We start from the raw sequence: 72,089 nt of genomic DNA on the forward strand, positions 1-72,089 counted from the left end.
TGCTTGCCTGTGAAGCTAAGGACCATGTTCAACTCTCCAGATCCCACAGTAGCTAGATGCACAGAAGTGAGGCAAGCACAAGGTCACACATGTCCACTAGGTGGCAAAAGCTTCTGGATTTTTATTTCAGTGGCCGAGGCCCTGGCACACCAATTCTCTCTCTCTCTCTCTAAAATAAAAATTAAAAAAATCCTGGAGCTGAATGAAAATGAAAGTAGAACATAGAAAAACATACGGAACACATGCAAAAGAAGACAGCACTAGAGAGGGAAAGTGATAGCTCTCAAATAATAACTTAATGGTGTACCTTAAATACTAAGAAAAACAAGAACCAATCAAACCCCAAAGTACTAGATGAAACAAATAATTATAGTTAGCACAAAAATCAATGAAATATTATTATACTATTCTAATTACTAAATTACTCTAATAAATTACAGATGAAAATGAATGCATTATGAAAGATGCCAATGAAATTGAAAGACTCTTTAGGACATACTTCAACAACATAGTCTATATGTAGCCAGGCATGGTGGTCTATACATTTAATCCCAGGAAGATCATCTTGAGTTTGAAGCCACCCTGAGACTACATAGCGAATTCCAAATCATCCTGAACTGCAGTGAGAAACTACCTCAAAAGAAATAAGTATAAACATATTCTACCAACTTGGAAAAAAAAATCTAAAATTAATGGGTGATTTTCTAGATGCATACAATCTATCAAAGTTAAATCAAGATAAGATTAATAATTTAAACCTATAACCAACAACATGATTGAAGAGGCAATAAAAAGAAATCTCCCAGGCAAAACTCGCCCAAGTTCAGACAGGTACACTGGAGAATTTTATAGACCTTTAAAAAGAAGTCAAACCACTGTTATTCGATTTATTCCATAAAATGGAAAATGAGGAGGTGCTCTCTTAACTGATTCTACATAGGCAGAGATATAACCAGAAAATCATAAACTCCTGGAAATTAAACAACATGCCATTGGATGTTGAATGGATCATTAAAAAATTAAGAATGAAATAGAAAAGTTCCTACTGAGAAAATCATAATGACTTTCAAAAAGTAGACCGTAGTTTATTTTGGCAAGAGATAGGAAACGAACATAGAATGGAAATACTCATAGACAAGAGTACCTTTATTTCTTATTTATATATTTTAATATAGGTGTGGGAATGTAACTCAAACATAAAATTCACTTGAGTACTTTGTTCTGTACTTTGTCAAAGTAGAAATACAAGTTATCAAGATCTGGGAAGCCTTGGGCTGGAGAGATGGCTTAGTGGTTAAGCGCTTGCCTGTGAAGCCTAAGGACCCTGGTTCGAGGCTTGGTTCTCCAGGTCCCACGTTAGCCAGATGCACAAGGGGGCGCACACATCTGGAGTTCGTTTGCAGAGGCTGGAAGCCCTGGCGCGCCCATTCTCTCTCTCTCTCTCCCTCTATCTGTCTTTCTCTCTGTGTCTGTTGCTCTCAAATAAATAAATAAAAATATTAAAAAAAAAGATCTGGGAAGGCAATATCAGTAATATTATACCATAATTTTATTCAGGCAACACAAGTTTACTCAGCTTCTATACTAGGCTGCTCTGGGTGACAACAAGCATTCCATATCACATTGTTCACATAAGATGGAGAAAAACAAAGCTGCAAGTATTTAAATTATATGTAAAGAGGGTGACAGGAATTCTCTACAACAAAAAATGAATCAGGAGTTGGGGCTTCATAAAATCTAAGACAGGGAGCTTCATTTTACTTTTAAATGAGTCATGACATAAACAGAAGGAAGAAGGTCAAGTGTTATTTCAAAAGTTAATATGTGGAGAGGAGAGGAGGGGAAGGGAGGAGAATGGAGAGGAAGGGAGTAGAGGGGAGGAGAGGAGAGGGAAGGAGTGGAGAGGAGATGAGTAGAGTGGAGTGAGGGAGGCAAAGCAGTCATGGGAGTCAAATGACATGGGCTGGCGAGCCTGGGAGGTCACTGTAAGTACTTCACCTTTTTCTCCAATGTGATATAAAACATGCAAGATTATAAGCAAACATGTTTTTATATCATGTAACATAATATATCTGAATCATTTCATTTGTTTAGTTAGATTTCTAGTCTGTTTCATGTTCTTTCATATAGAGCTGAGAATGTAGTTCAGATGGTAAAGTGCTGGCCTAGCATAAAGCCATAGGTTCGTGTATAATGCCATAGGTTCAATTCCCAGCTCTGTGTAAACTGAGAATAATGGTACAGACAAGCAATGATAATTTATCTAGCCAGTTGTTGCAGTCTGGTTCACATTGCTGGTAGAAATCACCCAACCAAGAGCAGCTTCTGGGAAAAAGAGATTTATTTTGGCTTACAGGCTCGAGGGGAAGCTCCACGATGGCAGGGGAAAATGATGGCATGAGCAGAGGGTGGACATCACTCCCTGGCCAACATAAGGTGGACCACAGCAACAGGAGAGTGTGCCAAACACTGGCAAGAGGAAATTGGCTATAAAGCCCTTAAGCCCGCCCCCAACAATACACTCCCTCCAGGAGGCATTAATTCCCAAATCTCCATCAGCTGGGAACCTAGCATTCGGAACACCTAAGTTTATGGGGGACAACTGAATCAAACCACCACATTCCGCCCCTGGCCCCCATAAACTGATAACCATACATGATGTAAAATGCAATGCCTTCATCTCATTTTAAAAGTCCCCATAGTTTTTATCAATCCCAAAGGTGTTCATACATCCCCATAGTCCAAGATCTTTTACCTGAGCCATAATACCAAAACAACCTCAAAAGAACCATAATGACACAGAATAAATATTCACACTGCAAAAGATGGCATTGGGCATAGCAAAGAAACATTCAACCAATACAAGATTTAAAACAACCAGGGCAAACATCAAACTCTGTAGCTTCAAGTCCAGCAACTCTAGCCAGTGACAAGTCTTCAAGTCTGATAATTCTAACCAGCAACAAGTCTCTGGCATTCCAATTCCACCCCTCCAGCTAGGATACTCACAGTCCTGGAAAAATTCATCAGGGCCGGCAGCTCTCCTTGGCAGCCATCTCATGGTCCCGGCATCTCCACTGGGTCTCCACTGCAAGCCACGGTTCATCCTCATGGCCCCATGGGGTCTCTATGCAGGCAACCAGCAAACCTGCTTCACACTGCCCATGGCCATTTCCAAAACGCAAGACCGTGTTGCAAACTCAATGACCCTCTTTCCAGCATTTCTTATACTCCATGATACCAGGTAGGGTGCCAATTTGTTAATCCAGGGGGGAATAAAGCAGACTTTGAAGAACAGGGCACTCCTTGAGCACTCAGGCTCCTTCAAAAGAGGTGACATTCTTTCTGTTGCCCCAGCACAGGTCAGCTAGCCCAGTCTCAAAGGTTGTAATCTCTCAGTTGCAGCTGAACGGGCAGCAGTTCACCCAAAGATTTTCCTTTCTGTGCCATATCCCTCTGCACACACCAGTTCATTTCTACGCAAAGCAACCCTGCACAACTTCTCAGGACATGGGCATAAGAGCAAACTGTCACACAAACTGCTAGCCCAGTCCAAGCAAAGCTCTTTATCACCCTCATAAGCCAAACCTCACAGTCCATGGTTCTTATCGCATTCAGGTCTTGCAGCTCAGACCAGAATAGTCCATCAAGCTGTACTTACAGCACTGCAAGACATCTCTTAAGCCAAAGTTTCAAATCCTCCCACATTCCTCTTGAAAATCAGCTCCAAAAGGCCAAAGCCACACAGTCGGGTGTCTAGCAGCAACCCCACTCCTCGGTACCACTTTACTGTTGCAGTCTGGGTCGCATTGCTGGTAGAAATCACCCAACCAAGAGCAGCTTCTGGGAAAAAGAGGTTTATTTGGCTTACAGGCTCGAGGGGAAGCTCCACGATGGCAGGGGAAAACGATGGCATGAGCAGAGGGTGGACATCACTCCCTGGCCAACATAAGGTGGACCACAGCAACAGGAGAGTGTGCCAAACACTGGCAAGAGGAAATTGGCTATAAAGCCCTTAAGCCCGCCCCCAACAATACACTCCCTCCAGGAGGCATTAATTCCCAAATCTCCATCAGCTGGGAACCTAGCATTCAGAACACCTAAGTTTATGGGGGACACCTGAATCAAACCACCACACCAGTCATTAGCAATAAACTATCTACTAGTACGAACCACTGTGATATAGGAATTTTAAGTGATACAGAAATTTTGGAGACATTGTTTTCCAATCCACTGATAATCATGGATCTTTATCCTATGAATTTAAAGAATGAAATCCACAGACCAGAGGATAAGGTTCAGAAAAACTTTATCATGGCTTGAAGTTTTAAGGAGAAGAGAAGGGGATCTTAAATCCAGGATGTAACAGAAGGATGCAAGGTGCAGTTCCAGCTCAGAGAGGCCAGAGGAGCTTTGAGAAGCCTACCTCAACATTGAATTCTGGGTGTTGATTTACAAGTTTTTTATGATCCCCATGGGTAGGTGGCTGGTTTAGCCAGTTTACCCCTGATGCCAGAAGTCTTGGGTGAGATATTTTGTAATTCTCTAGGAAGGGAGTGGAAAGACTCTCTAATGGAGCAGAGATATGAAAGGGCCATGTCTTTGTGATATTTCTGACCTGCAGTTAAGTGTAATAACCTAGATTTTTTTCCCACAGGTCCAAGGGCAATTTCTACACTTAGTGAAGCAAAAGCTGCCTACTCAAATTCTGCCTCCTATCAACTGAGGAAAGGGAAGAGATAATAAGAAACAAGCCCATTGTGAGGAAGCCAGATAATGGCTAAGCAAGGAGAGGAAGCAATGGGAATCCCTATGCTCTTATTTTATGAAATGCACATACTTGGCTCACAGGAAAATTTAAGTCATAATCCTAATCCCTCATGGACATCCCCAAAAGATCAATAAAATTTATTTTAAGACATGTCCATTATGAAAAAAAAAACTAACAAAATCACTCTTTTACTTTGGAAGAAGTATGGAAGATGCAGGAACTAAGTGGATAGTATTTTACCCAAAATGCACAATTAAGTGACAGTTTGTTGGTATTGATATGCTAAATAAAATTGCAATATTTGTCTAGAAAATTGATGTATTCTAGAATCTACAGGGCTAATGAAATTAATGAATCTTAACTAAGAGAATAATATGTAAGACATGCAAAATGTTGAGGATCCTTTTATTGATAATTATTCCAGTAGGATTAGTTTTATTTCAGTAGTCAAACACAAGGAAATGAAAATCGCCAAATAATTTAAAATGTAACCAATTTATAAAACCTATTTTTTCCTTTGTTTCTTTCTAATGACCCTAGCTACTATTTCTATGGCAAGAGGGTAATTGGTGTAATAAAAATAATAATTATTATTATAACATAATAATAGTCATGTCTCTATTTTTTAAAAAATCCACTTTTTACATTGACAATATGCTATTGAAATTTCTATTCTTTTTTTTTTTTTTTAAGGTAGGGTTTCACTTTAGTTCAGGCTGACCTGTAATTCACTATGTAGTCTCAGGGTGGGCCCAAACTCATGGATATCCCTCTACCTCTGCCTCCCAAGTGCTTGGATTAAAGGCATGTGTCAACCCACCCAGCTTGAAATTTCTTTAATTAACTATATTAACTACAATAAGGTGACTAGTGTTAGCATAAAACTTACATATACACATTTTGTCTGGTACTGTTCATATAGTGGTCACTCAAGAGTTCCCTTTGTTTATACTTGAATTAAAAGTACTCGTTGATGAGTTCTTATGAAATCTTCCTAAATCCCTACCATACCAGAGTACTTGGGATGGCATTGTAGGAAACCTTTTCCCGGGGGTGATGCATACACAATCTTTTCTCCCCAGCTAGGGCATAAATGACAGACCAAAGGATGGTGATGCCAAAAACCAGTTTTGGTGAACCAATGAACTTATTAGGGTTACATATAGATTGGGGTGAGGGGTGGTTTAAAGGAGCAATAGATGACTCAAATGCGGCTGCACCATGAGCAGTCTCATGTTGCTGCATCTGCAGAAAGCCCACAGTGACTCATGACTCGTGGAAGCTGCATCTCTGGAGCACATTGCACCCCTCACAGGCAGCTCAATGGGAGAGCCTCATCTCCAAACAATGGGTTTCCCTTTATGTATAGCCTTGGGGTAGAATCTTGAATCCCTTTCCCAGACGGTTTGACTTCCTAAGTTTCCAGAACTTTCTACCTACTCTTCACTAGAGTAAAAAAATGTTTGTTTCTAATTAAAATAACCTTGGGGAGTTGTGTGACATTTATGTTGCAGGTCTCAGACTTGATCCTGAATCCCCAGAGCTTCCTTCCACTCTTCAGGAGAGAATATTTAATTCTGAGGAATCTGCTATACAACGAATGGTCACTTTTCATGATAGGAATTCATCCAGAGACAATATTTGTCTAATCAGATTACATGCCTAAAGAAACATGATGACACTCACATTATGTAGCTGGCAGAAATGAGCCCATTCTAACTAGTGCCCTCTTGTGATATAAGGACACCTACACCTGAGGTTGTGCCAATAATCAGCTGTCTACTTGTGTTCTAGCTATTTTTTTTATAAGTCATTGAGATCAGTATCTTGTAAAATAAGGTTTTTCCTTACATCAAATAGCTTGACTTAACATCTGTTCCTACTTGATCATGTATTATGACTTCGTTCTACAAAGATTTGCAAATTATGGAGGGAATGGAAAGTAATCAGTTAAAAAATTCTCTTTCCATTCTTCCTTAAATGACTATCTTTCAAGAAAGGCACACATTGCCTCCCCCACATTGACTGATTGCTGCTCTCACAACTCATAACTCACAACCCCCTGGTGAATACCAGTAATCCCACTGAGGGGGGCCCTCAGTAGAATAGGGGCAGAGAGTAAGGGAATGATGGTATGAACACATGATGTGTCCAAAGTTTCTACTTAATAATAAGAAAAAGAAAGTCAAAATATTAAATGTCCTTTAATATACACTGGATAATATTGTGAGTTGCCAGCTCAAAATTTTGGATCTGTATATTACTACATTATATACAAAAGAAAACTCAAAGATATTTTTATCAAACTATTTATATTTCTTTAGTCATAACTTTAAATTTGTTGAAAGTTTAATGGCTATTTTCCTCAGAAATCACCACTAATCTCTTCCATACTTTATTTTTTATAAAATTTTTGTTCATTTTTAAAATTTATTTATTTGAGAGTGACAGACACACAGAGAGAGAGATAATGGGTGCACCAGGGCCTCTGGCCATTGTACATGAACTCCCAATGCATGCACCCCCTTGTGCATCTGGCTAAGATGGGTCCTGGGGAATCTTGCCTCCAACTGGGGTCTTTAGGTTTCACAGGCAAGCACTCAACAGCTAAGCCATCTCTCCAACCCTCTTCCATACTTTCTTGATGGCATTTTGCATGTCCTTATTCCTGAATGTATAAATCAGAGGATTCAACAAGGGGGTTAGGATGGTATAAAATATTGCTATCATTTTGTCAAATGAGAAGGCAGTTGGAGGTCGTGCATATACAAATATGCATGGGACAAAGAACAAAACCACTACAGCAATGTGAGATCCACAGGTCGAGAGGGCTTTACGGCGTCCTTCTGAACTATAGCTTCTCAGGGAGAACAAGATCACCGCATAGGAAACAAGCAACAAGGAGAAGATTATGATGCAGATAGACCCACTGTTGGCAACCACCAGAAGGCCAAAGATGTGAGTGTCGGTGCAGGCAAGCTCCAGCAATGGGAACAAGTCACACATGAAGTGATCAATGACATTGGGCCCACAGAAGGGCAGCTTCAAAGTGAAGATGATTTGTATGATGGAGTGCAGGAAGCCCCCAGTCCAGGCAACCCCCATCAGCGAGCCACAGAGCCCCCAGTTCATGATGGAAGAGTAGTGTAAGGGCTGGCAAATGGCCACATATCGATCGTAGGCCATGACCGTGAGGACGATCACTTCCACTGCGGCAAAGAAATGTTCAGCAAAGAGTTGTGTCATGCAGCCCTCAAAGGAGATGATTTTCCTCTCACAGAGAGAGTCCACGATCATCTAAGGTGTGATGACAGAAGAGAAGCACGCATCCAGGAAGGACAGGAATGCCAAAAAGAAGTACATGGGGGAGCCCAGCAGTGCAGGGCTGCAGACGATGGTCACCGCAATTATCATGTTGCCCCCAACAGTTGCAATGTACACAAACAAAAATATAACAAATATGATCTTCTCAACTTTTGGATTTTGTGAAAGTCCCAGGAGAATGAACTCAGTTGCAAAGCTCTGGTTTTGCATGATACTCACGAAGATGGCTAAAGTCAATTATGTTCATGTAAATCTGTAGTTATTAAAAACACAATTGTGTCAAATAAATTTTTAATCTTATCATCAATAATTGTTGGGTCATTATGCAAATTTATCTATTGGAGAACAGAAAATTAGAAATTTATTGAAAGTAGAACTGGAGATAATATGGACTTGATGTGAAGATAAGTAACTGAATACTTTGAAATAGCCACACCGTGTGCCTATTGTCATTACAGAAAGCACCTCCAGTGATGGAGAAGCAGTCTCTGCCCAGTGCTAGCTCTTATCATCTCTAGTGGCTTCCTGACCTGAAATATTAAAATGCATTCTAAAACTATATACATGCTATAAACAAAGAAAGACAACAACTTGGTACTATGTCCGCCATGGGTATGGACTGAACCATGGTTTACTAGTCAGCCTTGGCTGGTCAGAACACAGCCTTAAAATCAAAGGTAAGATGTTGTACTTTAAAATCCTGGTCATATTTAAATTTTGTTTAGAATTTGGAGTAAATTAGAACTTCTAATGATGGAGAATGTGTAAAGGCCATTTTTACCCTGACATTCTTGCATTTTATTACTTTGTTTATGTGTGAGTGAAGTATTTTGATAAAAGCAACACAAGAAATGAAGAAAAATCTAAAGGGGATGGACCAAATACATACATATGCAAACTAGTATTAGCTACAAAGACAAGGAAGAGATCTTGGCTCCTTGCATAAACATGAGAACTTGAGGGGACATGAGACTGTCCAACTTGAGGTCTCCAGATCCCATGTCAAGCAGCTGGGCATGACTAACAGTGCCTGTAATCAGTCACACCAGGGAAGAGAGACCTGAGAGTATTCAGAGACTTTCAAGCACTTTACAGTAAAAGGAGACTGGTTCAAAAACAACCCTTACAGATGAGTAACAGAACAGGAGATTTAAACTTCTGCTCCTGCCACCACAGAAGAATGGGGGTCCACAAAGGTACATTCTCACTCATACACCACACAATATACCACATTACACACACATAATACACACACAAGCAAAAATAAAATATCTATAGTAGTGAAGCATTATTATTATTATTATTATTATTACCAGTTGTTTATACATTATGACCTTATTTGAAGAAATATAGTGCTTCAAGATATATGGTTTGAATTTATGGGAATTTACTATAAAACAGCTATTCATTGCTTCTCAGTCTTTTGGCTGATATAAATGTAAAACAGATATTCATAAAGAGCTTATGTGCTGATTTCCAATGATTTATGAGGAGGGTCAAATTTAGAAATCTCAAAATATTGTTCACAATAAAATACTTTTATCATTCACCCACTTACTGCTGGCTGTGGTGGCAAATGCCTTTAATCTCTGCACTTGGGAGGCTGAGGTGGGAGGGTCACTGTGAGTTTGAGACCAACCTGAGTCTAATTTTAGGTCAATTTTGGCTACAGGGAGACCCTACCTTAAAAAGCAAGAAGAAAAACCACGTACCCATGGAAAGCTTGTCCATGATACTGCCACTTAAATATTTCAGTTCCTGAATTCCTGTTCTATAGGCAGACAAGGGTTCAAAAAGTCTACGAATCCTTTCCTGTATTTACATATAAAATGTATCAGTAAAACATAACCATTGTATGTATATCTCCATGTACCTGCACGCATGTTTATCTATATTATAGGTGTATAAACACTTATGTCTATATGTTACATTTATGCTATATGGCCATGTGTGTATGTACTTATGTGTTATATATATGACATAAACAGCTATATGTATTTACTGTATGACAAACATTTCCTTTGTGTTCTTAGATCTGTTCTTACCTAGCATGTGTAATTTGAATTCCATGTCTACCCCCAACCTACATTAACCTAATAAACATCAGTATAAAGCTCTCCAGAGTCCATAGTTCAGGCAACAATCATTTATGATAGACTGGATAAAACAATACATAATTTAGCAATGATGAGTTCAGCCTAGGTACTAAGCAGGACAGATAAAGGATTGCTGTGTGCAAGATGATAAAAGGGCATGTTTTACATGGATGAGACTGACCTAATGAAAACCATCATTTTGTGCCAGGAACATATACGGAAAGAAATAAATAAGTTGTGTCTTGCAGATTTACAGTCAAATCCAGACTCCTAAATGTATAATGGATCTAGTTCCCAAAGCTCTGAAGGCTTAGGTTTTACTTCTTTAATGGATGTAGTAGGAAGGGATTCTAATAAATTCTTATGAACAATCACATAAAAATGCTGATGGAGCTAGAAGCCCAGGAGAAGGTGATAATGATGGCTGAGAACAAGGTGGCCCAGCCACTCAGGGCAGAGAGGACAGTTTGAATTTTAATTTCTTCTCTGCCATGACTAAGGTTAATAAGTACTTTTCTTCATAGTTATACACAATTATAGTAAATGTTTCATGGGTTTTAGGAGAAATTACACTTCAAATGCACAACTTTTTGATATTTTTAAAACCCATGGATTATTACAGCCCTCAACACTGCAATAGCCAAAGAAAAATAATTAAATGGGAGGCTCAAAGGGCTATAAGCCCCTATATTAATATACAAACTTTTCATGTTCTAACAGGAATACATTTTTTAAATTTTTTTTTTGTTCATTTTTTAATTTATTTATCTGAGAGTGACAGACACAGAGAGAAAGACAGGTAGAGGGAGAGAGAGAGAATGGGTGCGCCAGGGCTTCCAGCCTCTGCAAACGAACTACCAGACGCGTGCGCCCCCTTGTGCATCTGGCTAACGTGGGACCTGGGGAACCGAGCCTCGAACCGGGGTCCTTAGGCATTCACAGGCAAGCGCTTAACCGCTAAGCCATCTCTCCAGCCCAGGAATACATTTTTTAAATGGTCATTAGATACAAACAAATTTGTGCTTCATTTTCCTAATAAAGAAATTTCTAAAATTAGTGTTAAAATATTTACAACAGAGACAGCTCAAGGCACTGTTCTGGCCTAGACTGAATCTCACAAAAGAAAAAGAACAGTGGAAACTTAAGCTTAATATACATGAAATTTGGTGTTTAATTTAGAGTAATATGTCTGTGCTCCTATAATAATCTTGACAAATATATTCCTAGTAATATGATTGAATCAAATGACACAAAATGAGTAATATATTTGAATCTTTTATACTATCTTTTTGCTGTTCATCTAAACATAGTACAAAAATATTTAGTACAAAGGAAAACCTTCTTGATACACATTTGATATAACCATATTATTATGAATGTATTTGTCAAGATAATGAAATCTTAAGTAGACAGAAAAAAAAAAGTGTTCAGTTTATACTATCAAAAATCCTCTAAAGGGCCAGGTATGGTGGTTCAGACCTTTAATCCCAGCATTTGGGAGGCAGAGATAGGAGGATTGCCATGAGTTCAAGGCCACCCTGAGACTAACGATTGAATTCCAGTTCAGCTTGAGCTAGAGTGAGACCCTATCTTGAAAAACAAAACAAAACAAAACAAAACAAAAAAAAACAAAAAAAAACCACTAAAGTGGGCTGGAGATATGGCTTAGTGATTAAGGTGCTGGCTTATGAAACCTAAGGATCCATATTCGACTCTCCAGATCCCACATAAGCCAGATGCACTTGCATCTTGATGGCACAAGCATCTGGAGTTTGATTGCAGTGACTGAGGCCCTGGCATACCAATTCTCTCTCGCTCTCGCTCTCTGTCTCTCTCTCTGTGTCTAAAAAAGAAAAATATATAAACTTAAAAAAAAAAAACTGTTTAAAAAAATACAGTAAAGTTACCTGGTATGGTGCCACATACCTTTAACCCCAGCATTTTTGAGGCAGAAGTAGGAGGATCACTGTGAGTTCAAGGCCAGCCTGAAACTACATAGTGGATTCCAGGTCAGCCTGGACTACAATGAGACTCCAGCTCAGAAAACAAAAATCCAAGCTGGGCATGGTGGCATATGCCTTTAATCCCTGCATTTGGTAGGCAGAAGTAGAAGGATGGCTGTGAGTTTGAGGCCACCTTGAGATTACATAGTGAATTTCAAGTTAGCCTGGGCTAGAGTGAAACCCTATCTCGAAAAACCAAAAAAATTTTTTTTTTAAAATCTAGTAAATTTGCTGGAAAGGTGGCTTGGTGCATAATGGTATTATCAAAGCCTGCTAGCCTGGGCTTGATTCTCTGAAACCAAGTAATGCCAGGTGCAAAAAGTGGGAAATATACCTGGTATTTGTTTGTAGTGGTAAGAGACCCAGGCACACTCATATATTCAAATACATATTCACACAAACACACATGCTGTTAACATGCAAATAAATAGGTTAAAATATTAAAAAGCCATCAAAACAACTTTCTGATCTAATAGCAAAGTACCATTGAACAAACTACCACTTATTAAATATTTTAATATTATAATATCAGCATTATGTAAATAGAGCCTACTAGTCATAAGAAAAAAAATCATACTTTAAAAATTATGCCATGAGGCTGGAGAGATGGCTTAGTGGTTAAGACACTTCCCTGCAAAGCCAAAGGACAGAGGTTATATTCTCCAGGACCCACATAAGTCAGACACACAAGGTGGTGCATGCATCTGGACTTCATTTGCGGTGGCTGGAGACCCTGTCATGTTCTCTCTCTCTCTCTCTCTCCCTACTCTTTCTCTCTCTCAAATAAATAAATAAAAACAAAATCTTAAAAAATGCCGCATACAAAATTATAATGAAATCAGTTTACTTAATTTATATTTGGGAAGATCTATTAATAATGGTTCTAGGACCCAGGGCCACAAACATATTTGTATTATTTACATTAGCAACCTCAACCCTAAGATACTTCTCTAAAGTAGAGGTGAAAAATATTACTTCAGTTTATGATGCCATGTCAACATGAAAGCTGAGAAATATCTAAACCTTTCAATAATATCAACAACTATGCAAACAAGATTATTATTATTGCTATCATGTGACATGATAAATAAAGGATGAAAAATAAGAAGACATCAAGGATGAATTAAAACAAACATTTATAGATAATTTATATTTATAACAGAGAAGGAAACACATATTTTTATTTGCAATATATATCTTGATACTTCTGTCAAGATATTTCACCATCAATATCAAGACCCACAGCATTAATTTTCCTTTATCTAAAGTTCAGAAAATACATGTGAGGTTGGTAGGTCATTTATTAGCAAATGTAGACTCGGAAACATAGCATAGCATTTTACAGTAGCACTTATACTATCATAAAGTGTCCATAAATGGCCATACCATGGATCTAAGGCTCTCCTACCTTCAAATATTCCTAGATATGTATTTCAAATCCACATTCTCATAGATATAAAAACTTACTCTACCTATATTCTTTCAGGAATGTCCATGATCTTCTTTTCCTGAATAGCCTTAATCTTGAATGCTCCAGAGCTGTTCCTGGTGTTGCTCAGGGGTTCCTAAAGTAAAAACGGTGGCCACTGAGTCCTTGCCTAGGCTTCCCTGGGGGAGTGTGTCTCCTGTCTCCCACTGTCCACACTGCCCACTATTTCTTTCTCATTTATTTAAATAAAACACAACTAACTGACGCACCAATTATTCTGCAAATAATATAATTTCTTTTTTTAACTATGTAGTACATAAAACATTTAAAATATTGGAGGGAAGAGTAGGAGGTTGTCACCAAAAGTAGTATTTATTAAATATATTTTAAAGAAATGAATTGCTATTATAAATGAAAAAAAATTAAAATCTCATTTGAAATCCATAGACTGATCCTGGTTTCTTTTCTCTAGCATGTTATCCACTACCAAAAATTTTATTTCTTATCTGTGTAGCTTAGAAAATTGTCTTCAATGACTCTCTAGCATGTATGTTCCCATAAAATTACTAATTCTTGTTCTCTCTCTTCAGTGTTGCTTTGCTAATTTCTCTAAATATATCACTTTAATACTCTTAATATTTATGAAACAAGGGTAAACTGTCCCTTCTCTGTTTCCTCTAGTCTCCTTCCTAACATACGTTTGACCCTGCTGACTTAGTGATTCAGCTCAATTTTAAGTGAGAGAACAAGCTACTGCAGTCAACAATAGAGCAGTTCACAGCTTCAGCCACTTTGATTTGCAGAACATATGGAGGCAGGAACCTGATGTTGTTTATAACACCTGACACACATAGGGAAAATGTGGACACGGTTAAGTCTGCTTTAGGGAACTCTCTGGCATTGAGTACCTGTCGCTGTGCTAGTGTGTGGCTGAGGAAAGGTTTCATTCTCCATCAAGAACCACGTGGGGTGAAGAAGCACCTCAATTCACCATGCTGCTATGCAAGCATTCACTACACAAGTTCAAAGCACAATACTTTCTTAGTTAAAATCATCAGTGCGTGAGAACACTAGTGGGTGAGAATACACTTACAGAGAGCAGATAAAGTATTAGCAGTGAGATAACAGAAAATATGCACTTGGTGCATTGCTAAGTTACTTGATTAAACTTGAAGATGATAAGTTGAAAACAAATTGAATTTTCTTAGACTTAAATATGTGTGCAAAGTAAGGGAAAGAGAAAAGGAAGGAATGAAGGAATAGAGCAAAAAAGAAGGAAGTTCACATTCTCACAGCTGCTCTTGTTACTTGTCAAGGGCTGTCCTCTGCAGTCCACACATATTATTTTACACACATATATCCACTGCCCCTCATCATGTAATCCCCATTAAAAATGAGAAATCTGAGTACTAGAGTTTATGTGACTTTATCAAGCACATGCACTTATTAAGTGAAAAGTTCATGTTTGCATTAAGCACAGTAGCTAGATAAAGCATCCTAATATCAAAACAACACTGTATCAGAATTTAAAATCCTGCAAGTGCAAAATTGTGCCTTATAAATCTTACCATGTGTCAGTGCTGTGAAATATCTGAAGAAGGCCATCTCCTAAGCTCTGTGGAGAATGACTCCAAAGTCATTCTGACAGCCACCGGTCATACCCAGCCTTGTCTTCTTCAGCTGAGAAATGAGGCATTGCTCAGGCAGGGAGGGAGGAGAGTCCTAGGCTGACACTTCAAGGGCTGTTTTCATATGGTCCTAAGCTAAAAGAATAATGAAACCAAAGTGTCCTCCTTCATTACGACTTGACTTTAAAGAGTTTCCCTGAGAGGCCATGGACCTGTGAGATAGAGCCTTAGTTCTCTGGGGTTTATGGCATTTCTAGAAACATGCATTTCTACAACACAATTGTGTATATTTTCATTTTCTCCAGTGTTTCCAAAACTTTTTCATTATGCAGTGATGTGAGGGTTTTTCTTTTATTTTTTTCTTGAGTTTCTATTAAATAACATATTCAAATCCTGTTATTTCACAAATAAGAACACTATTTTGTAATTGATGGAATCCAGTGTCTCCAGAATTGTAACAAAATGAGTGTGGGCGCTTAATAAACATGAGAGCAAAGTTCTGTAATAAGGAAGCTATTCATAATTGTGAGGAAAAATGTGCCCTGTTTTAGAAATATAGTGATGAGGATTGTTCATTAAGGGAAAAAATATTAAAAAAATATTTAAGAGGTAGTGGTAAATAATAATTAGAATGCATTTATTTCTTCCAAGAATCTTGATTTTGAGAATTCATCACATGTTTTGGAAAAAGGATTCTTTATTCCAGGCAAGACTGGAAATCTCTGCAATCCTTCTGCCTCAGGCTCTCAAGTGCCAAAGTTCCCCCACGAGCTACTCCACCTGGTCTGAATTATCACTTTACAGCTAAAAATATAGCTTCGGTAGGATGAAGGAATTTTCTCTTTTAATTTTATCTGAAAGATGATATGCAGATCTCTTTAATGTAAAGTACAGCATTGAGCCTACATCTTGAGGGAAACCTTGGAAATTGCTCCTTTCAGAGAGGAAGTAGACTAAAAATATCATGACATTATACCGTTTTCAACCATGCTATTCTATCTATTTTATGTGCACAAAATTGTAAAATGTGATTAATGAGAAAATTTTGTAATAATGGTGCCTAGAAGCAGAATCACTTCCATAATGTATGAATCTTAGATATGAGGTATTTTTTATTTTAATTTAAATGTTAGATATGTGTCCTGACACTGAAGATCCACCTGACCCACCTCCATCTCCATGGAATTTACTAAATATCTGTTAACAGGCAGCATCTGAGAATTTCAGCCTCTGGTCCCAGTTCATACTCAGCTTACCATCCTTTATTTTGTTCTTTGCCATATGTTGCTAACTTCTCTATTATCCATGTCTGTTAGAAAAATCACAGTGGAATAGAACACAATATTATGAAAATAAATTAAGTACATAAGAAAACTTTTTGTGCCATTGATTATAAATGTTAGTGTGATTTCTTAAGTTTAAATCATAAAAAAAGAGGCAGAGTAAGGCACGGCCAAGGAAATATAAGAATAGTTGTGCTTCGGACTGCAAGTAGCCTTCCTAGAATGCATCCAATATCCCACAATTTTCTGTTGCTTTAAGATGCAACTGTTATCATCGATTAAATTATTTTAATAAAAGGTTTTCAGAGACAGATGGTTTAATTTCCTTATAATTTCTTTGGATCACTATACTTCTTTTTCAATTTTTAATTTTTTTAATTATATATATTTTTTAAGGTAGGGTCTCTCTCTGGTCCAGGCTGACCTGGAATTAACTATGTAGTCTCCGGGTAGCCTTGAACTTGCGGCGATCCTCCTACCTCTGCGTCCCAAGTGCTGGGATTAAAGGTGTGCGCCACCAGGCCCGGCTTTGATCACTATACTTCTTATTATTGACTAATAAAATCAAAACAGAGTTTGAAGACATGTTCTGATCCTGAATAGAACTATTTCCAACAATATTTCTATATTTTTAGTAACAAAGCTTTCTTTCAAACACAGGCCTATAGGGCAGATAAATCAGAAATATTCTTAATATAGTGGAAATTCTCAAGGTAGTACAGGGTTAGAAAGCTTTGGAAGTCTCAATGAGTATCTCAGCCATTATACTTGAGAAGCATGCTCATGATTTTGTTATATGATGGCTTATCATATTCTCATATTTCCAATATTTCTTTTGAAATGGTATAAGAAGAGAAAAAAACAGCAGTTAGAAAAATTAAGAAGTACTACTTAAATTTGGGTCCATTCTCCTTGTATAGACGCATAGAAGTGGCATCTCAATAGAAGCCTGTACGAAGCTGTTTAAAGGATTCTAAGATTTACCACTGATAATATTGACATTTGTTAAATTTCTACCTGAATTTATGGTTTGTTTGCTCCAATAATTTTCACAATGAGAACAAATGAATATTTCACTCAAACTGAGGTTATACATTTTGCCAGTAAAAAGTGTGAAGCAACTTAATTAGAATTTCAGTTACAAATACTGTAAAAAATTATTTTCCATTTCTAACATGAAAATTATCATGCAAAAGCTGAAGAGAGACATCTAATTATGTATATATCCTATGATATACTTGAGAGGAAATGCTTCAAAATTGTCTATCTTCCCTAAGACATAAATTAATGTCTGATAATGGTGGCACATGTCTGAATTCCCATCACTCAGGAAGCTAAAAACATAGATTGCAAGTGTGAAGACAGCTAGAGCCACACAGAGGGGAATCTTTTCAAAAGCAAACACAAATTAAAACCAACAAACAAAAATAGTGTGGCATGTCCACAGCATATCCAGTATGCCCTGCAGGTCAGTCTTTGTTTCTGGGGGACCACAGTGAGCCCCTCCTAGTATATTTTACACAGTGTTCCTAAGTGCAGACAACAGAAAGGCACGTGGTTCAGTCAGTCTTTGTCACCTGGAAGGAGGTAAGTTCTTCATTATAAGCTAAAAATCTGTTTGGAATATAGTTTACAAAAAATAGCTAAATTTAATCAAATTACTCTGATTGGCTTTTGCTTGGAGGTGAGGAATTAATCTTAATCAAAGCTCTTGCCATGTTTTTATACCTCCAAATATTATCCTTTACCAATGAAAATATATCTACATTTCAACTCTTGTTTTCATAGTCTGCCTAGGAGGGTTCCTTGTTTGTTTGTTTTTTAATTTTATGGATGATCTAGAGTCTGGCTAACTTATCATATTATCTTGTATCTTCCAATTTCCATTAAAGATTAATTTTCTTGTTTATATTACACATCTTATGTGAATATCTTTGGATCCATATTTTTTCAAAAAGGGAGGTTGAGAGAGGGAGTGAGAGAGAATGGGTGAGCCAGGGCCTCCAGCCCTGGAAATGAACTTCAGATATATGCACCACCTTGTGCAGCTGGCTTACATGTGTTCTGGTGAATCCAACCTGGTTCCTTAAACTTTACAGGCTAGTGCCTTGAACACTATGCAATCTCTTCAGCCCAAAAATAATATTTCAACCAACAGATAAAGATGGAAGCCTACTTATGGGATGAGACAGAATTGGGTACAAAAGAGCCATGACCCAAGGTAGGAACAAATATAATTTGGTAGGTGAATCATTTCAAGATTTCGAGTGAAGAACTGATTTTATATAATTTATGCTTTCACAAAATATAACTTATGAAACATTGCATTCATTAAGTAAGGAACCAGATTCTTATTGCAATTTTCTAGATATTCAACACATTTAAATTTCCTAATTTTTACATTCTATTCCTGAAATTTCTTACAATATGTTCCTCAAAATTACTGAAATGTCTACAGTGTATACAATACATCAACTTAGCACTCATCCATAGTCTTATTACCTAAGATACAAAAAATAACATTAGAATGCATTTCACCATGTTTAACCAAAGTCAACATAGAAAATGAAATGGAAAATTAAAGTAACTACTCTTTTCAAGAGAACCTTGCAATATTCCAATCTTTAAACTAGTAGCATTGAAAATTAGTTAAATGCTTCTCAGTATTTGTTTATTCCTCTACTGGATATAATGATTTACTATAAAATATTGGAGATTAAAATAACAAAATATGTTTGAATTTTATGTATAAAGGAGGAGAAACAAATCTGTATTGGTTACTCCATTGTGGACAGAATAATGTTTCTTTTGTTCTTTGGTTTCAAACATCTCAATTTATAGTATCATAAAGGAATGGAGTCAGCGGTCTGAGATCTTTAGTTCTAATTCTTAGGAATAAATTATTTGTCAATCAGAACCTCTATGTAAAATGAAAGGATATGAAGCAGCCCCATGGTATCTGAGTTCAGTTACCTAAACCCATATAGAAATTAATGCAATAGCTCTATTCTGTAATTCCAACGTGCCTACAGCAAGATGTGAGGCAGAGACAGGAGAATCCCTCAAAGCTTGTGGGCCAGCTGGCCTGGAAAATTCAGGAGTGAACAATGAAAGACAAAGTAGAAGTCAAGACAGGCACCTGAGTTTGTCTTCTGATCTACAAACGCCCTGCCATAGCACTGCTGTGAAGTAGAGAGATGATGGAAAACAAGGAAAAGTGGAAATCACCAGGGAAACATTCATGCCTTTGGTGTACATCCAGTCTGATGAAACACGAGCAATTTGTACAGATACCATTTAGACACAGACCCTCCTCAGAGGTTTTCCTCTGGTAGCTGAGCAAAGCCCCGTGCAAAGGCTTCATGCTCACCTACGTTGGTGCTGGCATATAAATTTAAGGAGAAATGAAGTAGTCTTTAGTTTTCTTTTGCCCATGAAATTCAGTTGGCCTGTTAGTACTGCTGGTTTATGAGGGGAGAAGTATGGTTCCCTAAAATAAATTTCCTGAAGATGCCACTTGACAACTTGAGACTAACAAAAATAACTACAAAACTGACATAAAATATGTTTAAATATTAATGATCTCTACTGATAATTACTTGAATATCATTATTCTGATTTGGAATATACAAAGGCAAAAATATTAATATTATAGAGCAAATTGGGATTTACTACTCTTTTATTTATTTATTTATTTGAGAGCGACAGACACAAAGAGAAGGACAGATAGAGGGGGAGAGAGAGAATGGGCGCGCCAGGGGTTCCAGCCTCTGCAAACGAACTCCAGGCGCGTGCGCCCCCTTGTGCATCTGGCTAACGTGGGACCTGGGGAACCGAGCCTCGAACCGGTGTCCTTAGGCTTCACAGGCAAGCGTTTAACCGCTAAGCCATCTCTCCAGCCCAAGGGATTTACTACTCTTAACTTTTGCTTCTCTGGGTTCTATTTCCCATGCATTGCAGTCAGGTTTGCATTGCTGGCAGGAATCACCCAACCAAGAGTAGCTTTTGGGAAAAAGAGATTTATTTTGGCTTACAGACTTGAGAGGAAGCTCCATGATGGCAGGGAAAACAATGGCATGAACAGAGGGTGTACTTTACCCCCTGACCAACATAAGGTGCACAATAGCAACAGAGAGTATGCCAAACACTGGCATGGGGAAACTGGCTAAAATACCCATAACTCCACCTCCAACAATACAGTACCTCCAAGAGTTGCTAATTCCAAAGTTACCATCAACTGGGAACCTAGCATTCAGAATACCTAAGTTTATGAGAACACCTGAGTGAAACCACCATACCATGTTAGGCTGTGAAAAGCTAGTTTGTTACATCAGCATCCTTGAATGGTATTGCCAGTAAAGTGATATCTAAGAAGTGTATTTGATTGCTCTAGAATAAAAGGTGCCTATGGGTATTTCTGTATGGAATATGAACCCATAGCTGATAAGAAACTCATCCAGAATAAGCTTAGGATAATTATATATTTTTAAAATATTTTATTTATTTATTGGAGAGAGAGAGTGAGCATGCACCACAGCTTCTAGCCACTGCAAAGGAACTCCAAACACATGTGTCAACTTGTACATCTGTATTACATGAGTGATGGGGAATGGAACCTGGGTCCTTAGGCTTTGCAGGCAAGTGTCTTAACCACTAAGCAATCTCTCAAACCCCATGACTAATCATATTTTTTCTGCCAATAATTTCAGGTGACAACTCAAATTCTATACCATAAATTAAAGTCTAACCTTAAAAATAAATTCTACAGGAACACCTACAGTTCAGATTCTACCTGCAATTTTCTTTGTAATTCTGCACTATGATGTATCACAATGTTAGACAGAAATTTATTTCATTTTCTTTTTTAAAGATTTATCTTTATTTATTTACTAAAGACAGAGAAGGAGAGAGAGATAGAGAGAAAGAGTGAGAATGGGCATGCCAGGGTCTCTAGCCATTGCAAATGAACTCCAGACACATGTACCACCATGTGCATCTGGCTTATGTGGGACCTGAAGAATCCAACCTGGGTGCTTAGGCTTCACAGGCATGTGCCTTAACCAATAAGCCATTTCTCCAGTCCAGAATTTTATTTTCACTGAGTAAGACTAGGTTTCTTCTCCAAATTTCTACCATATATTTATTTCTTAATAAAGGCTTTATTAAAATAATGTGAATGTACAGCATTCTCATAGATGAAGTATTTTTCCAATACTTCATTAGATTTGTGAGAGCATAAAACTGAATTCACTTTAATTTTCTTTTGATAATATTGAGTACTCAACTCATAGTGAACATGTGATCTCCAGCAAAATCATAATTTTCTTACTCCCTAACAATAATGCTTTCTCTATAGAATCATCCCATTTGTCCTGATAGTGGACAAAGCACAAAATGCTTCTCTATGTAAATACTGATTTATTTTTTCATTAAATTTTGTAACTGTAATATTTTAAGATTTAACAGAAGCCACCATCAATCTCTTCCACACTTTCCTCATGGCATTTTTCATTTCATTATTCCTGAATAAATCATAGGGTTGAGCAGTGGAGTGAGGATGGCATCAAATACAGCCACCTTTTTCTCAAAAGAGAAAGCAGATGTAGGCCTTGCATATATAAATATGCATGGACAAAGAACAAAACCACAACAGCAATGTGGGATCCGCAGGTGGACAGAGCTTTCCATCGCCCTTCAGAACTTTGGTGTCTCAGAGAGAACAAGATGACTACATAGGAAACAAGGAGAAGATTATGATGCAGATAGACCCACTGTTGGCAAATACCAAAAGGCCAAAGATGTGTCTGTGCAGGCAAGCTCCAGCAATGGGAACAAGTCACACATGAAGTGATCAATGACATTGGCCCACAGAAGGGCAGTTGGAAAGTGAAGATGATTTGTATGATGGAGTGCAGGAAGCCCCCTACCCAGGCGACCCCCATCAGCGAAACACAGAGCCCCCAGTTCATGATGGAAGAGTAGTGTAAGGGCTTGAAAATGGCCGCATAACGGTCGTAGGCCATGACCGTAAGGACGATCACTTCTACTGCGACAAAGAAATGTTCAGCAAAGAGTTGTGTCATGCAGCACTCAAAGGAGATGATTTTCCTCTCACAGAGAGAGTCCACGATCATCTTAGGTGTGATGACAGAAGAAATGCATGCATCTAGAAAGGACAAGAATGCCAAAAAGAAGTACATGGGGGAGCCCAGCAGTGCAGGGCTGCAGACGATGGTCACTGCAATTATCATGTTGCCCCCAACAGTTGCAATGTACACAAACAAAAATATAACAAATATGATTTTTTGAACATTTGGATTTTGTGAAAGTCCCAGGAGAATGAACTCAGTTTCAAAGCTCTGGTTTTCCATGATTCACATGGAGAAGGTGAAAGGAAATTCTGTTGATATGAATCTGCAATTATTAGCAAAATATTTCTCAAATCATTTTATAATAATACCAACAAATTGGTACATCATTAAGCAAATTATTGTGATATTTTTAAATTTATTAACACTGCGAAAAAATAATAGAAGTTTACTTAAGGGAGTTATTGAAAATAAAGTGTAAGTGCTTTGGAAATATAGTATTAAAACCTTTAAAATAGGCACAACTTTCAGAACAGGGAAGGATCATCCATCTGCAGGGGAGCAAAGAAGTGTTTTCTCTTCCAAGTGTCAGTTTTTCTTCTCTAGTGGCTTCCTGAAGTAAAATATTGAAAATCAACAAGAAACCATGTCCAATTTTTGAGCAAAAAGACAACTTGTAACCATGTCTGCCATCTGCATGGATTGTGTTGGGGAAGAGCAGTTTTTAATGACACAAGTACAACCTTATCTGTCAGTAGATGGGGAAGCAAGGTAGAGTTTGGGATGTACTTGAAAATCTTTGCACACATTTTCATATTTCCTTAAAAGTTTGAAATGGTTTGAGATGTGAAATAAAGTAATTATTCTTTATAAAAGAGAAATGTAGCCAGGCAGGCTGGCACACACCTTTAATCCCAGCACATGGGAAGCATAGGTAGGAGGATTGCTATGAGTTTGAGGCCACCCTGAGACTACATAATGAATTCCAGGGCAGAGAGAGAGAGGGGAGGGGAGAGAGATAAAGGTGTGTGAGAAAATATTTAGCTTTATATGTTATACACATGTTCAAAGTGTTGAGATTTCACTTTCTTAATATTTTATTTAATTATTTATTTACTTGAGACAGAAAGAGAGAGAGAGGGTGAGAAAATGGGCACACCAGGGCTTCTAGCTACTGCAAATGAATTCCAGTTGCATGTGCCACCTTGTGCACCTGGCTTATGTAGGTACTGGAGAATTGAACCTGGCTCCTTAGGCTTGGCAGGCAAGGGTCTTTACTTCTACGCCATCTCTCCAGCACAGATTTCACTCTTAATTCATTTTTTTATAATTGTGATCATAAATGAAAATAATGCCTGTATAGTCATGATGCAATCATTAGAAAAATATTTCTTCAAACCCTTTTATAGCAATATTAACAAATTGTTGCATTATTGGGCAAATTATTGTGATTTTTTAAAATTTATTACCACTGAGAATAAAAATATTAGTTTATTGAAGGGAGTTATTGGAAATCATTCTTGGAAAATCATGACTAAGAGAGATAATATAAAGAACAGCATTGTTCAGGACTGTCTGACTCACTAACAGTACATGGTAGGTTTATTGCTGCTATTTTATTGGTGAAATGGTAAATTCAAGGTAAAAATAATATTAAACCAGTCATCTGGGATTTTAACAAAGTCTCTGGCTCAAACATGAGTGATTTCTCTATGACATCAATAGGAAAAGGAGTAGAGATTTTTCTTTTCCACCAGAAACTTCATAATATAGTCATTCTATATTCTGAACCCATCTACAAAGGTTAGTACATCCTATTACTTTGTTCATGTGTCATTGAGACAACAAAGAAAATCACAAAGAACAACAGGCAATGATGATATCACCTACATATGAAAATTGGTGACAGTCACATTGGCAAGGAAGAGAATCAACAGATTCAATATATTTTTAGTCTTAAGAAAATTATTTTCCAATTATTTATACAAAGTTACCTTGTTTGAATTTGTTGGGCCCTGAAAGGCCTAGGCGTGAGGCCTAGTGGAACTTCCTGAGCCTAGCTAAAGTTTGGCGACCTGTCTCTGGCCAGCTAGGACTCAGCAGGATGCCTAAGGGCTTCTGGCCTGCTACTTCCTCATGGTAATTGTAATTACCATTTCAATAGTTAAAGTTTACTATTGGCCCTTACCTCTTCTCCCACCCTAAAATCCCCGCCTTCATCCCCAACATGATATAGGCAACTGCTCAGAGTAATAAAGCGAGTTGTTCCTGAATTGCAAAGACTCCCGACTCAGTGTGGTTTTTCTCTGGTGGCCAGGAGAGGTTTCTGGGTCGTCCGACGCTCATCATCCCCTCAACCCCTAGGGAGGAGCCAGCAGGCCTGGTCCTTCCCTCGGCACTACCTGTGCGGGAAGGAGCTCCGCATGAATTAATATACTTCTTTAAAATATATAATGTGAAATTTACACAAGGAAACTATTAAGCATATGTTCGTAAAGAGCTTACCTGCTCCTCTCCAAGGATGGCCAGGCGGGTCAAATGTGAAAATGCTGTTTATGATGAAATTCCATTATCAATTCTAGTCCCAATTCACTTGAAAGCTCAGCTACTTTATGCAGAAAAGTTCTTCTAAGAATCTTCCAGATGTACATACCATGTCTTGAGTTCATTTTGAATAGGTACACAACTGAAATGTACCAGTAAAATATAATGTTCATATATGTGCATGCATGCATGCATGTGTGTGTGTGTGTGTGTGTGTGTGTGTGTGTGTGTGTGTGTATATATATATATATATTTCTCTTTACATGGCCAAAGCTTGTTAAGTATTTTCTTCATAGTTATGCATAGATACACATACATATGTTGTTAAATATAAATAAAAGAATAATATGTTTTTCCTGAGAAGGACAAACAACCTGAATTTAATGACTGCTATTTAGACTACACAGATACAATTTTCTATGTTTTTAAAATGAACATACAGTTATGTAAATTTTTAAAAACTGCTTCCATGATATTCTCAGGCCTGTTTCTCACTAGCATCTACTTTATGAATTCTTTATCCACACACAAAATCTACCTAAGAAAGATCAGTCAACCATCAAATAATCATGGTCTCAGAAGCTAAAAAAAAAAAAAAAATTACTTTTAAGGATAAGTTGTCCTATGCAAAGAGGATATTTTAAGTTGTAATTCTCTTTTCACATGGCCAAAGCTTGTATTTTCTTCATATTTATATGTAAATGCTAGACATTTTTTTATGGTTTGCAATAACACAGTACACTTTAAATGTTGAACTGTGAATGTCCTTAGAATTCAGGGATGGAGTATCATGCCCTTTGGACCCACAGGCAGCACATCCTGCTTCAGATAGCCTCATTGTACAAAGAATACCAAACTAAGTGGGAAGCACAAAGAGAAACAAGGCCTATGTTAATCTAAATATTCAGTTCATCTTGGTTTTTATTTTTATGTACTAATTCAATATTTTCATTTGTTACAAAATGACAACTTCGTCTTTCCAACAAAGCAATTTCCAAAATTCACATTAAAATATAGGGTATATAGTCTAGTCACCAATAATTATCCCACACCTTGAATTATTTAAAAGAATATTAACCTAATGACAGTGTGTTACGTGGATTGAAAATTGCAACACATAAGGATATGAAGAGAAAATTTAGCTAAATATAAATAAAATGATATTTATCTCAGTAGTGTATCCATATTTATTTCAAAATCTTGATAAATGTAATCCTAGTAGTACAGTATTACAATACCAAATGAAACTAAATCAGTAAGATACCTTCTATATTATTTCTATCCATCTATAATTAGATCAAACAAACTGTTAAAGTAGAAAAAATATTTATTTTCTATTATTAAAAAGTCTACAAAGTAATTTTATGTGCAATAGCTATGTGCCATTGAACAATCTACCACATCTCAAGGTTTTTTGTTCATGAAAGACAAATTGATTATTCTTTTTAGGGTGGCTTCAAACTCACCATGTAGTCTAGGATGTTTTAACTTTTGATTTTCCTGTATCTGCCACCCAGCTGCTGGCGTCACTAACTTGTACCACCATAGGAAGCCAAATCAGTCACTCTGAAAGCTTTGAACCATAAGGAATATGTAAATATTGATGTCAGCAGTACCTATACACACAAACTAAGGAGAAAAACACAGCCAATCATAAGAAAACATGTCTTTTTTCAAACCAAATATAGAGACATGGGGAAATAGCTTAGTCAACAAAATGTTTGCCATGCAAGCATGAGAACATAAGTTTGATCCTCAGAAACCTCTTAAAATGCCAAACATGTTAGCAAGTACTTATAATCCCAGAGCTGGAGAAGTAAAAACAGATGGATCCCTAGGGTTTGCTGACCAGATTGCCAGATAAATTGATAAGGTTCAGGCCAATGAGAGAGCCTGTCAAAAAGTAAAATGAATGGCTCCTAAGGAATAGCATCTAACATTGTCCTCTGGCCTCCACATGCAAATGCACATAGATATAACATGCACTCACGTGACTACTCACACATACATGAACATGCACACACACAGTAACAATACTTTAAAAACTGTACTAGCTACAATGAGATTGGTTCATTCAAGTACTCCATTCAAGAGACATGTTGGTAAATAATTCCAGAACCATCAACATGCTTATATTCCTTACATTAGTAACTCCATCCCTAAGATTTTATTCTAAAAATTAAAAATGAGGAAATCTTGCATCAAATGATAGGATGTCAAAAATACTGAAAAGTAAGAAATATCTAAAACTTAAAAAATGGAAATAATTATGAAAATAAAACTGTTACAAATTGCTATCACATGATATAGAGAAAACAACAATAGATATCAAAAGACATCAAAGATTAGGCATTTTGGGCTGGAGAGATGGCTTAGTGGTTAAGCGTTTGCCTGTGAAGCCTAAGGACCCCGGTTCGAGGCTTGGTTCCCCAGGTCCCATGTTAGCCAGATGCACAAGGGGGTGCATGCATCTGGAGTTCGTTTGCAGTGGCTGGAAGCCCTGGTGCGCCCATTCTCTCTATCTCTGTTTCTCTCTGTGCCTGTTGCTCTCAAATAAATAAATGAAAAATGAACAAAAAGTATTTAAAAAAAGATTAGGCATTTTAACAGCATAGTTTTTGATATAGGATTGTCTACATCAGTAAAACATTCATTTTCGTTGGTCTGTGTAGCTAGGAAAATTCCTTTTCTTGACTTTCTGAGATATATGTATGTTCCTGTTAGATTACTAATCCATTCCCCTCTCTTCAGTGTATATCTGCTGATTTTCCCAATATTTCAATTTTAATATTCTTTCAATTATGAAATATTTTCTCTCATTGCCTTGCTAATGGATGTTTTAAATGTTTGAACCTTCTCATTTCTGAATCATTTCTTAATCATTCATCCCTTTTTAAAAGAAAGAGAGCAAGCATAGTAACCAGCACTAAAGCAGTTCAGAGCTTTAGTCGCTTAGATTTTCCTGAATATTCTGTGGGAACCTAATGCTATTTATGACAAAAGTAGACAAAATCAAACTTAATGATTTGCGTTACCTTTGCTGACCTCTTAATGTCCATCCCTGTGCCATCAGTTAGTGTGGAGTTACGGAAATAATGCATTTTATATTCTCCACCAAGAACTATGTAGAGTGGAGAAGTACCACAGTTTTCCATGCTGCTACATCAGCATTCTTTATACATGCTCAAATCACACTACTTTTCAATCAAAATGTGGGCGAATTTATTGATAAACTAGAATATATTTCTATACATCAGATAATTACTATCAGAGGGATAGAAAACTATCCACTTGGTACATTTCTGAGTTACTCTGTTTCAGTGTGAAGATTCAAAGTTGAATATAGGTTGAATTTCATTAGACTGATAATAGGTGTTCAAAGGAATGAAAAAAATAAGGATGGTGAATAAGGAAGGAAGGGAAAGATGAATGGAAGCAAGATGGAAGTAAGTAAGTAAGTAAGGGAGGGAGGCCAGAGGGAAGGAGGAAGTAAGGGAAAGAGCAGAAGCTTGCATCTCAAAACTGACCATTTTGGGGTGTGAGGGCACTTATGACTGTCAAGTGCTCTGCTTGGGGCTCCATATGTGTCCCTGTACTCACTTTTTTATCCACTGGCCTTGATCACACAATCCTACTGAAGTTGAGGCAGCTGAGCTCCGAAGTGTATGTGACTTGCTTAAGTGCATACAGTGAGGAAGTAAGACACCCACATGAATGATGCACAATAGCTGACCACACAAGCCAATGAAGCACTCTATCAGAATTTAAGTCACCTCTGAAAATGCAAAGTATATCTATAAATCTCATCATCTATAAGGTCTGTGAAAAATAGGAAAATAGTCATTTCCTATTCTTTTCTCGATGGGGCGAAGCTCATTCAGTGGTGACCTACAGGCGGTGGTGATACCCAACCTTTACTTCAGCTGAGCACTGCTCAGGCCGGTGAGGAGGAGAGCGGCCATGGCTTCTCACGTGCTCTTTTCACATGGGTTTGTGGTAAGAGAAAAACGAAGCCAAAGTTTCCTCCTTGATTACAACTGAAATTTAAAGAGGATTCCCTGAGAGGTCACAAACCTGTGTTAGTTCCCTAGTGTTTTCAAACTTTCTGGCCACATGAATTCTCAAGGCACAATTGTGTATGTGTTTTCATTTGTTCAAGTATTTGCAAAACTTTTATAAGCCTCCAGTTCAATTTATTTCTTTTAATTTTTTTCTTGAGTTGCTATAATGACTTTACATCCCATCATTTTGAGAAATAAAGACTCTGTATGATGGATGGATAAAGCATCTCTTTGCAGAATTTAGGCAGCAGGCTTGTGTACTTACTAAATGTGAGAGTTGAGTTCTGTGAGAAATAATCTATTAATCCATAAAGGATATCATGTGCTGTTTGTAAATACACTAGCAAGGAAATATTTTATATAAAATAATTGGGATGTATTTTAACTGAAATGTTATTTACTACCTCAAAAAAATCTTAAGAATGTGCAACATTTTTATATTGTTTTCTTGAGAAAAGGCCTCTCTTTTTAGCCCAGAACTCATGTCAGTCCTCCTGATTTAGATGCCAAAGAGGAACAGTTACAGGCATGAGCCATTCTGCTTGCTTGAGTAACAACTTTCGAACTAGAAGTCCGGGACTCTGGAGAAGGCTCGGTGGTAAAGCCCTTGCTGCATAAGCATGAGGACCTGACTTTGGATTCTGAGATCCCTGGTAAATCAGATACAGCAGCTCACTTCTGTAATCACTGTACTGTAATGGTGAGATGGGAGGGAGAGACAGGAGAATCCCTGGAAGCTCATAGGCAAGCTGGTCCATGCATGCAGCAATGAACGCCAAGAGACTGCCCCTCACGCAAGGTGGAAGATGAGGATCTACACCTGAAGTGACCATCTCTTCCTCATGCATACCAACACAGGCACACACACACACACACACACACACACACACACACACACACACACACACACACACACAGACACTTTTCTTAAAGGTGAAAATACAGTCTCTATAGGTTGAAAGAATTTTTCTCTTCACTTTATCTGAAAGCTGATGTGTGGATCTGTTTAATGTAGGAGATCTTAGCATTTAGATTGTTGCTTGAGGGAAAACTTTAAAAGCACTCCCAGGGAAAGGGTCCATACCAAAAAATGGTTGTTCCTTTTTACAGCTGTTAAGCATCCCATGCATTTTGTATCTATTCACACAACACTGGAAATTGTGAAAAGTAAGTGATTCATGAGAAAATTTATGAATAGTGGTTCCTAGAAGCACCAGTATTTTAATAGCCTATGAATTTCAGGTATGTAGGTTTTTCTTTTAATTTAAAATTTATTTTTCCTGCCACTGAAGAGCAACCTGACATAGAGTACAGCGTACATGACATGGAATTTGTTAAATATCTGTATTTATTTAGTATTCAGAGGGTGACAGTTTTACTCTCTGGTTCTCAGTTCAAACTCTTCCTGAGCATCCCCGACTTTATTCTTTGCCCTGCCTGTTGATTTCTCTATTATCTGCATCTGTTCAAAACACCGGTTATACTGTGAAAACTAGGGCAGATAATATAAGAAATATCTTTGTACCATTATAAAAATTAGTGTAGTTTCTTTAAGTTGAAATAATATAGTGAAGCAAAATGGAGAAGTCTTAGCCAAGGACATGTAAGCATGAATTATCTGAGGCTTTAGTTAACCCTTCAAGAATATATCCAGTGGCCCACAATTTTCCACTGGTTTAAGATCCCATCTTCATTATTTATTAAATTGTTGTTTTAAAAGGTTTCCAGAAACATATGGCTTGGTAATTTCTTATATTCTTTAGACTTTTCATTATTCACTCTAGCAAAAGTGAAACAAAGCAGAGCTTAAAGACATGTTCTGATAGAACAATTCTTTCAATATTCCTACATTTTTAGAAAGCTTCATTTACAACATGGACCCATAGCATGTACAATTTAGAGTTGGTTGATCATTTTCTGTAAACATGTGGGTTTTTTTTCATTATGAGAGTAAATAGTGTATAGCTAAAAATTCATCAGAAATATTATCTGTAAAACACATTCTCCCTCTCCTGGGGCATGTAAAGAGAACCAAAACTTTTATAGGTGCCCTATTTATGGGTGGAATGTAAAACAATGAGCACTTTGATTATAGAATATATAAAATCCTGAAATAGTTACACATTGAGATTTACTGATGGTCATTTAGAATAGTGAACAGAGAGGACAACCTTAAGCCCTCATGCTTATGTTGAAATGATGCTATGAAGTTTCCTGGGTACCATTTATTCTCTTTTTATGTCATGTCCATTGATGCTGCATCATTTACCAGGAAGCCCTTGGTTACTGCTTAACAAGCTTTTTTTTTTTTTTTTTTTTTGTAAACTTTAATAATCGGGCACACATCTGTGATCACATTAAACAGGAAGAACAGTACTTTCTTGACCACATCAAGTGTAATGTATAAAATTTTCTTTCACAGGCTGGAGAGATGGCTTACCAGTTAAAACACTTGCCTGCGAAGCCTAAGGACCCATGTTTGACTGTCCACTCCTACGTTAGCCGGAGGACAAAGGTGAGGCAAGTAAAAGGTCACACTTGCCCACCAGGTGGTGCAAGCATTTGGAATTCAACGTGCCAATAATCTCTTTTGCTCTCTCTCTGTCTTGATCCGTCTAAAAAGTAATGATAATAAATAAATAAAATAAAATCTTATTTCAGAGCTGGGAGTGGTGGCACACGACTTTAATCCCAGCACTTGGGAGGCAAAGGTAGGAGGATTGCCACTCGTTGGTGGCCACCCTGAGACTACATAGTTAATTCCAGGTCAGCCTGAGCTAGAGTGCGACCCTATCTCGAAAAACCAATAAGATAAAATAAAATAAAATTTTATTTCATAGACACAGAATTCTACATGCTCTAAGCTTGTACTTTGAACTCATCAAGCTTTAATCACCACATTGGATGTTGTGACGGGTCTTCACACTGTACATAGCCCTGCTTTCTACATTGCTACCACCAGGGAGGGCAGATTAGAGGAAAATTTAAAATGAAGAAGTACAGAGCTATTACTTTGATTGAAGAAAGTCTAGTTCTCACGTAGGGTCTAAGCAACCCATGGGACCCCCTCTCAATCCTCACCTGACTGCCCACCCACAGCCTGATATTTTCCAACTCCTTTGATATTCATACATGAAACAAATAATGAAAAATTTAAGAGCTGACTTTTTATGTTGCAACAAAGTTTAAAAAATCCAGAGTCTGCAATGCCTGCACAGTACACAGATGTACACTACGTTCAAGCTCAGGGACTGCTTCATCACAGTTATTAACATGGGATTGCCAGTGGCCAAAAATGATTCAAGCTATGCACTGATCCATGTGACCACTGATTCAGATCTTAAACCTCTTTGGCTAAAGGTATAGATTGCATCTGCACTGTAGATCATGCTGGGTTTCTTCATGTAACCACATGGCAGGAATGACAGTACCACAGAACTCTAGTAAACCTTAAAAATATAAGAAATCAAAAGTGCAGAACATTTGAATATTGGGGTCCAAGAGGAGAGGAAAATAGTAATAAAATGTGTCTTTTGTTATGAAAAAAATGTTTGTATCCAAAGTTGAAAATCAGATATGTGATGGCAGTTGGTATAATAAAAATAAAACTAAGCTTTAATGGCAATTATAAGTGTTTTATCATGTAGATTAAAAATCAATATGAAATCCACAGTTAGCTGGACTCTAATTAATAGTAGGAAAAAGTGGAAATAAGTTATCCTCCTAACTAAATGTCATGAAAATTGAGTTTGAAATTTAGATATCATGGGCTGGAGAAGCTGGCTTAGCACTTAAAGTGCTTGCCTGCATAGCCAAAGGACCCCAGTTCAATTCTCTAGAACCCACATAAACTAGATGCACAAGGGGGCACATGTGTCTGGAGTTCGATGACAGTGGCTAGAGGCCCAGATGTGCCCATTATCTCTCTCAAATAACTAAGTAAATAATAAAAAATTAGATATCTCATTGGTAAAATATAAAATTCGAAGGTACAAAGATATGTCAGCAGCTTTTGAGATAATTTATCACCTTGGAGCAAAAGCCACTTAAAATAATTTTATTGAATTTCTCCATTTCTTCTTAATCTAGATTCCATACGAGTAATTAGTTATTTTATTATAATGAAGAGCCTATCTTCTTCAAGAGGCCAGAGACGCACTGAAGATACCTGTCTTTTTGTCCCTGTGTTTACAAACCCAGCATAAAATATACAAGAGGACTCACTGTGACCTCAACAAAATAATGTCTGACCTGCAGGGCACCAAAATATGGCTTCAAACTTGTTGATTTGATTTTGTTTGTTGGCTGGATGTTATTTTGTTGTGTTATTATTGCTCTGGTTGTTGTTTTGACTGAGAGAGGGTCCTGCTGTATAGCCCTGACTATCCTCAAACTCCCAATTCCTCAGTGCTGGCATTAGATGTATATTCCATTAAAAGTAACTTTTTCTTGTTGCTGTGACCAAATACATAAATTTAAGGGAGGAAGTGTTTATTTTGGATCAAGTTTTGAGACTATAGACCATTTTGGTAAGCAAGGCATGGTGGAGTTCACAATAATGTTAGCACGTGGTTGGAATTCCTCACATCTTGTTGAACCACAGAGCCTGGAAGGAGGAATGCATGTACTCACTTTTTTTTTAATTTTTGTTTTATTCAGTCTAGGACCTCCACCTGTGGACCTATACTACCCATATTTGAGATGGATCTTTCCTCCTCAGTTATACCTCTCTAGAAATAACCTCAAAGACAGGTCTAGAGGTGTGACTCCCAGGTGATTCCAAATCTAGTCAACTTGACCATGAAGGTACGTCATCTTAAAAAGGCTTACTCTCAAATACCACTGTATGATTTTGAATGGTAGTGCTTCCTTGATTTCATCTGAAGCATGTTTGTTATTGGTATATGTGAAGACTATTTATTTCTGTGTGTTAATTTTGTATCCTGCTGCTTTGATGAAAGCTGGCTCTAACAGTTTTCTGGTAGAGTCTTTAGGGCTCTTTATGCATGGAATCATATCATTTGCAAATAATGATAATTTGAATTTTTCCTTTCAATTTATTTGTTTTTTGTCATTGCTCTAGTTAAGACTGTCAGTACTGTATTAAATAAATTTGAGTAAGTGCTCACCCTTGTCTTGTTCCTGATTTTAGTAGAAATACTTCTAGTTTTTCCCAATTTAATATAATGTTGGCTATCTGTTTGTCATAAATAGATTTTATTATGCTTATATGCCTTCTTTCTATTTGTAAGTCTTAGGACTGTAATGATGAAGCAGTGTTGGATTTTGTCAAATGCCCTTTCTGTATCTACTGAGATGATCATGTGATTTTTGTCTTTGAAACCATTTGCATGATATATTGATTTGTGTACATCGAACCATCCCTGCATCTCTGAGCTAAAACTCACTTGCTAGGGTGAATAATCTTATTGATCCTGTTTATCCTTCTGAAAGAATAAACTCTTTCATTCATTGATACTTTGTGTGTGTGTGTGTGTGTATGTGTGTGTGTTTGGTTTCTATTTCATGAATTTTGTACCCATCTTCATTATTTTATTCTATCTGTGGATTTTGGGGTTAGCTTATTCTTTCTCTAATGTCTTAAGGTATAGTATTGATTAATTAATTAGGATATTTGTTGATGACAAATCTCATTTCTTATGATAAGTACTTAAAACTATAAATTTACCTCTCAGGACTGCCTTCATTGTGATCCATAGGCTTTTCTATGTTTTATTTTATTGTCATCTGATTATAGAAAATTTTTGGTTTCTTTCTTGGTTTCTTCAATGGCCAATTCACCATTCAATAGTATATTTAATTTTCATGAATTTGTATAAAGTTCTATTGTCTTTTTTTGCTGTTGATTTGTAGTTTTATCTAATTGTGATCAAATAGACTATAAGGACTTAAATTTGAGATTTCCACTATTTGTTAAGATTTGCTTTGTGTCCTATTATATAATCTATTTCAGAGAATATTCTATGTGCTGCTGAAAATAATGTGAACTTTGCAGCACTAGGATAGAATATTCTGTAGATTGCAGTTAGGTCTATTTCTTATGTTATTTAACTCAGATTTTTATGCTTATTCTTCATATTTTACTTATTTATGAGAGATAGAGACAGAAATAGGTAGATAGAGACAGGGACAGAAAGACTGAAAGAGATACAAAGAGAAACAGAGAGAGTGAGAGATCATGTGCGCATGAGAGAGAAGAGGTTCACTAGGGCCTCTTGCTGCTGCAAACAAACTCCACATGTGTGTATTACTTTGTACATCTGGCTTTATGTGGGTACTGGGGAATTGAATCCTAGCCTGCAGACTTTGCAAACATGCACCTTTCACCACTGAGCCACCTCCCCAGGCCTCTTTTCTTTCTTTCTTTTCTTTTTTTTTTTAAATTTATGGCTAAGATGATTTGTTGTTTGGTGAGAACTGGGTATTGACGTCACTCAACTACTACTCTTCTTGGGGTAATCTGCAATTTGTAGTAGTGTTTAATAAAACTGGGTGCACCCATGTTCAATACATATATGATTATAATTATACTTCCTCTCATTGGATTATTCCCTTAATTAGTATATCTTTATATCTTCTAAGGTTGATTTGAAATCTGTCCTGTCAGATATATTAGAACACCAACACCTGCTTGTTTTCATGGTTCATTTGATTGAAATAACATTTTCCATTCTTTTACCCTAAATGTGTCTGTCTTTTATGGAGAGGTAAGTATCTTGGAGGCAACAAACAGAAGGAATCTGTCTTTTTAAAAATATTTTATTTCTTTATTTATATAAGAGATAGAAAGAGAGAGAGTGGAAGAGGCAGAGAGAAAGAGAGAACGTGCACACCACGGACTCCAGCCACAGCAAAAGAACTCTAGACACTTGCACCCCCTGTGCATCTGGCTTATGTGGGTCCTGGGGAACTCAACCGCTGTCCTTAAGCTTTGTAGGAAAATGCCTTAACCACTAATCCATTTCCCCAGCCCAAATCTGTCTTTTTATCCAGTCTGTAAGTCTGTGACTTTTGGGTGGAGCATTGAGACCATTTTTATTAAGAGTAATTATTTAAAAATGGGTATTTACTGCAGTCATTCTTGACTTTTCAGCACTTGCTATGTTTCTGTTACTGTCTTCCATTAATGTACATTGGTTTATTATATGGCTTATTCTTTCCTGCTATCCCATGTTTGTGCTTTTAGTTCTCTTTAGTTCACAGGATTACTCAAGTATTTTCTGTTGAACTGGATTAGTGACCATGCATTCCATTTGTCTACTTTTTTCTTCAGCTTCCTGTATGCCAATAATCTGAGTATTTGGTTATTTTTAGGTGTTTCAAAGTTTCTTCATATTCTGTTTGCATGATTTTTTTGAACTTTACAATGTTTTTGGAGTCCCAGTCTAATTGTGTTTTGTCTTTGAATTCAAAATTCTGTCCTCCATGTGATTTATTCTGTTGATGAGGTTTCCTTGGGAGCCTTCCAAGAGGGTTATTGTATTTATGTTTTCTGTTATGCTTTCTTCAACATTTCCATCTCTTTCTTGAATTCTATTTTCTTTTTTTTGTTTGTTTGTTTTCTGAGGCATGGTTTCACTCTACCTCAGGCTGGCCTGGAATTCACCATGTAGTCTCAGGGTGGCCGTGAACTCATAGAGATCCTCCTACCTATGCCTCCCAAGTGCTGGGATTAAAGACATGCACCACCACACCCAGCTCTATTTTCATTTCTTTTATTCCCTTTTTTTTCAAGGTAGTGTCTCACTCTAGCCCAGGCTGACCTGGAATTCACTATACAGTCTCAGGGTGGCCTTGAACTCATGGCAATCCTCCTTCCTCTGCCTCCCAAGTGCTGGGAGTAAAGGCGTGTGCTACCATGCCAGGCTTCTATTTCATTTCTTGATTTGACCTTTGTATTGTCTCTAAGAGTTCATTCCTGCATTTAGATATGTCCTCTCTGAGATTGTTTCATTGGCCCACGACTCATTTATTTGTTGATTCTCCTTAAATTCCCTTATCCTTCTGTTGATCTCTTTTCAAAGACATGTATGGAACACTGTTCCTGATTCTGAGTTCCTTCAGCCATCAGATTGAGTCATTTTTGTTGATTATCTTCCATATTCTTCATCTATCCTTTGAGTTCTTTTCATTACTTTTCTTCCAATTCATTGAAACAAACTTTGGTTTGTAATTTGAGTTCTTTTTTGCTAATTTTCTTGTTTCCTTCAGCCATTCTTAGAGTGCCTGCTTGATTATTCTTTGTCCAGTTTCTTTCCATTCCCCATTCAACCACCCATTTGATCATGGTTTCATTAAATTAATGTAAAATGCTTGTTGACATTTCGTTGTGAGCTTCTTTGCCTTGGGTGTCCTTTAAGCTTTCATTGGAGTTTTCCATTGTGGGCATAGGTAATCCTGGTGGGGAATCCCTTGGCTGAGTGGTGTGTGTGTGTGTGTGTGTGTGTGTGTGTGTGTGTATTTTCGTTGTGCTGGGGTCTGTACATCTTAAGATCAGTTGTCTCACTGAGGATGCAGCAATAGCAGCTCTTGTATAGGCTGTGTTGGGTGGCCTGGTCTTAGTTGATCATGGTAGGTATGGAATTGAAAACTATCCAGTGGGTTGGGGTGGGTGCACTTGAGCCTGACCAAAATCTCCTTTATGTGTGTGCCACCTCCCTGCAAATCTGCATAAAACCTTGGGAGGCCTGGCCTGCATGGTGTCTAATATGAGCGCTTTTCTTCCAGTCTTACTTGCTGTCTGGTTTTTTGGAGTGATATCAGCTCCAAGTTTCTCCTGGAACTTGCAGCCCACACATAGTTGTCCTCTGCCTCAGCCCTTATTCAGACAAATATTTGGGGTGTGGGGGGACTTGCAGGATTGGTGAGAGAAGTAGAATCCGTGTTGGTCAGCTGCTCGCCACTGACCTTCCACTGGTTTGTGCCTCTCCAACAGCTTCCCTAGACTTTTTCTAGCCCTGGTGCATGAACTCTGTGCTCAGCCTTATCTCAAAAGGACATGACCTTGCTGGTGGCTGACCTTCCCTAGGGCTATCCCCTTCCACGTGGCCACCCTGATATGGCATCTAGGCCAGATGCATAACCCTGGAGCTCAGCCAGGTCTCACAATTTCACACTGCCCTTCCTATTACCGTGGTTTGTCCCCTCCCACGGAGCTGCTCTGGAATGGTCTAGCCTTGGTGGGTAACCCCCATGCTCAGCCTTGTCTCACAATGATGTGGCCCTACTTCAGGCTGACCTTCTGTTTGTTTGCCCCTACTAGGAAGCCATCCTGGAATGGCATCTACCCCTACCCTTGGCATGTAACCCCATGCTCCTGGGGTGTCTTGAAAATCATTTGTTTTTAATTTATTTTCAAGCAGAGAAGGAGAGCAGGAGGGGAGAAAGAGAAAAAATGAGAGATAGAAAAAAGGCATGTCAGGGCCTTTTGCCAATGCAAATGAACGACAGATGCATACTGGAAAATCAAATCCAGGCCACCAGGCTTTACAAGCAGGTACCTTTAAACACTTAGCCATCTTTCTAGCCCTTGAGGTGCATTTTTAATTTCACCTATGTGAAGTTGGTTCCCTCTTCGATGTACAATGCGCTCTGCTCAGCTGGCTATATTGGTCTGTTCTTCAGATCAGCTGTGCTGAATTCTGTGGAAAGAGGGGGTGGTTCAGATCCCTTGGTGTCCTGACATCTCAAGTTCTGTTTCTGGAGCTTGTTCATGGTAGAGGGGAGGTTGTCTCCAGGTGTTACGGAGCTGTTCAGTTGGTACAAGTATGCTCCTGATATTTTGGTTTTGCAAAGCCAGTGTAAATGGGAGAATCCCTTCCCAGTAGTTATGCACTGGCTGACTAAGGCAGAGCCCAGTGAGTAGAAACACTTCCTAGTAGTTTCTGGTTGAAGCCCCACCACTGATTATAGGTTTACTGGAAGCTCCTAACTCCCTCATGCTTATCTGCAGGGGTCTTATGTGGGTTAATAATTTCTTAGACACTTTTAACTTTTTGGTCGAAGAGTGTATTGTACATTATCTTGCCTCTTTTTTTACCCCTAGGTTTCTCTGGCAAAGGTTCTATTTTGTCATCTTAACCAGAAGTCAAGATTCTTCTTTCTACTCTTCCTAAGTTATGTTTGTTTTTCTACAGAGTCACTGAGATCACTGTCCTAAGTGAAAACTTGAAAATGTTTTTGACTCAAATGCTTGACATATTTATCTTTCATATATTTGTCAAACCATGAAGTTAATAGCCAAAAGTCCAATATATAATTTTGATCTAAATTGCTTTTTATGATCTATCTATCTATCTAATTCAATCTTTTTAATTTATACATGAGGATGTTGAATTTCCAAGTCAGGGGACATGACTGATGTAAAGATTAAAACATCATGTTATAACCTCCAAAGTCATGGTATTTCTGAAGAACAACGTTACCTCATTACAGATACTGAACAATCCATAAAGTTTTCCCTAAGAAAATTTCATTTATTTAGTATGTACATTACTATTTAGAAAAGGTTTCATTTTTCACCAGAAACTACCAGTAATCTCTTCCACACTTTCCTCATGGCATTTTTCATCTCCTTATTCCTAAAAGTATAAATCATAGGATTAAGTAAGGGGGTTAACATGGTGTAAAATATTGCTACCATTTTGTCAAATGAGAAGGCAGTGGGAGGTCTTGCATATGTAAATATACATGGGACAAAGAATAAAACTACAACAGCAATATGAGACCCACAGGTGGACAGAGCTTTATACCGCCCTTCAGAGCTATGATTTCTCAGAGAGAATAAGATGAAACAATAGGAGACAAGCAACAAGGAAAAGATTATAATACAGATAAATCCACTGTTGGCAACCACCAGAAGACCAAAGATGTGAGTATCAGTGCAGGCAAGCTCTAGTAATGGATACAAGTCACATATAAAATGATCAATGACATTGGGTCCACAAAAGGGCAGCTGCAAAGTGAAGATGATTTGTATGATGGAGTGCAGAAAGCCCCCTGCCCAGGCGACCCCCATCAGAGAACCACAGAGCCTCCAGTTCATGATGGAAGAGTAGTGTAAGGGCTTGCAAATGGCCACATAGTGGTCATAGGCCATGGCTGTGAGAACAATCACCTCTGACCCACCAAAGAAGTGTTCAGTAAAAAGTGCACCATGCATCCTTCAGAAGAGATGGTCTTCTTCTCATAGAGAGAGTCTGCAATCATCTTTGGAGTCATAGCAGAGGAAAAACATGCATCCAGGAAGGACAGGAATGCCAAGAAGAAGTACATGGGGGAGCCCAGCAGTGCAGGGCTGCAGATGATGGTCACCACAATTGTCATGTTGCCCCCAACAGTTGCAATGTACACAAACAAAAATACAACAAATAATATTTTCTGAACATTTGGATTCTGTGAAAGTCCCAGGAAGACAAATTCAGTTACAAGGCTCAGGTTTTGCATGATTTCCAAGGAAAAGATGAATGCAAGGTAGTGCCCCTATAATTTTGCAATTATGATAAAAATTAAAAGACTTAAAAAATGCTTCTGCCTAGTTTATACTTTGATTGAACCCAAAATTTAGTGCATCAAGAATGAAATTATTACTGAGTGCTATTATTTTATGAAGAATGCAAAATTGGACACCTTGTTACAGATAATACTTATAAATCAATCAGATTACAATGAGTATAAATTATTGAGTGCATTAAAAAGGTAGTTTTTTTCTATTGGAATGGAAATATCCACATGTGTCAGAGAAGATTGAAGGCTGGTAGTTTTTATTTCTAACACTATACAATCTCGAGGTGATCATATCTATAAATAGAAAAAAATAAAGCACATTTTAGGATGAAAATGAAAACCATGGCTACTTCTACAAAGTTCCTTTAAAAGTCTACACTGAAAGTGGCCCTTAAATATTTTATTAATTCATTCATTTAAGAAGCATCTATTGAAAAAATTGTCAGATACAGATTATCAAATCAGAAGCTATCACTTAGTATTGAGGATTGAAAAAAAATCACCATCTAAAGATACAACATGAGTTCATGAAAACAATCCTGCTACTTCTTGGTTTTGTCTTAATAACTAATTGCAGTAACACAAAAGGGAAGCAGTTGTCAAGGACTTTGCATATAATTTTTCTGATCATATTGATGGGGAACTTTATGCTCCAAGAGGTTATAATGAAACAAAGAATCTATTCTTGCTGTTATATAGATAATACATAAAGTGTCTCTTCCTACAACTGTCCTTCTGATCAGACCGGCAGAAACTTCACAGGAGAAGTGGTCTTATAATATTACCTTCCATCTATAAATGTTAAAACTTTTCATTATTTTGTTGAGATGAAAAGAAACATCTTTTTAATTGTATTTGAATTTTCTGAGTATGTGTGAGAGAAAGAGAGGGAGAGAGAGAGAGAGAGAGGGAGAAGGAGTATTGTGCGTGTTGGTGTTCATAATGTGCTATGGTGTGTGTGGAGGTGGGAGGACACCTTTCAGGATGGTCCTCACCTGTCCATCCCATTCGAAGGAGTCGATTCGCACTCTGGATTCCCATCTGCTGTTCTTCGTTATGAACACCATGCACTTCCAAGGTACTCCCCTGTCTCTACCTAAAATTTTGCCATCAGTGTCAGCATGCTGGGATTAAAGAGGCCCATCAAGACTTCTGGCTTTTTCCATGGGGTCTAGGGCTCGAACACCAGCTTGATTAATGAGCGTTTTGTTGAGTGGTCTCCAGCCCTAAATCAGAAGTCTATGTGCTAATCACTTGCACACAAATTGCAAACATAGTTGGGTAAGAGAAACAGTATATTGGGTTTTAGTCAGGCTCTAACTTTTTAAAACATTTTTCCCACAATATATGCAATATTACCTGGTCTGATCATGTGTACCACTTCAAGATAGTTATGTTTGAAATGTGTGTGGCTTTCTTATAAACCAGGGATGTCCATATATAACATATTTGCTCATCTTTTAAGATTATCATGATGAGTGTCAAATTAGAGAATATAAAATGTATCCAATGGTAAATGTGGAATTACTAAACATGGGTATCATGTGCTCAAGAAAAGGTAGGTGCCTTTCCTACAGAAAGATTTTCCACTCATCTTCACTGCTACATAGCTGCGAAAGATGATTGCATTCTGAGATGTCTAGGTATTATGTGAGTAAAATTCTGCTTAAATTTTAAATATCTTTATTGGCACATATATTCACTGTACAAGTAGTTTCCTAAAGATAATTTCTCTCAAGTACAGCGTGTACTTTGACCCATTAACCACAAACATAACCTCTGCTTTCTCCTCCCACCTCCTAGTCTCCTTCCTTTCATTACCCTCTCTTTTGCTTTCATGTCATGTGTTTATATAAAATCTGGGATCTACAAAGGAGATAAAGCATGCAACACTTGTCTTTCTGACAGTCTTACTTCATCTAATATGATAGGGATAAATATGTATTCCACATTAAAGGTCTTGATATAAGCAATATGTTTATGTGCCATCTACATTTGAAATAGAAATTCAAATGGCATAAAAATAAAATACCCAGATATGTGTGGTGGCACATGCTTTTAATCCCAGCATTAAGGAGACAGAGGTAGAAGGATCACTGTGAGTACAAGGACCATGTGGAACTACTGAGTGAGTCCCAGGTCAACCTGGGGTATAGTTAGACTCCTCATTCCTTACCAAAAATAAAATAAAATAAAAAACAAAAACTTAAAATGCCATTCTATTTTAAATTATAACTCCTAAAATTACAATAAGTTGATTTGTCTATCTAATTCATATATAAAATATATTAGTAAACAATTTAGTTTTAAATGTTTATAGCAATAACATTCACTGTAAAATATATTCTAAAAGTGAATGAGAAGGAAAAGCATTATAATGAACGTTAGTATGGCACATCAGTATTACAAGTCATCTCTAGCTAAAAATCTTAGAATTTGCAACAGACAAATGAAGCCTTTGATCTGTTTCTCTTGTGATACTGCTGTCAGCTCATGTGGATGCTTAATTTTCTTTAATCATTCAACACCATATTTCAGATTTTATTTCTTTTTGATAAATTTTCATACTAATATAATGTTACTTGATTATAATATCCTCCATTGACACTACTTCTCTCCTCTCTTCCACTGAACTCTCTCTTCCATCCAATTAGACCATTTTCTGTTTTGGTAATTTTTGTTGTTGTTGCTCATCTCTGTCATCGATGCCAAAATGTCAATGAGCTCAATATCATGCAAGTCTTATGGTGGTCATCACAACTGCCATTATGGTCATGCAGTAATAGACAGGAATCCAGAAGATAGTATACCCATGTGCTCCTTCCTATCCTCTGATTCTAACATTCTTTTATTGTGGCTGGGATATAATATTAACTTGTGAAAGGAGAGAGCCAGCACATTAGTCAATCATGGAAAGATGTTTGTATAAATCAGACTCAAGTTTATATCAAGTGTTATTAATAAATATGAAGATTTAGAAGATGAATAGCTCTATAACTCAGTAAGAAAAATACAGAAAGTGGCAACTTTTAAAATTATTTTAAAATAGTTACAGGCTGGAAGAGAATATGCAAACATTTTGTGTGCATTTACGTGCACACATTGGATATCAGTCACATTTGCACACATTTTATTAACTATTATTATGTGTAGCTCAAAGAATAAGCAAAAATTCTGTCAGTAACTACCTTTCTGTTTAATTCTTTAACTTATTCACTTATTTTGTATCTGAATACTCTCATTATAAGCATATTTCTCTTTGCGACCATTTGGGAAATATGATCTTTTGTGATTTTAATGTCTTTTATCCTGTCACTGATGCTTTGCTATTTTCCCTAAATTTCTCAAGTTTTATACTTTTGCTATTTTTGAAATGGCAGGACACCCTTCCTCTCCTTCCACTGGCACCTACCCTAGGGGTGTGAGCAGCTTCTCTCCTGCTGTCTTGGGGATTAGCTCATTTGAGGGGAGACACCTGCCATGACAACTAGCCCTATGCAGTCCAAACGTTCAGCCTCTTTCAGTATCCTGAGGGTGGAATCAAGTGCTGCCCAAAACATCAAGCACAATTAGGGAAAGTATGTGGATATAGTTAAGTCAGGAGACTCCACTGTGAGAATTGGGTCATTGATCACCTTTTGTGGCTTTTCCTGTGTAGTTTCTCAGTGTGTAGTTATGGGATGGTATGGTAAATTCTGTTATTCATAAATAAGTATATGTAGTTCATCATGCTATGATTCTGTACGGGCATTTTTTACATTCTACTGTTTTATCTTCAAAAATAAGGATGAATAATTATTAGAGGATTAAAGTATTTGGAGGAAAACACAACAAAAATTATATTGGAGAGCTATATATAGTATTGCTTGCTGCATTCTAAGTTGTTGCATTTAACATGAAGATAAAAATCTAAACTCAGTTTGATTCTCATTATATCTGAAAGGACATGCAATTCCAATCTGCCTCCCTCTCCTCAAAGATTTGATTATTCTTAAATGGCTGCTGTTTGTTTTGGTGCATTTACTATGTATTAGGCTCTATCCTTTGGGCTCCATGTGTGTTATTTTATCCATATTTCCTGACACTGATCTTTGTAGTACAACTTCTATTAAAGGTGGGCAGTATGAAAACCAGGAAAAGACACAGCTAGCTCAAGTATACATGGGTACCAATAAGCCTGTGCATACATGTCATTAAATATAGTAGCCTTTACTGCAACACCCATACTTTTAAGCACTAACTCACAATTTTAGCTTCTCTCTGCAATTTCAAAAGGATGAATTATAAATCTCACTGTGTATCAGTTCTTGGAAAATTCTAGTGATGACATTCTCCTTTTCTCTGTGGAGAAAATTCTTCTTGGTGTCTGGTCAATCAGTGCAGCTTGATCTTTAGTCTTCCTTCTCATCTCAAGCAAACAGAGAAGCATCTCTGACAAGCCAGATCATGTCGTCATCCCCATTTCACATGGTCCCCATCATAGTCTTAGTAAGAAAAACAAAACAAAATTAAAGAAGGGAAACTTTCCTTCTTAATTTGCAACTAGAATTTAAATAGGTTTCTCTGAGAGTTCATGACTAATCCTACCCACGTGAGGGCTTGGAAACTTTCCATCTCCATGATTTTCCAAGACACAAAATAGTAAAATGTTTACATAGTGAAGTGTTTGTTTACAAAACTTCCATGTCCCCAAACCACTAGAGATTTTTTTTTTGTTTTTTGAAACTTCTCCTGCATTTATATTTAAAGATGTTTTCATTTCCCAACATATCCAGTAATAAAAACTGAGTGCTGAGAAGGAAGATAATTCTAGACAATTGAGGGACAATGCCATATTCTTATCAAATGAAGAGGTGAGTTATGGGAAAAGAAAACATGTATATTGTTTAGGGCAGAAGAATGTATATTATATAATAACATTTGTATTTGCATAAGAAAATATGTGACTGATCAAAATGATGTTTTCACTCAGAAACTGATTTTGAAACTCTTTGACCTTAAAACATAAAGCACAACTTATAACAATTATTTCTTATCTTTTAATTTTATTCGGTAAAAACATAGGCCAGATCCCTGTCACAGTTAATAAACAAAGCATTGAGGAAGGAAATATGTACTTAGTTCTTCAGACTCTTCAAGAAAGACCATAAAAAACTATTTCCTCTTTTCTGCAATCTTCAAATATTGTATTATTACTATTCATTTCCCATAGAGAAAAGTAGAATTAAAATGATTCATCAGAAAAGCCCAAATCACACCTTAAATCCTAGTACTCTGGAGGCAGAGGTAGGAGGGTTACCATAAGTTTGAAGCCACCCTGAGACTACATAGTGAATTCTAGGTCACCCTGGATAGAGTGAAAACCTACCTCAAAAAAAAAACAACAAAAATGTTAAAATCCAGAACCCTCTCAAATACTATACCCTATAGAATCATAAATGAAGTGCTATTTTGTGATAATTAAAATTCTACTTTTATGTCCTAACCTGACATTGGCCACACTGATGATCTGTATGATATTTTTAAAAAAGTATCATATGTCCAGAGGTCTTCAATGAAACCCTTGCTGTCACTTGAAACCACACTAGCATGTCCACTGTACCTATAACATGCTGTGCTCAATATTTTAGTATCTAATTCTATGAAAGAAAAATAATTAGAAAAAGACATAACTTTTAGGCAGGTGAGATGGGTTAGCAGTTAAGGTGCTTGCCTGAAAAGCCTGAGAATCCAGGTTCAATTCTCCAGGACCCACATAAGCCAGATCCCATGCATCTGAGTTCATTTACAGTGGCTAGAGGTCCTGCTATGCCTATTCTCTCTCTGCCCCCTCTAGTAAATAAATAAAGTTTTGAAGAAGAACAATTTTATTTGTCTGAGTGAGAGAGAGAAAGAAAGAGGCAGAGAGACACACAGAGAGAATGGGCATCCCAGGGCCTTCAGCTGTTGCAAAGGAACTCCTAACACATGTGCCACCTTGTGCATCTTGCTTATGTGGGTCTTAGAGAATCAAACCTGGGTCCTTTTGCTTTGCACTTTTGAGATAGAAAAGGATAGGTACTGTTAGAAACTTGGTTTAGTTGTAAAAATTTGAGGAATTTTTTAAAGTTCACATGAGAAAAGACCCATTCAGAGAAAGAAGCAACAAGAACCAAGGAAAAAGAAACTAGATATGAAGTAGTCACTTGTTCTTCCAGAATTTGTTGAATATGACACACGTTTTTACTAGTTAAAAATGCTATTGTTGGGCTGGAGAGATGGCTTAGCGGTTAAGTGCTTGTCTGTGAAGCCTAAGGACCCCGGTTCGAGGCTCGCTTCCCCAGGACCCACGTTAGCCAGATGCACAAGGGGACACATGCGTCTGCGGTTTGTTTTCAGTGGCTGGAGGCCCTGGAATGCCCACTCCCTCTCTATCTGTCTTTTTATCTCCCTCTCTCTCTGTCAATTTCAAATAAATAAATAAAAAATGAACAAAAAAATTTAAAAATTCTATTGTCATTATTCATTATAGTTTATGTTATTTCCATTAATAAATGGTATAATTCTTTGAAATTTCTTCTGTCATGCAACATTTTTATTACTCAGTCTAGAATAGAGTCTCAAAGAGCACAGGTTACTGACACATTCTAGTATCTAGTGGGGCAAGCCCTCCACTTTTACTTTCTCGTGTTATCTTTACCACAACTGTTATTCACAGACAGACAACCATATAGATTTTATATCTGGCTTATAAATTCCTATGAAAAATTTTTTTTATTAGAGGCAAGAGAAGGGAGCTATTAATTCACCAGTAATTGTCTGTATAACCAGGGCCATCCCTATTATGTGCAGAGCCTGAAAAAATACTTTTTTTCCTGTAAGCCTTGCCAATATTTGAATTTCACATAATAATAAACACCTAATGAGTATTCTACAAAACTGCTTAGTCAGGGTCAACTGCAGTGATTTACTAAATGTGACAATTGTGAGCAGAAGACCTGAGTGTTTATGTACTGTGCAGTCAGAGACCATGAAGAGTCTCCTACAGTGCAAAGATCCCACTCCCCTAGCTGACCTACCAGTCATCTAGCATCATTCTTTCCAGAGCTTATCCATGATATCATCAAGCCTCATCCATCCCCTAGTGCATTTATTTCATTCTACATCATTACTTGTGATGTTACTTCATGTAACAGGCTATCTGAATTCACTTGCATTCAGTAACTCTTTCAATGACTCTTTCTTGGAAGTGATCACAGACACAAATAAAATCATCAGTTTATGCAAGAATATGTAACCAATATTTCCTTTATTTGTTGTGTTAAGTAGATTTCTTGGAGTTATATGACGTAAGTTTAAACTTTATGCTTCTGGCTATGACTTCACTTGTACTGTCAGACCATGATCACTGTTGTCTTAAACTCTGTAGTCTTTTGACATCAGCACACCTCTGCCTTCCCCACACTGCACCAGCAGAGAGGATAGGGTAAAAGCCTGATGGCTGATAAAAAACAGTCATCTCATTCATGCAAGTCCTAGACCTTGTCACTGTGACTTAAGGACTGTGCAGGTGCACTTATCATTATGATATCCAGTGGGATGAGGAAAGGCATCTATTCAGGGGGTTAGAATTATGTATGTCAGAACTGTGCAAGAGTAATCTTGAAGATCTTGTACCTTAGAGAACCTTCTGACACTCAGTATAGACACTGTGCAAGAGTGGACCTCCCTGTGAGAGGGCAGGGAAAACGGAAATCCTGCCACCGTGGCCATCAGGGGTAGTGTTGAAGCTACTGGTGCTGCAGTACAAGCAGGTAGGTACAAGGTCATGAGGTTCCACATGTGGTTCTAAACACACACGTTCAATGCAAAAAGTCAGCAGGGGACCAAAACCTTTAACATGTCCTATGTCATCTAAAACTACCATGTTGATACTATTACCACATTTGTTGCACCAATCTAGTGCAATCTGAAAGAACTCATGAACTATGCTATAAAACCCCCAACACCTCAGCACTGAAGCAGACCAAAAATGAACCCAACATGGCTCAGGGAAATCTTGCGGAAGAGGGGGCAGAAAGAATGTTAGAGTTACATGTTGGGTCATGATTTTCAGAGACATTTATCATACTAATAACTGGGGGCTAACTCCACAATGCACGACCCATTTTCAATAACAAGGAGGGTCTAATGGGAGGGGGTAGATCACAGATGAGCCTAAATAATGGTACCAAACTGCCTGTAGTTACTGAAAAGAAAACTAATAAATTAAATTAAAAAAAAAAAAACAAAAAACAATGCCTCACCAGAATGCATTTCCTGTACTAAGACATTGGCCATGAGGAATAGTATAACTGCATAAGGGCAGTAGCCAGCACTTTTGAGGATGTCTGTTTTTTCCCAGGACTAGGAAATTATGTTAGAGACCACCTCAGTGGGGAAAGATCAGGTCAAATCCATGTCATATGCTTTGGCACTTTCCAGTCCCTCATACTGAAGAACTTAGAGAAAACTTCAACACATATAGCTTAGGGTATGGATTGCAGGAAAGCAGCACACATGCTCAGGTCTAAGGGCAGAACGATCTAACCATTTGGTTCTTCCCTTCAGATAACTTACAGTGGGAGTCACAAGGATGGTTGGGAACAAGTATTCCATGTAGTCAGAATAGCCCATGTGAAAGCCCTCTGACAAGAGCATGTCAGCCCTGATAGAGGGTGAGAAAGATGATACAGTTACTGGAGAAGTTATTGATGGATTGGTTGTGATGTATTTCATAGAGATAACCACATAGAAAAATTATCACCACCAAAACTTGATTAGATGCAAGATTTATAGCCTTTGTGCTCAGTATTGGAAATGACCTGTGATGTGATGACTTAAGAGTTGGAGAGAAACCTGTGAGTTGTGTTGAAGAGCAATTATTAGAACAGGGGATGATGAGATTAAGATGGGAAACCTAGATAAGAGGCAATCACAACAACTCAGTGAATAATATGGTGGTGACTTAGAAAAAGATGCCATCTATAAAAGTGATCAGAAGTGATAGAATTTATATATGCACTAAAAGTTAAGTCAATAGGATTTCTTAGTAGATTGGCTGGGTCTATGAGATAAATATCTAAGTCTACTATACAAGAAAAGTAGTCACACTGTCCTTATATTATGGCATAGAAAATTTATTTACAGTTGTAAGGAAGTAGGAAGGCACCACATATAAACTCTGATGAACTAATGTACATTTGTTAGGGTGTGTAAAATTTCTCTTTGGGAAATAATTGTTCCCAAAACAATAGAAAGCCCACCTAGTAGGTACTATGAAGTGTGAGTTTTGCAGTATATTTTAGGCAAATATCCTTCTTCCAGTTAAATTAGCCTTCTGTTCCTAAATTGATATACTTTGTGTTGTGAATAGTTCTAAATTTTCATATATAATATGTAATCATATCATTTATAAACTAGTTTTGGCAGCAACAAGTTCATAGGTTTTGGAAAAAAATCAGTACCACAATTTGCTTCAGAAGTCAAGAATATTAGAATACTGAGAAACTCAGCTGTTAAGTCTGTTTGATGAATAAACATAATGTGAGGGAATTCTATGGATCTGTAGTGCATAGGAACAAAACTATGGAATCTAATGACTACTCATGATGTCAATATGGACCATTAGCACAGCTCTCAGCTATATGATTGAAAAAGTAGATTCTGGGCCTACTTCTGACACTATGAAAATTCCCAAGTAGATCACATATTTGTAAGGTAGGGAATATCTAATTAAAATCCTTCACCTTCTTTATAATTGACCCAAAGAAATCCTTTGTATCATGATATCTAGATCATTTTGTTCTTTGAAACAATGCCGAGTTGAAGAGACACAAAATCAATAAGGATATTTTGTCCTAAAATATGCTTACCAGGGAGTAAAGAGATGGCTTCATAGTTAAAGGAACATGTTTGAAAAGCCTGATAGCCAGAGTTCAATTCCCCAGGACTCACATGAAACAAGGTGCACAATGTGGCAAATGCATTTGGAGTTCTTTTGCAGTGGTAAGAGAGCCTGGCACACCTCTCTTTCTCCTTGCTCTTTTCTCTCCTTCCTTATCTCTTTCTCTCTCACTCTCTCTCTTCCCCTCTTTCTCTCTGTTTGCAAATAAATAAATGTTATTTAATATAGTTGCTAGGTATAGTGTTGCCCACCTTTAATTGCAGCCCTCAGAAGGCACAAGTAGGAGGATTCCTGTGAGTTTGAGGCCAGCCTGGGACTACAGAGTGAATTCCAAGTGAGACACTACCTCAGAAAAGCCAAATAATAGCAACAACAACAACAACAATAATCATAATAATATAGTTTCAGGCGGGAAATATTCTATTTTTGACACATCAAAGGCTGAATATAAGTTATATGCAACAGTGCTAGCTGTTAAGTTTCTAAAGCCACTGATAAATTCATGTGGGGTTTGATTCTTAGTTATATCTTGATCCAGTCACTCTGTTGCCTATGCCGTTTTTAAATGTTAGGATCAGTAGTTTATGACATCCCCTGATCAGGGCCTTCTCCCCTTTTCTGAGCTCATACCACACCCTCTTCTCACCACTGCACTACTTGAACCTTATTCACTTTTGGCTTGTTTCTAAACAACTCTTTATGTTTTTGCTAGATCCTTTCCTCCAGTGTTCGTGTGGATGGCTGCACATAATCATTCAGATCTCACTTATGTAGTCCTCAGAAGAGCCCCTCTCTTAACTATAGTTATTCATTCTGCTATGTACTAATTCAATGACATTTTTGATGATCTATTAGTGCTCTGTGATTTTTAATTTTCATTTTTATAAATTAATCTCCTGCACTGAAATGTATGCTCCAGAATATAAGGTAAACACTTTATCTTATCTACTTAGGCACATGCAACTCCCAACATCCTATTTTATCTACCACTTTAAGCAGAGCTCCCAGCTGAGTACCTGAAACTTATATTGAGATATGTTCCTTCTATTCCCAGTCTCTGTAGGACTTTTATCATGAAGGGATGTTGGATTTTGTCAAATTCTTTCTCTGCGTCTAATGAGATGATCATGTGATTTTTGTCCTTCAACCCGTTTATGTAATGTATTACATTTATAGATTTGTGTGTATTGAACCATCCCTGCATCTCTGGGATAAAGCCTACTTGGTCAGGGTGAATGATCTCTTGGATATACTCTTGTATTCTGTTTGCCAATATTTTGTTGAGAATTTTTGCATCTATGTTCATGAGGGAGATTGTTCTGTAATTTTCTATTTTTGTTGTTGGCTATCCTTATTGGGGTAAGGTGGAATCTCATAGTTGTTTTAATGTGCATTTCTCTGATGATTAGGGATGACGAACATTTTCTTAAGTGTAAACACATATTTCTACATATATGATATAATTAACACTCTGGAGAACTCTTGGCCATTGGTAGACTAGAACTGATAGATAAATGGTAACTAGTCTAACATAATCTTGAGTCAACTGTTTTCCCTTTCCCAGCCTCACCTTCCCCAATACCTGCTGCTTATTCTGCCAAATACACTGCCTTTAAATGTCTGTTAGTTAGGCCTCTGTTTTTGAGGAACTTGAAGCTAGACTGCAGACTTTTAATTGTTTTTAGGTACACCAAAGAACTGGGAAGACAGATTTACCAATGGTTTGTCATTTCTTCAGTATATTTATGGAGAATTAAGAGTGTATTCATTGAAGAGCCTCTGAGACAGAAAATATCCCAAGAATCTTATCCCAGGGACCCTTCACTCTCCACTGTTTTTATCTGTAAGCATAAAGTTCATCCAAAGAGCTCTCTTCTAAAATTTGTTTTTCTTTAATTTGTTTAATTTCTAACTAACATATAAGCAATGGGTTTCTTTATGGCATTTTCCTACACAAAATTTATTAGTCCTTCTCCCAGGCTCCATTCTTTCCCTCCCCCACTTGTACCCTTCCTCTGCACTTTACTCTTCTTTCTCCTATCAGGCCATGTGTTCTTTTACCCCTTCTTCCCCCTCCCTTCCCTGAAATTCTCTTTCCACTCTCATGGACCCCTTTCCAATTTTATGACCAATACTCCCTCTACATATATAAATTAAAATATATCAACTTCTTATGAGACAGAACATGTGGTATCTGTCTTTCTGAGTTATTTTACTTGATGTAATAATTTCTCAATTAACTTCTTTTCCTGAAAATAATATTTAATTTTCATAGCTGAATAAAATTCCATTGTATATATGTGCATTTTCAGCATCCATTCAGTCATCTGATGGTAGACATCTAAGCTGGTTCCATTTCCTAGCTATTGTGGATTGTGCAGAGATAAACATGCTTATGTAAGTCTCTTTGTAGAATTTAGAATCCTTTGAGTATATGCTCAGGAGTATAGCTGGAAAATGCGGCAGTTCTATTTTTAAACTTTTGAGAAAACTTGTACACTGATTTCTATAGTGGTTGTAGTTGTTTAATTCAGGTTCAGGTGTCCCTTATAAACTTAGATGTTCTGAATGCTAGGTCCCAAACTGCTGGTAATTTGGAAATTAAAGCCTCTTGGAGGCAATGTATTGTTGGGGGCAGTATTATGGATGTTATAGCCAGCTTCCTCTTACCAGTGTTCAACAATCTCCTGCTGATGCTATCCATCTGATATTGGACAGGAGGTGATGTCCCTCTCTATGCCATCATTTCCCCTGTCATCATAGAGTTTCCCCTCAAGTCTATAAGCCAAAATAAACCTTTTTTTTTCCCTCCACAAGCTGATCTTGGTTTGTTGTTTTTTGCCAGCAATGTGAACCTAACTGCAACAGTAAAGTTGGTACTGAGAAGTGGTGTCATTGCTGCTAGAAACCTGACTGTGTGGCCTTTGTCCTTTTGGAGATGCTTTGCAGGATAAATGTGGAGGGATTTGAAATCTTGGCCTAAAAGATGCCTTGCACTTCTGTAAGTACAATTTGATGGATTATTCTGGTCAGAGTTGAAAGACCTGAATGCAATAAGAACAATGGGCTATGAGATTTGTCTTTTGAGGGAGAGAAAGAGCATTGCCTGGTCTGGACTAGAAGCAGTTTTTGTGAGATACTTGTTGTTAGGTCCATGTCTTGAGGATATATGCAGGGTTGCATTTCATAGAAATGGACTGATGTGAGTAGAGAGATATGGCTCATAAAAAGGAAATATTTGGGATGAAACTGCTTCCCAGTCAGCTGCAATTGTATGAGAAATTACAACTATTGAGATTGGGCCAGCTGACCTGCACTGGGACAACAGGAAGAATGTAGACTCTTTTGAAGGGGCCTGAATGCTAAAGGAATATCCTATTCTTCAAAGTCTGCTTTATTCCTCCCACTGGATTAACAATTGGCACCCTATCTGGTGTTATGGAATATAACAAATACAGGAAAGAGAGGGTCATTGAATTTGCAACAAGGTCTTGTGTTTTGGAAATGGCCATGGGCAATGTGAAGCAGGTTTTCTGGATTTCCTGCATGGAGACCTCATGGAGACATGAGGATGAATTATGCATTGCAGTGGAGACCCAGTGGAGATGCCTGGATCACAAGGTGGCTGCTAAGGAGATCTGCTGGCCCCAGATGAAGTTTTCTGGAAATGTGAATAGGCTAGCTGGAGAGGCAGAATTAGAACTCCAAGGACTTATCACTGACTAGAGTTGTTGGACTTGGAGCTATAGAGTTTGATGTTTTCCCTGTTTACATTTTGTATTGGTTGAATATTTTTTTGGTATGCCTAATGCCATCTTTTGCAGTTTTTTTTTATTCTAGGCCATTATGGGTGGTTTTTTGTTGTTATTGTTATATTTTTTTGAGTATTATGTCCCAGTTAAAAGATCTTGGACTATGAGGATGTTTGAACATCATTGGAATTGATAAAAAAAAAAAGAAAGAAAGAAAAACCTATGGGGACTTTTAAAGTTGGACTGAATGCATTGCATTTACATCATGTTTGGTTACCAGTTTATGGCAACCAGAGGTGGAATGTGCTGGTTTGATTCAGATGTCTTCCATAAACTTAGGTGTTCTGAATGTTATGTCCCCAGCTGGTGGCAATTTGGAAAGTAAAGCCTCCTAGAGGCAGTGTTTTGTTGGGGGCAGGTTGCTTTTGGATGTTATAACCAGCTTCCTCTTGCCAGTTTTTGGCGTACTCTTCTGCTGATGTCTGTTTAATGTTTGCCAGGGGGTAATGTCAACCCTCTGCTCATGCTATCATTTTCTTCTGCCATCATGGGGCTTTGCCTCGAGTCTGTAAGCCAAAATCAACCTTTGGTTTTCCCACAAGCTGCTCTTGGTCAGGTGTTTTCTGCCAGCAATGCGAACCTGACTGCAACAATAGTTGTACCAGTTCACATGGCTACCAACAGTGAATAAGTGTTCCTCTTGACCCACACCCTCACCAGCCTTTGTTGTCATTTGTTTTATTGATAATGGCCATTCTGACACAAGTGAGATTAAATATCAAAATAATTTTAACTTCATTTCCCTAATGGCTAAGAATGTTGAATACTTTAAAAAATATTAGCTGACCAATTTTATTAATCTTTTTGAGAACTGTCCATTCAATTCTTTGGGCCATTTGATTTGCAGTTTGGTTTTTGTGCATATTGGGGTTTAATTTTTGAAATTTTTATATATCCTGGATATTAATCCCCCTGTCTGAAATACAGTTGACAAATATTTTCTACTACTCTATAGGCTGTATATTCTCTCTTCTGAGTTTCATTTCCTGCACAGAATTTTTAGTTTAACATAATCTCATTTGTCAATCTTGAGCCTACTTCCTGTGCTATTGAATTCCTATTGAGGAGGTTCATCCTTGTGCATATATCTGGAATTGTTTTTCTCAGATATATTTAGCATTTCAAGTTTTAGGTTAAGATCTTTGATCTACATTGTCTTCATCATACAAATAAGAGACTGTAATTTAAAGGAATAAAAAAAAAAAAAAAAAAACAACTTTCTATGTTGCAGTCAGGTTCACATTGCTGGTAGAAATCACCCAAACAAGAGCAGCTTGTGGGAAAAGAAAAAGAGGCTGATTTTGGCTTACAGTCTCAAGGGGGAATCTCCATGATAGCAGGGAAAATGATGGCATGAGCAGAGGGTGGACATCACCCCCTGGCCAACATAAGGTGGGCAACAGCAACAGAAAAATATGCCAAACACTGGCATGGGGAAACTGGCTATAATACCCATAAACCTGCCCCCAACAATACACTGTATCCAGGAGGCTTCAGTTTCCAATTGCCATCAACTGGGGAACCTAGCATCCAGAACACCTAAGTTTATGGGGGACACCTGAATCAAACCACCACATTCCACCCCTTGTCCCCATAAACTGAAATATACATGATATAAAATGCAGTGCATCCATCCAACTTTAAAGGTTTTTTTTTTTTTAAATTTATTTGAGAGCAACAGACACAGAGAGAAAGACAGATAGAGGGAGAGAGAGAGAATGGGCGCTCCAGGGCTTCCAGCCTCTGCAACCGAACTCCAGATGCATGCGCCCCCTTGTGCATCTGGCTAATGTGGGACCTGGGGAACCGAGCCTCGAACCGGGGTCTTTAGGCTTCACAGGCAAGCGCTTAACCGCTAAGCCATCTCTCCAGCCCAACTTTAAAAGTCCCCATAGTTTGATCAATTCCAATGATATTCATACATCCCCACAGTCCAAGATCTTTTAACTGAGCAATAATATCAAGAAATAACCTCAAAAAACCCATAATGGCACAGAATAAACATTCACACTGCAGAAGATGGCATTGAGTATAACAAAGAATATTCAGTCAATACAAGATTTAAAACAACCAGGACAAACATCAAATTCTGTAGCTTCAAGTCCAACAACTCTAGTCAGTGACAAATCTCCCAGTCTGGTAATTCTAAGTAGCAACAAGTCTCTGGTATTCCAATTCCATCCCTCCAGCTAGGCTACTCACAATCCTGGAAAACTTCATTAGGTCCAGCAGCTTTTCTTAACAGCCATCTCATGGTCCCTGCATCTCCACTGGATTTCCACTGCAATGGATGGTTCATCCTCATGGCCCTATGGAGTCTCCATACAGGCAACCAGCAAACCTATTTCACACTGCCCATGGCCATTTCCAAAACACAAGACTGTGTTGCAAACTCAATGACCCTCTTTCCAGCATTTCTTATACTCCACGATACCAGGTAGGGAGCCAATTTGTTAATCCAAAGGGGAATAAAGCAGACTTTGAAGAACAGGACCATCCTTTAGCCCTCAGACCCCTTCAACAGAGTCTACATTTTTCCTGTCACCCCTGTGCAGGTAAACTGGCCCAATTTCAAAGGCTGTAATCTCTCAATTTAGCTTAAGGAGCAGCAGTTCACCAAAAGATTTTTCTTTCTGTGCCATTTCCCTCTACTCACACAAGTTATTTCTTTGCAAAGCAACCCTGTGCAACTTCTCAGGACATGGGCATAATAGCAAGCTTTTCACACAAATTGCTAGCCCAGTCTAAGGAAAGCTTTTACCCTCATAAGCCAAACCTCACAGTCCATAGTTCGTACTGCATTCATGTCTTTCAACTCTGACCAGAATAGTCCATGAAGCTGTACGTATAGCACCGCAAGGTGTTTTTTAGGTTTCAAATTCCTCCATGCTCCTCTTGAAAATCAGCACCAAAGGACCAAAGCCACACAGTCAGGTGTCTAGCAGCAATCCCACTCCTCGGTACCACTTTACTGTTGCAGTCAGGTTTGCATTGCTGGTAGAAATAACCCAACCAAGAGCAGCTTATGGGGAAAAAGAGGTTTATTTTGGCTTACAGGCTCAAGGGGGAAGATCAATGATGGCAGGGAAAATGATGGCATCACCCCCTGGCCAACATAAGGTGGACAAAAGCAACAGGAGAGTGTGCCAAACACTGGCATGGGAAAACTAGCTGTAACACCCATAAGCCTCCCCCCAACAATACACTGTGTCCCAGAGGCTTCAATTTCCAATTGCCATCAGCTGGGGAACCTAGCATCCAGAACACTTAAGTTTATGGGGGTGACACCCCCACAAACTTTAGTAGACACCACATATGTCTACTAAACACTGAAGCACAATTCAAAATTAGCTTTTCATAGTTTCAAAATTAATACATCTATTTATAGTTTTATGTTAATATCAATTAAATATTGTTATTAATGATATAACTTCAATTGAATATTGTTATTAATGATAGAACTCATTTTCGTAACTATTCAATGAAATAGATCTATGGTTCACCTTTTTATCATTTGACAAATCCACAATAAAATTCAGAGACAATTTAGCTTTATTCTAAAAATATAATTATATATGCACAAACCCACACATATGTATCCAAGCATTATGATAAATTTCCAAATATTTTTATGAGATTAAATTAAACTTTAAGTTTTTTTTCTTTATTCCAAGAAACTTAGATTCAAAATTTATCTGACATTATCTCTATACATAAGTCAGTGGGATGATGTAAACTTGCATTATAAAAGGATAGGTTTATTATCACTATTCTATCATAGCTTACTTCATAGTTTCTATTTATTTATTACAATATTGTCTCCAAATGAAACAAATGATTCTAGTAACTACTTTCATCTAGGGATTATGTCTGTTACATGCATTAACAGCATTTGATTTGCATACCACATAAAGTAGATACAAATCCCAATGAGGATAAGGAAAGTAAGGCTTAGAGAATGTGAACATCTCATCTAAAATGAGAAGTTAACTGTGCACCCTGGTAGTCTCATGGACACACAACAACTTAGCCTGCCATTAAACAAACATCCTCCATAGCGATAAGTCCCCAGCCTCTGCCTTTCGTGTATTCTCCCTTCCAGAGCAGCAGAGCCTGTCTCTTATTTCCAGAACACACACCTCAGGCTGCTTGGGCAGTGGGACATGCCTGGGTTCAGAGTGAGAAAGCAGCTTTCTGTCCCAGAGAGGCTATTTACTGACTACGGGACCTTCAATCCCTTAGGAATTAAAAAAAAAAAAAATTGTAAGTGTAAGAAAAGTCAACATGTGTCAGGAGATGGAGTAAAGATATGGGGTTAAGATCTTCATGATGTTCTCTCAACTCATATAAAAACTATGAGGCGGCTGCTAACGGGAATAGCTGGGCATTATAGTACATGCCTATAATCCCAACGCTGGAGAGGCTTAAGGTAGGGGGACTGTAAGTAAGATTGAGGCCAACCAAGAATATATAGTGGGTCCATATCTAAATAAAACAAACAAAATGATATGAGACAGGAACAACTATTACATGACTTTCAGAAATAATAAATAAGGGTTTGAGAACTTGTGAAAGTTGATAAAGGTCCTTTTGGTATTTATATATAAACAAGTTCAGAGCACAAGATACTAGCTACTACACTCTTCAATGCCTCCAAGAATTGCATATCCTACCTTGTGCCATGTTCATGAATATAGAGGGATAAAAGACAAATGTTTGGAGGTCATCATGTAATTATCCATCATGATCATTTTTCATTTTATTTTTTTTTTCAGTGTGAAATTTTTCTCTTTATTTTTTTACCCCAGTTCTCATGTTAATTCTTAAATTACACAAATAATGCCATAGGTTTAGATATCAAGATATCAATTAAAGGTACATTTACCCATAAAATAGAATAATTTAAATTACACTTTTTTTTTTTTTTTTTTTTGGTTTTTCGAGGTAGGGTCTCATTCTAGCCCAGGCTGACCTGGAATTCATTATGGAGTCTCAGGGTGGCCTTGAACTCACAGCGATCCTCCTACCTCTGCCTCCCAAGTGCTGGGATTAAAGGTGTGTGCCACCATGCCCAGCTAAATTACACATTTTTAATAATGATAATTATCTAATCATATAAGAAGTATTTCTATCTATGTAAGCCATGATAATTACCTATAAAGCCTATGAATTATTCATGGAAACTGTGTCATATTAATGTGAGGACACTTTTTAAAATTTAATTTATTAGTTTTCTTTTTAGCAAATACAGGCAGTTTGGTGCCATTGTTTAGGCTCATCTATGATCTACCCCCTCCTATTGGACCCTCCTTGTTGATGTAAATGGGTCGTGCATTGTGGAGTTAGCCCACAGTTATTGGTATGATAAATGTCTCTGCAAATTCTGACCCAACATGTGACTCTTACATTCTTTCCACTCCCTCTTCTGCAAAATTTCCCTAAGCCATGTTGGGTTCATTTTTGGTCTGCTTCAGTGCTGACGTGTTGGGGGCCTCTGAGGCTCTGGCTCTCTGATTTTGTAGGAGTTGATTTTTCTCTGCGTTGGTCTCCTTCCCCTTTGTGCTGGTATCCAGTTCACAGGAAAACATTACCCTTGCTTGTTTCGCCAATTGTCCTTAGTTTCAGTTAGGCCCCTTTTGAGGTATGTTGGGTCAGCTCTCTCCTTAGGATCTGCATCTATCTGAAAAAGAGAAGCAGATTCTCCAACGGAGAGTAAGTTAGCAGCGGGAAAATTGAGAGAACACTTACTTTTTTGATAGAGAGTTTGATAGGTATAGGCCCTCTTGTACCCCATGATTGATGGTAGCTTGATATTGGAGAGTGGGCATATGTTTGGGTATGGTTCTGACTTGTTTCCCAGCTCCAGCTATGGGTCTAGTACAACTGAGGGGATCAGTTAGCCAAATCAAGAGCAGTTGGTTCCTCACCATGGCTGTGTGCTATTATTGCACTTGTGTGGGCATCACATCAGGTTATTTGTTGCTAATTAGGTTAGACAATGAGTTGCTTGGACAGATATTGGTCATTTCCCCCAGTCGCCCATGTAGCACCTTCTGGCACTAGACACACTGACTGTCTCTCTCCTGGCTTCCAGCCACGCCATTCCATTTTATGTGTCAGCTGCGTATGGAGTCTTCAGCAATAGGGTCTTACCACTGGCCTTTGGTGGGTCATCAAGTACTCTGACAGAAGTCTGTCATTGTTTTGGGAAACCTTGTAGGTGTTTCCTGTAAGGGTCTAGTGAAGGCTCAGCCATCTGGTCTGTCTTTTAGGAAGTCAAATTTTATGGTACCATTGCTGTTTGGGTCCAGATTACTGTTTTCCACCCTTCGATGCCCTCCCCACCCTCCTTATCCATCCTATTGTCTAGTCCATGAGGTGCTTGCTGGGTATGTAAGGTATCTTGGGTAGATTCAGGTTAGGTGTTGTAGATGACTGAGACTATGTGTCGATTTTTTTTCTGTGATTGGGTATGTTCACTGAGAATGATCTGTTCCAGGTTCAACCATTTTTCCTCAAATTTCTTTGTGTCGTTTTTTCTTACTGCTGTATAGAATTCCATTGTGAAGATATACCACATCTTTGTTATCCGTTTTTATAGTGATGGACATCTGGTCATTTTCTGAATGCCTCATGAGTTCTTGTTTTCTCTGCTTATGACTCCAGTTAATAAAGCTAATGCATTTTCTTTATCCTCTACATTTTCTCTACCACTGCCTTCATCAAGCTTCCTGGATATTTTTTATATCACCTTTACAGGTTGCACATTGACAGTTACTTGATTATCTTCCTTGTTCTTTCATGTTGGTTTTATCTCTTTTGGGGATGCTTAAGAATGATCTGCTTATCATCTTTTCATCAGATTCAAATGTTTTATATATACAATAACAATTTAATTAAGTATGATATATTTTGTAGAGTTAAATTAATTCAAGGACAACTTCTTTGACTCATGTGTGCCCAGAAAGGTCAGTTCCAGTTCTGCTTGCAGAAACCAGTGTGCCCAGTAGTTAGACCCCTTGCATCCTGGCTGAAATACCCAATTTATCATATTTAATCTTTTACTATAACAGGTCTTAGACATGTTGTAGCCAAATTCAACACTGGAACCTTACCTTTGACTCTCAATTAACTATGGAACCATGCCATAAGATTATCCTTGTGGGCTAGAGGGATAGCTTAGCAGTAAAGTCATTTGCCTGCAAAGCCAAAGGACCAAGGTTCTATTACCCAGAACCCACGTTAGCCAGGGGGTGCACACATCTGGAGTTCGTTTGCAGTGGCTGGAGGCCCTGGCACACCCATTCTTCCTTTCTCTTTCTCCCTCTTCCTCTGTCAAATACATAATTAAAAATAAAGTTTATTTTAAAAAATATTCTCCTTGTAACATCACTCCTTGATAAAGTGCAAAAGACATTCATCCATTAATTGTCCTACAAATTGTTGGTAGCTCAGTGTTCTTTATACTATGAGCATATATGTGCACATAAGTAAATGGGTAAATTCCTGACACATTTAAAATGTGTATGTGGGAATGATCTGTTCCAGGTCAGATCATTCTCAGTGAACATACCCAATCACAGAAAAAAAAAAAAAAATCGCCACATAGTCTCACTCATCTACAGCACCTAACCTGAATCTACCCAAGATATCTTACATACCCAGAAAGCACCTCATGGACTAGACACTAGGATGGATGGGGAGGGAGGGCAGGGCATCGAAGGGGTGGGAAACACTAATCTGGAACCAAACGGCAATGGTACCATAAAATTCTACCACCTAAAAGGCAGACTAAGTGGTTGAACCTTCACCAGGCCCTTACAGGAAACACCTGAACCACAAGACACTGGAGAGAGCAGGATCAAGTGTAACCTAAACCTTCTACATCTTCCCTCCATCCCTCTTCCCCTCTCTTCTCTCTAACTCTTGTATATTAGTTATATTTTTTCCTCATTTTCTTAGTTGGCACTGACCTGTAGCTCCCAGTACCAGCATGGGGCTATCATCCACAATGAGCTTTTGATCAGAGAAACCTACAAGGTTCCCTAAAAGAATGACAGATTTCTGTCAGAGTACTTGATGACCCACCAAAGGTTAGTGGTAAGACCCTATTGCTGAAGACACCATATGCAGCAGACACAAATGGAACTGCTTGGCTGGAAGCCAGGGGAAAGTCAGTCCCCAGACAGTCAGCGTATCAAGGGCCAGAAGGTGCTACATGGGCGACTGGGGGAAATGACCAATATCTGTCCAAGCAACTCATGGTCTAACCTACTTAGTAACAAATAACCAGTTGTGATGCCCACACAAGTGCAGTAGTAGCACACAGCCATGGTGGGGAACTAACTGCTCTTGATTTGGCTAACTGATCCCCTCATTGGTACTGGACCCATACCTGGAGCTGGGAAACAATTCAGAACCATATCCAAACATAAGCCCTCTCTCCAATATCGAGCTACTATCAATCTTGGGTTACAAGAGGGCCTACACCTATTAAACTCTCTATAAAAAAAATGTAAGGGTTATTTCATTTGTCCTGGAGCTAACTTACTCTCTGTTGTAGAATCTGCTTCTCTTTTTCAGATAGATGCAGATCCTAAGGAGAGAGCTACCCCATCATACCTCAAAGAGGCCCCAGCTGAAACTAAGGAAATTTGGGAAACAAGCAAGGGTGCTGTTTTCCTGATGAACCAGATACCAGCACAAGGGGGAAGGAGACCAACACAGAGAAAAATCAACTCTTACCAAATCAGAGAGCCAGAGCCTCACAGGCCCCCAACACCTCATCACTGAAGCAGACCAAAAATGAACCCAACATGGCTCAAGGAAATTTTGTGGAAGAGGGGGCAGAAAGAATGTCAGAGCCACATGTTAGGTCAGGATATGCAGTGACATTTATCATACCAATAACTGTGGGCTAACTCCACAATGCATGACCCATATACCTCAACAAGGAGGGGCCAATGGGGAGGTGTAGGTCATGGATGAGCCCAATAATGGTACCAAATTGCCTGTATTTGCTGAATAGAAAACTAATAAAAAAATGTGTGTGGGGGGGTTATTTAGTTACTGTACCAATTTCAAATTTGTATCTTAGATTAATAGAAGCATATGTAATACTCAGGTAATTTTAAGGCCACCTTCAATTTAAGCATGGTGTCAGCTCTGTGATCTTCCAAAGCCACTGTTATCTGATGATCCTGGTAAATAATTATAAAGCAAATACTGTTCAGAGAAATTGTCTATGACAGCTTCAACATGACCAGAGATCCAGCTCCAGTGAGGATATCCTGACATGGACCTTCCTTTAGAGAAGAACAAAGAATCCAAGCACAAAACACACAATCCAGTCACAAGAGGGAAAACAATTTTGATTTTCTAATTAGATTTTCTAATGAATTAAAGAAAAATTAATAACTATGTTTAACTGTCCATGGATTTAAGAAGCAACCCTGTTGAGAGAATGTAATATAAATAAATAAATAAATAAATAAATAAATAAATAAATAAATGTATGTAAGTGGGAAATATTGCCCCAAAAGGCATCCAGTAAAACTCCTTACAAAACCATTCATGACACTGTGCCTTCCACTGAGCTTGTATGGGAACAGCTTCCAAACTATGTTTTAGAGGATGCTGCGAACTCCCTGACCAGCAGGATAAGAACGACCAGCAAACAAAGATCCTTCTCGATCACACTTTATTGGAGAGCCTCTTGGTTAACAGGAAAGTTGATGGCGAAGGGGCCAGGGCGCAGGAGTGTAGCTGCTTTTATAGGGTGTAATACTACAAGACACCTACGGATTGGCTGCCACCTGCTCACCCACCACCCAGGGCCACGGGATAGGCCCAGGATGCATTACATCATGTGCACGCGCAGCATCAAGCAAGACTGTCGCCAGGATATGACCAAGTAGGGGGTTGTTCGTCACCACTCTCAGCAGGAAGTCAGCGCCATCTTGTAATGGCGTCTGTAGCCGCTCCCTGCAAGAGGAAATATTGATATGCTGTTCATTGGGTAGTGGCTTGGGAGTAAAAACAGTCAGAGTTCCATGTACCAATGTCATAGATTTTCACACACTTGAAACACTTTAATCAGATCCTTCTACAGTCACATCTCCACTGAGTGAGGGTCTAATCATTTCACCAGAAAATTCCCCTCTACAACTATAGTGATGACGATTTCCCCCAGGAGCAGAGCTACACTAGAACTAGGCCATGTTGATATTTGAAAACCAAAAGATGAAAACAAACAGCTATACCAAAAATGTCATCATAGGACTCATTCACCAACACTAATCTCTGTTCTGCAGTAACATTATGGCCACACAGCAATCTTGAAAGCGTAGAACAGGGAAGAGTACTTACCTTGGCTACCTAGTGAGTACCTGCACCAGTTTTCTATCACTTATTCTGGTGTTCTCTTCATCTTTTCACACTATTATTGAAACTTCCCATTTAACTCCAAGATAGTTGTCATTGCTAAGATACTTCTTACTCTATCTGCTTCTTTCTCTCTCTCAAATAAATAAGTAAAAAATAAATAAAATATTTTTTTACAAAAAGATTTTTCAAATGCACCTTAGCCAAAAAATTATGACCAGTTATATTTTTTCCTACCTTACCAAACCTGGGCACAACTCTTAAGTCCTAAAAGTAAAATGTAAGTCAGCCATCAACCAAGCGATCCCATTCTGTGCCTCTGGGGCTCTCTGGACTGTCATTAAGAACTTAGTTCATTCTCACAGTGTAATATTATTCTAAAATGTTTTCAATTTAGAAGTATTTGGAGTGATAGCCTTCAGTTTTTTTCACTTTAAAAATAAAAATATTGCCTGGCATGGTGGCACACACCTTTAATCCCAGCACTTGGGGAGGCAGAGGTAGGAGGATCTCCATGAGTTCAAGGCCATCCTGAGACTACAGTGTGAATTCCAGGTCAGCCTGAGCTACAGTGAGACCCTACCTTGTAAAACCAATAAAATAAAATAAAATAAAATAAAATAAAATAAAATAAAGACACTTATAGGTTATCATTATATCAGTTTTCAGATCACAAATAAGTCTTCAAGAATGTTGACCAGAAAATATCACAATCTCAGATGATCGTCACAGGTGACAGGCTAATCTCTATACTTGATACTCTGTTCTTACCTAACCACTCACATGTGTTAGAATAGTGCTCCTCAACCATTTTAATATCATCATCTCCAGCTCTGACAGAAGTTTTAGATGTTTTGTTCCCTTAATCATCCTCCCTCTGAAGTACTACAATATGCGGCTACATGTTTATATACGTGACATGTGTCTATGCTTTAACTATATAACCATTAAGACAATTATATCTCTTAAGATGCCAAGAGAGGCTAAATGATATGACACGTTGCTTGACCTGATTGAGTCTCTTTTTCTTGTATAAAATGGCATGTAGGCTTATTTATTAATACCTGTTTCTGCATTGAGAATTTAAAAAGAATCAGGGAGATGGCTGAGTGAGTAAAACACTTGTTACACAACATTGAAGCCCTGAATGCAGATCCCCAGAGCCCACATAAAGTGGGAAATGATAGCATAATTGTTTGTAATCCTGGTACCTCTATGATGAGGCACAGACAGGAGAATATCCAGAAGCCTGCAGGCCAGCTAGCCTGATATATGCAACAGAAAACAGAGACTCTGTCTCAAAACAAGGTAGAAAGTAAAGACTGACACCCAAAGTTGTCTTCTGATCTCCACACATGTGTGGTGGCACAAACATGCAAATGTACACTCACACAAATGTGCAAGCACATACACACACATGGCAAAAAGAGGAGCTAAAATAAGTGAACAAACTATGAATATGCCCCATAGTTGTCCTTAAAAACCATTTACTGGGGCACAAGAGATGGCTAAGTGGTTAAGGCTCTTGCCTGCGAAGTCTAAGGACCATGTTCAACTCTCCAGATCGCACATAAGTCAGACACACAAAGGTGAGGCAAGCACAAGGTCACACATGCCCACTAGGCGGCGCAAGCATCTGGAGTTTGATTTCACTGGCTGAGTCCCTGGCATGCCAATTCTCTCCCTTTTTCTCTCTAAAAAATAAAACAAATAAATAAATAAGTAAAAATACTTTGCTCGCTCCCTCACTTAAATAATATCCACTAAGTTTAATAAATGTGTAGGCAAAACTATAAGTATCTTTTTATTTATTTATTTTGTTTTGGATTTTCAAGGTAGGGTCCCACTCTAGCCCAAGCTGACCTAGAACTCACTATGGAGTCTCAGGGTGGCCTTGAACTCACTGTGATCTTCCTACCTCTGCCTCCCAAGTGCTGGGATTAAAGGCGTGTGCCACCACACCCGGCTACTATAAGTATCTTTATATATTGAATTTCAATATCTTATGAATTTTTGAAAAAATGTTAATGCTATTTTTATATACAGTACATGTTTACTGTATGCATGGCATGTGTATATGCATAACATATGAACACATGTGTGCAGATTCATGTACCTTATACACATACATGTGGAAACTAGAGGAGAGCATCTGGTTTTCTCCTTTATCAATCTTCCACATTGTTTGTTCATTGAACCTGGAGTTACCATTTTTGGTCAGACTGACCAGAGAGCCCCAGCAATTCTGTCTTCATGCTCAAGAGGACTTGGGTCATAGGTGCATGTGGCCATGCCCATCATTTTGTGTGGGTGCAAAAGATCAAACTCAGACTGTCATGCTCAGTGAGTCCTCCTATTTGCCGAGCCACCTTCCCAGCCCATGTTAATGTTACTTGTAAGCAAGCACTGGAAACAATCTGATGATGACAGCAGTCTTAATGAGAAGTTCCAGATGATGTATACTAAGGAACAGCTTAGCCTTCCTGAAAATTGCTTCCAAGCAGCAGGATGCTGTCTATGGGGATTGTCTGGCTTGTGCATCTCTTCTCTATTGGCTTTCTCTCTATTTAAAAAATATTTGTTTATTTTTTCTAGTGGATCTTTCACCATCTACTGACCAGTTGGTGTGTCTCCTAGGACAGAAACATTGCCCTCAGTTTTGTGCTTGAAATAGCTCTGTTTGTTTTGGAGTAGAAAAGACATTTTCTAAGCTACTTTCCCTTTATTCCTGGTTCATCTACCCTCCATCTAATTGTAAGGCAAAGTAAACCATAAGTTGTTTAGTCTAGAGACTGTTAAAATGTTTGTCACCAGAAAAATGCAATTTAGTACACTAAGTGTTAATTACATCATCTTCAAAGCACACATTTTGTGGGAAAAGTTATGTTTCTTATAAATTAGTGATATACAAACACTAAGATAGAACAGGTAGTCACCCCAGAAAAGGCCTGGCATTATTTATGGTAAAAGTATCAAGAAATAACTCCAAGTGACTACTGAGTTTGATAGAGTATATTTATGAGAAGAAGCACACAGTGGAGAGCTATAGTCAGAGAAGCTTTGCTTCAGAATATGCCATGTAGTTATACAGAACCAGTTGGGGTTTTCCATGTTCACAGAGCAATTTTGCTGCTGAAATATGTTGTTCCATGTAAACAAAGGCTACAAAAATATTGACAACTTTCTCCAAGGGCAGTGAGTAATTAATATTGCATGGTAATTCTGTATCTGTAGAAATAACCATGTCAACAACTGTGGTTTAGTTGAAGAAAGTAGGTCTGATAATTTGGACCCTGATTTTAATTTTGTGGCCAAAACTCTTACAGATATGACCTGAGGGAATCAGATGAGTAATTCTCTTAGCTTCAGTCTGTTTCTGTGTAAATAGTAGACAGTGACATGGATACTACTTGTATAGCACATGCATTAAATTACCCACCTAAGATTAATGTGTGATAGAGAATATGTGTTTACTGCATTTCTCAATCATACATATGTAGCAATTGTTGTAGAAATATTATATACCTTTTTCTTAAGATCAAATTAAAGAATATATCCCCTTATTCCTGCAAATGGTTTTTCAAGTATTGTCCAGGTATAGTGTGGGTATACATATGTTCAAGAAAAACTGTGATTCATGAGGATATTTAACAAAATATTGAGAGAATATTCACCTTTTATGCCTTATTTCCTGTTCCAGAGGAAAAAAATGAATGTGTGAGGAATTATTTTTTATCAAATTTTTTATATGTTCATGGCACTTTTCAAAAAATACCAAGTTTAAAGTCAGCAGTGCTTATTCCATTTCTTAAAGGTCTGCCTCCTACTAAATAATCTAAGCATGTCTACCTCTTTGTTGGCAATTAAAAAATGCTATAGATTTCCAAGGAGAGAAAGAGAATATGAATGCATTCACCAGGGCCTCTAGCCACTGCAAACAAACTCTAGATGCATGCACCACTTTGTGCATCTGGCTTTACATGGGTACTGGGAAATAAAACCTAGGCTGTCAGGCTTTTGAAAGCAAGCACCTTTAACAGCTGAGCCATTTACCTAGCCTCAACAAGATTTATACATGTATATAATGCATTTTGATCATAATCCCCTCAGATTAATCTCTTTTGAGTCCCCAACACCCATTTCTAAACATTACCATAAGCCATGCAAAATTTATTTAAAGTTTCTTACTCAAGGGTCTGTGGAAAAGCTAATATCACATAAGTAACATCTTATGAAGAACTCAGTATACTAACAGTGGGTCTCTGAAGAAAAACACACTGCAGAATCATGACAACTATAGATTTACAGAGTATTCTTTCCGTTGGAAATCCAGAATCTATGAATGTGAATGTTCACACTTTGGGAAAGCACATTAATAGTCATCAAAGACACACAGCAAAAGGTCTTCCTACGGTGGAGTACCTACACAATGGTAGTGTCTGGAGTTTTGTTTTTAAGGTGCAAAATCTGTTTACCCCACTCACACCTTAGCACACACATAATCCCACTTGTTACAAGTACGATCACTTCTTGTCGTTACGTACAGGCTAGGTTGTTCTCCTCTTCAACAAATTCCTCATGGCATTTTTCCCCTCTGTGTTTCTCACTGTGTAAATTAAAGGATTTAACATGGGAGTGAGGATTGCAAAGAACACAGTCACCAGCTTGTCCACGGGGTAGGTGACCATGGGGCGCATGTGAATATGCAGGGCACAAAGAAAAGAACCACCACGGTAAAGTGGGAGCCACACGTGGAGAGGGCTCTGCGCCTGCCTTCGGAGCGGTGGGATTTCAGGGAGTTGAGGATGACCAGGTAGGACATGAGCAGCAGGGAAAAGATGAGCAAGCACATGGCTCCGCTGTTGGCTGCCACCACCATTCCAAGCCTCTGGGTGTCTCTGCAGGCTAGTGTCAGCAGTGGGAAGAGATCACACATGAAGTGGTCAATGACATTGGGGCCACAGAAGGGCAGGTTGATCATGAAAAAGATCTGCATGGTGGCATGCAGCATCCCTCCAGCCCAGGCTACCGCCACCAGGATGTGACAGAGGCCTTGGTGCATGATGGTCAGGTAGTGCAGGGGCTTGCAGATGGCCACTAGCGGTCATAGGCCATGACAATGAGAAGGATGATCTCTGAACCCCCTAGGAAGTGCTCTGCAAAGAGCTGAGTCAAGCAGCCACGCAGGGAGATGGTTCTCCTCTGATAGAGCAGATCGAAGAGCATCTTAGGGGTGGTGACAGAGGTGTAGAAGGCATCTACTAAAGACAAATAAGTGAGAAAGTAGTACATGGGAGCCGACAGCACGGGGCTGAAGGAGATAGTGACCACGATGAACAGATTGGCCAGCACTGTAAACAGGAAAATGAGCAAAAAGACAATGAAGAGTATTTTCTGCAGGTGTGGATTCTGTGTGAGTCCCAAGAGAATAAATTCAGTCACGTTATAGGCAGGCATGGGCTCCATTCAGGAGGTAACACCTTCCTGGGTCCTGAGTTTCCTACAAAAGATAAATGGGCGATAGTCTGAACTTCATATTATAGAGACAGTTGCTAACTTAGGACCATTTTCCTACCACTCCTTACCCTAGTAGTTGCTTCATATATTTTTTTTTTACTTCCTCCCTGCTACTGTCTCTCAAGAGTCCTAGTACTTTATCACCTAGAGAATTCTACAGGGAAACGATTATTGCGTAATCAACTGGGAAAATACTGTGCCATATACTTGAGGCCTATATTCTCATTCTGTTCCCAGGTCCACTCAAACTTTCTGTGCCATTCTGATGCCCTATGTATCTGAATATTTCTGCTTCTGTAAACTTGCTAATTATGAGATGGTTTTTTGGTTATGAAGTGTTCACCTAGGTAAAGATAATTTCCTCTTCTAGAATTTACATGTGACCACACATGTAAATCTGTGATTAAAAAAAAATAATAATACGCATGATCAAGTTGTAGCTGTGAAGGCAGGCAGACTAGGAAAATGTCTAAACAGATGGAGAAACATCCAGGCTCCTGCCAGAACACATATCCTTTGCACATCTATTTCCTCTGCATGCCAAGTAGAGTGCTCTCACATCTGTGGTGTCTGACACATTTTAGGTGAGAAATGCTGCTGAACTCACTCACTGCTGACAGCTCCATGTCTAAGAATACACAATACCAAAGAACTCAATCACATCCATGATCTAATTAGCTCATGAAATACCTCTTACAGTGTGAAAAATATAAATAGGTTTTTTAAAAGAAGCCATACATCTAATAGCTTTGGCATATTTTATAGGGTATTAAATATTTATTGTACAAAAGTGCATTAAGATAATAAATATTGATTAATTAATAGTGTTTATTCTCCTAAATTATGTTCTCTGTATAAATTAGCATAGTCTCAGTAAATTTACAGTTTCAATAGAATGGAATAAAAAAAAAACTTCAGATAGGATTTTAAAATTTTGAAGATCAATTGAGCAAAAGAAGCCCTTACTTTGAAAAATTAAAAAATATAAATTTAACACCAAGAGCTGAAAGAAATTAACTGCTAGTAAGATAAAGTAATATATCTGTATACCCACAAATATGTAAATGTGTATGAATTATATATTCATTTGGGACACATTATTGCATATAAGTGTATGTTGTTCATGTGAAGTTAAGAAAAGTGTCTCTGTCAAAAGCCTTTAGCAGGACTGGAGGAGTGGCTTATTGGTTAAGGTGCTTGCCTGTGAAGCCAAAGCACCCAGGTTTGATTCCCCAGGACCCACGTAAGCAAGATGCACAAGAGGGCCCATGAATCTGGATTTCTTTTGCAGTGGCTAGAGGTCCTGGAGTGTCCATTCTTTTTCTTTCCCTCTTTCTCCCTCTCAAATAAATAAAATAAAATAGTAAATCCTCCTTTGACATATTATCACACAGCAGCAAATTGTCCACCCAGGAGAAGATTAATCACCCCTACTTCTTCATTTCATGTTTCTGTTATATATATTATCAAGTCCTCTCCATTTTGCCATAGCATACATTCCCTCTTGGTTAGAGGATATTGCATTAGTAGAAGGAAAACTCATCCTAATATGCATACATAAATTTCCCCATGAAATAACAAAAAAAGAGAGTAACAAAAATATATCTCACACATTAAAACTTATTTCCATTCAAAGATAAATGGACAAAAGACTTTAATTTTTAGTCAAAATGAAAATTTTAAAATCATACAACAAAG

At 37.9% G+C, this 72,089-nt stretch overlaps 4 pseudogenes; all 4 read right to left on the reverse strand.

The window, feature by feature from the left end:
- The window catches only part of LOC123457693, a 9,973-nt pseudogene extending 1,668 nt beyond the window's left edge, over positions 1-8,305 (reverse strand).
- Positions 8,306-21,986: 13,681 nt separating this feature from the next.
- LOC123457696 lies at positions 21,987-22,905 on the reverse strand (annotated as a pseudogene).
- Positions 22,906-39,759: 16,854 nt separating this feature from the next.
- Positions 39,760-40,700, reverse strand: LOC123464454 (annotated as a pseudogene).
- A 28,721-nt stretch (positions 40,701-69,421) lies between these two features.
- Positions 69,422-70,340, reverse strand: LOC123457697 (annotated as a pseudogene).
- Between the last annotated feature and the right edge of the window lie 1,749 nt (positions 70,341-72,089).

This window comes from Jaculus jaculus, chromosome 1 (assembly GCF_020740685.1).
Source record: "Jaculus jaculus isolate mJacJac1 chromosome 1, mJacJac1.mat.Y.cur, whole genome shotgun sequence".
In the NCBI taxonomy this organism is placed as follows: Eukaryota; Metazoa; Chordata; class Mammalia; order Rodentia; family Dipodidae; genus Jaculus; species Jaculus jaculus.